This window comes from Cricetulus griseus, chromosome 2, assembly GCF_003668045.3.
Source record: "Cricetulus griseus strain 17A/GY chromosome 2, alternate assembly CriGri-PICRH-1.0, whole genome shotgun sequence".
Lineage (NCBI taxonomy): Eukaryota > Metazoa > Chordata > Mammalia > Rodentia > Cricetidae > Cricetulus > Cricetulus griseus.
Window position 1 is genome coordinate 53882955 of NC_048595.1, and position 72089 is coordinate 53955043.

Below are 72089 nucleotides of genomic sequence, written 5' to 3' on the forward strand. Positions count from 1 at the left end.
TCTGTCTAAATAAAAAGACAAGGTTTTAACTCTAACATAGTAAAGCTACATGCAATAAGAACAATTATCAGGTAAGAATTACATTTACCATGTCCAGTCCATTTGTATTTGGCAAAATTTAGTTTCTGTCATGACTAAGGGAAACTGTAACTATAACTATCTAGTCTTCAACTCCATCAGAGACCTGAGAAAGATATAATATTACCTGAGTAAACAGGAAGTGCAGTTCAAGCCACTTCCAAAACTAAGAAATGACAGAGACATCTGGCTGCTTGGACAGTCACTCCAAGTTTCCTCTGCAATGTTGGGGCATCCATCTTTGCCATACAGGCCTAGGACATCAGACAGACTTTTCTCTGAAGCAGGAATTTTGAAGAACCGTTCTGCCTTGTTTGGGCAAAGTTCAGTAGTCACTTTCCTGTGTGTCCTGCAGAATGTCTGGTTGACATTTCTATGAAGCAGGAATTTTGAAGGAATGTCCCACTTTATCTTGACAAAGTTCAACAGTCTTTTTCTTTTGTTTCTTGCTTGTCCAGTTAGTACAGTATACTGTCAGCAGTCAAGACAACAGCAGTTTCTTGTCCAAATGACTCATTTTGTCACATTGAAAGCAAACTCCATATGGAGGTTCTTCAATGCCCATCAACCTTTTATGAAGTGTATTGGTGCTGCCAGGAGCATACCTGTCTCATTGTCATGAAAATTCCTGTGTTACTACAACATTTTAAATGCCATATCCTGTAGGTCTTTGAAATGTTTGAAGATCACCTATCTATCTAAAATGTATTTCTGTCTGACCTTGAAAACACACCTAATATGATGTAAATTTGATGTTATAGATGACTATTAACCTGTATTTCTTTATTATCCTAAATAGTTTTCAAGGACTAGAACTTTATATACATTTATAAATGAGCTGCATAGGTATAATACATTAAATACGAACTAGAAACATAATACAGTATAACAAAAACCTTAAATCTGTATCAATATACAAAAAAATACCAATGTAAAATATTTAAGACTAGTAGTTGATTTTTTTAGTTTAAAAGTAGATTCAATAATCCACCCTTTTTTTTTTCTTTTGGTTTTTCGAGACAGGGTTTCTCTGTGTAGCTTTGGAGCCTATCCTGGCACTCTGGAGTCCAGGCTGGCCTCGAAATCACAGAGATCCACCTGCCTCTGCCTCCCGAGTGCTGGGATTAAAGGCGTGCACCACCAACGCCGGCAATCTACCCTTTTACCCTACCATTTTATACTATATCCCCCTCTTCCCTTCAGAAAGAGAGCTCTGAATATAATCTCCTTTGTTTAGCTTTTTTTCCTTGACCATGACCAATAACAAATTGTAGCCAACATCCCTAAATGATGACAAACATCCATAACCCACTAAACAACCAAAACCTATCTACCCCACTTCTTGGGAATGTGGGTATCATGTTCTCTAGAGTGCTTCCTGTTGTCTGGGGATGATGGCATCATTGGGGGCACCCTAACAAGATTGGGATAATGGTCAAGTTCTGGGAGCACTAGTAACATTTGTTGTCCAGTCTGTGCAATGGGAAAGCAAAGGCTTATCTGCAGTCCTGGCTGGAATAGTCAGTGAGACTAGACCATCTCAGCCAGCCTTGTAGCTGTTCTGGATGTAGAACGCTGAGGAAACTGCAACAGAGGCACCCTGAGAAGCTGAATCACCTGGGCCCCCATTTTCACTGGTGTCTAATCCCCTTGCACAGAAAACACATAAATTTTCAAAGGTAACATACATATCTGCATTAACACAAGTATGGACTGTGCATTGTACACTAGCCAATTAAAGATGAGGTTTTTTTTATGTTTGAGTAGGTAAAATACACCTTACCTATTTCATAGTTATTTTAGGTTTAATTCTTTTATGTCTGTAGTCAGGATTTCAAGGGGAGTTCCCCTAATCAAAACTGTTCCTTTTAACCTTGAACTAATCTACAGCCTGCTGTTTGCTATGGAAACAAAAGCATAACCTCTTCTCCAATGTAATATATCTTTTTACTTCCATTTTGAAGGTAAGACATTTTTAAAATATATAGTTGGCTTAATGTTGTAGTATTTATAATCCAATGCCTCTTAGCAGCTATTGCTTGCTCATCAGCAATCAAAAACTTTAAAGTAAATACAATACTGTACAGGATCCAGACTCCCTGTGTATTTCCCATGTCTACATAGCTTATTCTTTTTTATATAATTTGTAAACTATTTACTGTTTTCTATGCCTATCTATACACATTTTCTTTTCTTTCTTAAGCTTAATCACATTTTTAAATACACTGTAACCTGTAACCTGTTTGAAGTTTTTTCCCCATCTGAACCTGCTTTACTGTGTATCTGTACCCTTTTCTGCCTGTGAGCAAAATCTTAAACCTCAGGGCAGCACAGCTGAGGACATGGCATACTGGCAGCTCAAGCCCACAGTCAGCAGCCAGGAGACATGTCTTTGTACCGAAACCCACATCAGAGATTGCAGGACTAAGAAGCTGTGTTTGACTTCATTTTTGTGTGTTTTAAAACTTTCTTAGGTCCTATAAGGAAAAATATGCCCATGTCAGGTGGCATTTGTTGCAGGATTTTTCTATGGGCTGCCAGATCACAAAAAAAGATAGTAAAGTAAGGAATGGTTACATAAGAAACTTATACACTTTTTGTCCATAAAAATGAAATAATGAAAATGTACTTCTATTTTTGTGTTTTATTGCTAATAATAGATACTATTTGATGCTTTTTCTTTCCTTCTTGAAAAAATTTAAGCACAATAGCCTAGGTGCAAATTCCTTTTACTCATGTGAAAGTAATATGCACACTATGAACAATTTAATTGCCAAAATTTTGATCTTTTACCTAAATATTCAAATTTTCCCTGATTACACAACTTAAATTTCTTGTACAATTTTTGAACCATGGGTTCCAAGAGATAATGAATAAACAAACAACAAACAAAACTTTAGATAATTATTTTCCAATGTTCGCAACTCAGTATATCTAGCAGGTAGTTCTCAGTCAAGAAACCTTCTGATAATTTTCTCTTTCACAAGACCCCTATATCCCATAGGCCCTCACTGATTCATACCAACCCTTACACACATCTTGAACTGCTCATTCCATGTTATCACTCATGCCTTGCTCTTTGCCTAGAATGTCCTGTCACTATCTCCTTCTTAGAAATTCCATTTGCACCATTCAAAGTCCAGGTCTTACCAGGTTCTTAGCTTGGGCTTTTCTAGGAAACTAGAGCTAAGACTTGGCCTGTGACCCAAGTCTGCCATTGCCCAGAACGTGAAGGCAGCCATGTATTTAAGAAATGGTCTTAAACTTTAGAATGTCAGGCTGAGAAGAATGAAATATGGGAGAAAGTCAGTTTTAGACCAAGTTATTGCATCATTTACTTCTGAGGGTATCTCGGGCCCTATCTTCCAGGCACCATCTGGGCTTCAAAATGTTGATTATCAAAAGGCCAGACATTAACAATGCACTTCATAATGTAGAGAAGCTGGGATGTATTAGTTTCTCAGACACTGATGATCATCTACTAAGGACCAGGGATGGGGAATCTAAATATCATGCTTGTACAGAAAGAACTCCCAGTAGAGATTAAGTAGCTTTCCTGGTGTAACACAAACATGAGTATCTAGGTTGAAAGAGGACAAAGTGGGGAATTATAATACATAACAATGCAGTGGGCATTTGTTCTTTTGCCTGACCCGTATCCTTTCCCTCTTCTCTAAAAATAAAAGCCTCATTTTGGCTTAAGGGTCATCATTCCTCCTTATGGCATGTGGTCTGAATGGAACTGAATCCTCTTGGTTTCAAGATTGGCCTGTGACCCAAGTCTGCCATTGCCCATTCACCGGGAGCTATTCCCGCCACTGGGAATTTCCGAGAAGAAAAGGACTAAGTCAGAATGATGTTATTTTTACTCAAGACTCCAGATGTAATTAAAAGATAATTAGCTACCTTTCTTTGGGTAAGTTGCTTAAATGTCCCAAGCCTCACAGTTAACACATCTGTAAAGAGAAACAATTCCTGTCTCAGAGAACTGTTGCCTGGCTATAAAGAAATGAGCATAAAATGCTCGGCACACAGTAGGAACTCATTAATGCTGGCTCCTTTTATTTTCTTCCAACTAATGTCAGATGGATGTATCATTACTATAATTAAAATGTAAGAAGGACAATGACAAACATTCCTCACAACATATTGAAAACAGCATTTTCAGTAGCTACCTTATGTGACTTCAAGGAATTGGAGAGGGGAAAGAAAAGAAAATGCGGTTTCATTTCCTGGAAAAACTCAAGCCCCATCTAATTCTTGCCAAGAATTCTTGCCATAGAATCCATAACTCTATGTCTGCATTCATCGATTTTATCACCTCTATAGAGATAAAGTGGGCTTCCTCTCTGCTCTTTAGCTATTGTGTTTTTAAGATGGGAACTCTTTTAAGTCTCTGGCAATCATTTGGCAGAGAGTTCCATTCATAAGGAAATAATATTAGAGTAGTGTATGACACTTTCTGCTTTTAAAGCACTTTAAAATCCAAACTGATTAGCATAAATGCTAACATGCCAGAATCTATGGATTAAAATTGCAATGACACTCTGTTTTTTCAATACAAACACAGTGATCTTTTTTTTCATTCACTAGAAATAGGGAGAAGCAAGACACAAATAAGCTGTCTGTCCAATGGGGTCAAAAGTACTATAGCTTAAAAAGTGAGATGAGGACTTTTTGACTAAACATTTCTCTAGCAACATCCATGAAGGTTTATAGGTTGGTGTCCCCAATCACATTATTTTAGAATCCACAAAGGAAACAGGGCATTGGTGCTTACATAAAAAGATGTGCATACTTATTGTAAGATTCTATTCCTCAAGATATACTATTAATTTCCAGATTCAAATACCTCAAACTAGAAAATTCATCCACTTGTTATTTAAACCAAATGACATTGTATTGCGAAATATCCCCCTTTTCCACTGTAATATGAACTTACAACACAGCAAGCAGACTGGAAAAGGTTTGGGTTGGAGTGTCAGCTCTGGAACTTGTTAGCCATGGAACAGTAAGTCTCAGGATCTTTGTTTCCTCATCCCTAAATGGAGTGGGAGTATTATTAGTCAGGGTTCTCCGAATGAATAAAACTGAGTGTGTGTGTGTGTGTGTGTGTGTGTGTGTGTGTTTACTAGAATACCTTCAGGTCTGGGTAGTCTAACCATGGATGTCTCTTCATGGAAATGTCAAGTCTGGTAGTTGTTCAGGCTGTGAGACTGCATGTCTCAGCAGTCCCAGTCTGGTGCCACAGTTCTAAGGGATTCCCAGGAACCAGATGGTCTTCAGTCTACGTTGGAATCCTGAAGATCTAGGTTCTAATACTAGTGAAGGATAGATGAACTTGCCAGCGAGAGTAAGGGCAAAAAGCAAAAGCTTTGTTCTTCCATGTCCTTTTATGAGGACTGCCACCAGGAGGTGTGGCTCAGATATAGGAAAAGTCTTCCTACCTCAGAAAATCCAGTCAAGAAAATCCCTCACACCCAGGAGGCAGATGCTGGCGGATCTCACTTTATAAATTGATGTCATATACTTCAGGAATCTCATACTTCATTAGTTGTCATCATCATTATCATTGTCATCATCATCATCATCATCATTCATCATCACTACCACCATCATCATCATCACTTCTATTATTAGCCCAGGCTGGCTCTGATCATCCCACCTCCACTTCTATAAGACTGGAATTTGACAGGCATGTATTGTCATGGCTGGCCTCTTTTTTTTTTTTTAACAGTTAATAATCTTAGATTTAAATACTAAGGAAAGGTTTTGCATATAAAGCTAGAGAGATGACTCAGGCAGTAAAGGGCCTGTGGCTCAATAGGAGGAGGTGAGTTCAGATCCCCAGGTGAGAAGTGGAGCTTGGTGGAATGTGCCTGCCTGGAGAAGCAGAGACAGGAACTTGCTGATTGGCGAGTGCCAGATTCAGTGAGAGATCTTGTATCAAAAAACAGGTAGAAAATGATAGAGGAAGTGGCCTCTGGGCCACTGTCAAGTGCATAAACTTATGCTGACGTGTACATGCAAAGATATAAGCATGTATGTATGCCTCCACACACTTACAGAGTCTTACATAATGCATCCTGTGTTCTTCATTGGAGGATGTTGCTTACTAATTTTTGATCTTTCAAATTTTTATATCTTCCTACATTTTTTGTTGAGGACAGTGGTGCAAACCTGTAATTCCAGCCCTCTAGTGAGGGAAGCAAGAGCATCTTGAGTTCATGGCAAGCTCTGTCTCAAAACAAAACAAAAACAAAGTCTAGTTCTCATTTTTGGAAAGCTTGCTTACTAAAAAATAGATCTTTAAGTTGACTAGTTAATTTCCTCCTTATATTTAAGCATATTGCTTTACAGCTTTCTGGATTCCATTTTTCTCAACAAGAAATTGAGAAAGTCTTTGTCTACTGGTTTTACTTATAATTGGCCTTAGTACAGCATCATTTGTTTTGGGGGTTCCCTGAATCTATTAATTTATTATTTTCCTCAAAATAGGAAATATCTTCAGTCATTATTTTTTAAATGTTTTACTGACCTGTTTTTCTAATTACTTATATAACGGAATGTTCAAAGTTGCTCATTTAACAGCTCAGTGATTCCTTTTCCATATTTATTTATGTCACTCTGTGTATTTCATTTGAATGGTTTATGTTATATGGTCAGGTTCACTGATTCTTTCTTCACAAATATCTACTCTTCCATTAGTCCCATCAAATGTGTTCTCATCTCTGGAAATATATTTTCTATTTCCAAAGGTTTGGTGTCATCCTTTTTATATTTTCTATGTCTCTACTTAACTTTTTAAACACCCAGAGTGTACTTATAATCACTGTTTTAATGTTCTAGCTTAGGGACTCTCACATGTCAGTTCTAGCATAGGGACTCTCACATGGAAATGTCCTACACATAGCAACTCTAGCATCTGTGTCAGAATAAAATGGATTTCAATGGATCACCATTTCCTTTCTATGGCTCTTATTTTCTTACTTCTTTAAATATCTAGCTATTGGATGCCTGGTCCTGTAACTTTACCTTGCTATAGGCTAAATACTTTTTAATCCCTTTATTTCTGCATAGAGCTTGAAGGTGATGCAGGTAAGCTACCTGGAAACAGTTTATCCTTTCACATTTTGTATTTGTTTGCTGGGCAGTGCCAAAGCAATGGCCTATCAACGCACAGCTATTGGGCTTTACTACCACAGCCATATCCTTCTTATTGTCTACCCAATGAATGAAGAGCATTTCTAGTCTGTGTGGCTGTCACGTTGTCTTGCATAGGTGTGGTCCTTGAAACATGACTGGAGTGGTGAGGGAATGAAGGTAAGAAAGAAACTAAAGAAACAACAGATATATACACAAAAAGCTGGGCTGAACACACTCTGATGGAGTGACACCAACTATACCCACAACATGGAGACCACAGTACAAAACCTCAGCACAGTTATTGTGAATAGCACAGGGGCAGGAGTAAGCTAGTCTCTAGGAGGTCTCTGCAGGGAAGCAGTCTCAGGCTGTAAACACTCAGGAGGAAGAAGCTGCACTTGCTAGTGTTTGCACAATGTGGTCAATTGTTCCTAAACATTCACACTAGGACCATAGGAAGCTTTGCCATTCTGAGCCTGACCCCTCCTGGGATGACTGCCACATAGGCCTGAGGCACCGGCTACTTGACATGGCTGAACACATAACAATACACATTCACTTGGGATTTCAACCACTCCTTACACATCCAGTCAAGGCTTCCTCAGCTCCTCACCATGTACAGTGAAAATAGGCACCATTCCTGGCTCTACCTGCCTAGTAGGTACTGCCATATTCCCTCTGATACTTTTTTTTCTTATTTTTTTAACTTGAGTTAGAGACTAGTGTTTTAATTTTGCATTTCCCCAATTAAATTCAATAGACATCTTTAACTGCCTATTCTGTGTCAGAGGAGCCGTTAGCGTTGGTTACTGGAGAAGTCCTTTGATAATAGCCACACAAACAAAACTACAATACATATCCAGGCTATCCTGAGGTTAAATCTCACACTGAGAGCACTGGACACTCATTTTACACATTTTTTCCATCTCTTGCCATCACACTCTCAAACTGAGGTGTGAAATAAGTCTCAACATTTGAGCTCCTACTCTTTCTCCCAATAGGGGAGGAGACAGTGAGCCAAGGATTCTAACTAATGAAAGACAGATTCTAGGGCAGAGAAATGCATAGAGGTGGCATCTACTGTCTCGGGAAACCGTTAAGTTCTTTGCTTCAGATTCCCAGCAATGATTTGTACACGGTGAGCACACAGAGTTTAAAAGGCTAGTCAGTCTTCCTAGCACTAGGCGTGGGCAATCACATCAACTTTCTGAGCCTGTTTCCCCTGTCTGTGACATAAAATCCATGAACCCTACACCCACTGGATCATTCTAAGAATTCACTGCGGTGAGTGAGAGGAGGGGAAGAGGGCGGGACTCGAGAGTGTACGAAGTGACTGTGTGTGTGTGTGTGTGTGTGTGTAAACAGAACCAGGGAGTATGGGGTGGCTGTGTGTGTGTGTAAACAGAACCAGGGAGTATGGGGTGGCTCTGTGTTTATGAGTGTGTGTGTGTGTGTGTGTGTGTGTGTGTGTGTGTGTGTGTGTGTGCAGAACCAGAGGCAATCGTTGTCACACGCTCAGTTCACAAAGCAGGTCTCTGGTCCGAATGGAAAGATGCCTGCTGTTGAGTAATCCACGTTACACGTGAGACCATGAGACACCCCAGTATGTCCAGGGACCAGGAGAGGAAAAGAGGGCGGAGGTCTGTGCGGGCTTCCTTCACAACAAATCCCCTGGGTCTCCCCGAGCCAGCGCCTTTCCCCGGAAGCCCCGCCTCCCCAGCTGCGCGCGCAACACTGTAGGCCCCGCCCCCGGCCCGGCCCCGGCCCCGGCCCGCTGCATCTCGCGGGATCTCGTGGGTACGGCCGGGTCAGGTGCAGTCATGGAGGCGGAGGAGGCGGATGTGGATGTGGAGGGAGATGTGGTGGCGTCTGCACAGCCGGGGTGAGGCGCGGAGCGGGGTCCTGCGGGCCGGGCGGTGCTAGGCGAGGGCCGGAGGATGCGGTCGGCCCAGGGTCCGCGCGGACGGCGCCGGGACTCGGGCTGCTCGTGGCCGGAAGTCGGCTGGGTCTGCGGCTCGGGGCGTGGGCTGAGCGCCCGGACCACACTGTTTTTCGCTGCTTCCGGGATTGCAGTGGACGTGTTCCAATTCGGATTCCTCCCCGCATTCTCTGTGTCTCAGGCCCCTCACAGCCTCCTGAACACGGGTGTCTAGTCCACAGGACCTGACTTCGTAGACAGTTGGCTCTGCGTCCACAAGCGACCTCTCCTTCGCAGAGAAAGTTGTGGAAACTTGCGGAAAGACAGCTTAATTCAAGGGGTCCAGATTTTACAGCTGGACAGTTCAGGTGTTCCTTCTGCTCCTGCTCTTCCTGTTTACTGTCATTGTGACCATGGTCGAGGCGTTTGAGCCTCTGCTCGCTTGCTTGGAAACCAAGAATCACGCGTCTGTCTTACTGTTGTGAGCATCGGATGAAATAATTGTGAAAGATGCTTTAGCGTGTGTAAGGTGCCCGACGGTGTTCTTCACTGTGTTAGGGATAATATGGTGAAGATCCAGTGAGGGCTGTTGTTAAATACTAGTGCCTGCAGGACGGGCTGTGTGGTTTTAAACTGAACCTGCTGCTTTGACACCTTGCTTTAGGAGTAAGAATTATCCCTCCTTTTAAGTAATGGGAGCCAGAATAGGAACTCGGGTTGAAGCCAGAAGACCTGAGTCGTAAATGCAGCCAATTACATTACTTGTAACTTGTCAGCAACTTCGTTAAAACTTTGTTGAGCTATATACTATTCCTAATGGCCTATTTGGGGCCTATATAGCGGCCGTCTCGTATAATTCATCCGACAGGAGAGGTGCTCGATTGTATAGAATACCAGTTCTCCCTTATGCGGTGCCAAAATAAGGAACATTTAAAAATGTCCACCGAAGCCGAGCGTTGGTGGCACACACCTTTAATCCCAGCACTCGGGAGGCAGAGGCAGGCGGATCACTGTGAGTTCGAGGCCAGCCTGGTCTCCAGAGCAAGTGCCAGGATAGGCTCCAAAGCTACAAGGAGAAACCCTGTCTTGAAAAACCAAAAAAAAAAAAATGTCCACTGAACTCTTAGAATATGTTAATAGGGTGAGTGTTGTTACGTTCATACGACTATTTTTTCTCTGAAGTTCTTAAGCCCGAGATAACAACAGTTCTTTACATCAGTGTAATTACTCAGTCTTAAAACAAATTTGACGTTTTTAACTTGTATAAGTCAACGACCTAAGTGGGCAAGGACAGTTGTTTGGAATTCATAAAGGAATGAATTCACCTTGGGCCCAGTCAGCATTATATAAGAGCATTGACTTTACGTCTTTTTCAAAGGTTTATCTTAACTTTTTTGGTTGTGTTTAGTTTTTTCTCCTTTTTTCTTGTATCATTTTCTTGACAAGGGCCTTTTGGTGGCATTTGTAATGTTAACCTTAGGTGTTAGGTCTCAAACCCTGGACAGATGGCTGAGGTGCCCATTTACATATTAAAGTGGACCTGGCTTCGAGGTTCTCCCAGCATCCCTCAGTCCTTATCTGTTATTGGGTGTGACTGACATACCCTGGGCCCTACCCTAAACTTCTCCAGCCCTGAGGCTTGGCTTCCCTTCCTTCAACTGCCCTTCCCTATATAATCCAGCCATATTAGTTAACCTGCTCCTTTTGGTCTACCCTTTACTTTCTAGGTCAGTCTCTTGGTCTGTGGCTCCTCTCCTGTCTCTTTGTCTCCTCACGTAGCTTCACTCCGGGTAATGTCCACTGTGGACTCTCCCAGATGTCCCTGCCTCTGCCCATGCTCTCCCTTTTATCTACAATAAACTTTCTCCTTCATTATACATAGCAACAGTCATGTCCTTCCTTTTTTATTTTAATTTTTTTTCATTCATCATGCAAAAAGGACTATGAAGATTCCTGACATCAGCCACTGCTTAAGAAGCATCTTTGACCTTATTACCTGGGGAATGGTGCCCTGTAATGCTGGAGTTAGAATCATCTCGAATTGAGTGTGACTACCGCCCCCCAAGGTGGGGTGTTACAGAGGACAGTTGTGTCTAAGGGACTCTTGAGGATTAATTTGAAACATATTGCTTTTAAGTACTTACTTAAAGCTAGGTATGAAAGTGAAACATTGCATTTGGTTTTCTTTCAGCTGTTATTTCTTCTCACCTTATTTGTATGCTTTTACAAACAAACATTTCTGTAAGACTTGTGCTCACTGCCATACCTAGTGATATCTCTGAGCCTGGCATCTCTCCTGACTTAATTTCTGCCAAGTTGATTTGCGACCCTGCCATTCTGATGTATAAAGGTATATAGTTCCTTAAATTCCACCTAATACTTGTTTTCCCTAATCTTTCACTCACCCACAAACCTCTGAGCTTCGGACTAGGATTCTAATTGGAATCCACCAGCACTCATGTGTCTCACAAGTACCTCAACATCACTTTTTCAACTTCCTTCTTTAAGACCTGTCTTTGAGCTATCCCTGTTCGGTACATGGCAGCAGCATCCAGCCAGTCGCAAGGCACAAACCTGAACTCCCTCTCTTTTCCTTCTGCCCTGTTTCTGCCCCATCCCCCACCCCACCCCTCCAATCTGGTCATTAAAGGCCCATTGATAGTAAGTATCCTGTCAGAGGACACTTTCCTTGGTCATACTGCTTTGTCTGTAGATACAAGTTATTGCTGTGTTTTTGTGGTATCTTTATAATTATTTCCTCAGCCACGGTTCTTCTTGGTCCCTTTTTCCCCTTAAAATTAAGTATTTGTTACACCCAAATCTGATTGTTATTACCTTTAGTTTCCAATTGGTTTTAAGGTAAAGGTTTTTTTGTTTTTTGTTTTTTTAATTGTGTCATTTTGTTTGAGACAGGTTCTCATATAACTCAGGCTGGCCTTGCTATTGTATTAGACTCCTGATCCTCCTTCCTCTACCTCCTAAATTCTGGGATTACAATTAAGTATCACCATGCCTAGATAGTTTGGTGGTAAAGTATTCATTTCTTAACGACTACAGACCTCTGGTCCTTTACCCACCTGCCTTGTTTACTCATTCATGCAACTGTTGATTACATTCTGTATGTCATCCCCTAGGTGTATATATGTATATAGCCATGTGAAAACGAAGTCCCTGCTGTCTTAAAACTATCAATTCTTGTTGGGTGGAAGAGGCAATAAACCTATATGTATGTGTTTGATAGCGGTAAATGGACAAGGGTATAGGAGGATGATCAGCTGCCTTGCCAACTTTTTCTCATGCTCTGACCCACTAAGGATCTTAAGGTGTGAAACTATGGGCCCTTAGAGCAGAGTGGAAACAGTAAAGAGAGGGGGCAGGCTGAATTGAGTTGTGAAGGAAAAGGGGCAAACTCCTATTTCTGGGTTGACCCACTAGGGAGACAAGTTTCAGGAGCTAAGAGAGGAAGCTGGAAGTCTGGTAGATTTGAGAGGAAAGGTTATTTTAAGCTTAACCGTGTAAAGGAGATTCAAGTAGGTGTTCAGTTGCATATATCAGTGTTAATGTTGTTACTCCTCACTGTGGTGTACTGTGTAAGATTTCTGTAATGAACTGGAAGTGGTAGTCCCACCTCCTGTGCTCTTAGCAGACCTAGTTGTGCAAAGGTTTCCTTCTGCTGACATAGTCATAGAAGCCTTTTAGTCTCTTTGGAATCAGTTGACATGAGTTTAAAGCTGTTTGGTATCAACAGTTGAGAGAAATTGCTTTTGGTTCATAGAGTAAATGGTAGGAAATAGGTTAACAAAAAGTCATTAATTTCACTAGGAAACATAAATTTAATGTTTGTCTTTTGTATGTTTGAAATTGGTTATAGCATGCCTTGAGACCCTCTTGCAACTGAAACACATATTGTATGTATTATTTCATTGAAAAGAAATGACAGAATAAGTAAACTTCGATCTCTCATGGATATAGAAATCCTCCAAATCAAATTATTTTTAAAATTAAGTTGTTATTAAATTCCTTCAGTATTTTTATTTTAGTTCTTACATCTAGTGTTTTTTTTTGTTTTTGTTTTTGTTTTTTTCATTTTAAGGGTAGTAGGGTTTGTAGCTTTGATATTTCTGGAAGATTTAACTATAGAGTTTGTGTGTACTTATAAACCAAAATTCAAGTGGTAGCTGTTAGCCTCAGAGTGTTGTGGCTGCTGTATCACATTATAGTATTCCCCTTATGGGCTTACAAGGCAGATCGGGTACTGTTCTAGTGCCTAGTCTTTGTTAAGGAAAGGAAGGTACTTGCTTAGCATCAACAACAGGCCAGCCCCTGTCCTGTGTGAGTTATAGCCGTAAATGGATGTAACATCAGTCTTCTCTTACCTTTTGTATTTACTACAGAAATGATGAAAATACAGCATCAGTTTTTCAAGATCACTACCTTGATTCAACATGGAGAAGGGAGAATGGCTATCTTGTAAGTATGCTGAGTCAGATGACTTAACACTTCTGCTAGTTGTCCAGAGTGCCTCTTTTCCTTTTTTAACTGAGGATCAATTCTCCACAGTCGCAGAAGTGTATGGAAACACTTCACTTAAAAATAGAACCTTTTTTTTTCTACTATGAAAAAAATGATCTCTTAAGAAATAAATTTAGATGTAGTTTGATTTAGGTGTAGATCTTTACCACATTTCTTCCTCACATTTGTCAGCTTTGATTTCTTCAAGTGAAAGAAGGGCAAAATCACAGAGTCTACATCTTCATTTAGCAGTAACTGCGTACTCATCATGCCAGATAGTAGGGCCGGTTAAAACACTCCAAGTGTCAGCAAGATAGATGTGACTTTGCTTTCATGGACTCTAGAGACAAAACAGAGTTCTGGCAATAAATGGGCAGACAAACCATTTATAGATTGTAAAAGAAATAGCAGTGTTGACCAAAGTTAGTAGGGTAGGGGAATACTCAAGGAAAAGTCAATAAAGGATGCTGAGGAGGTGACATTTAAGTTGAAATATAACAGGGAAAATGAATGGATAAATGAATTATAAAATAACTAACATGCTAGGCAGAAAGAATAGTGAGTTCGGAAGTGCTGGCTTATGCTTACAGGTTTAAATTTTGAAACATTTCTTTAACTTTCAATACAGAGTAGTAGATTCATTTTTGCCAAATGTACTTTGGGTGTTGTGGTAAAGAAAAGACCTGGGGGGAAGCAAGAGTAGAATCAAGGACTGATTAGGAACCATTTGCAATAATCCAAGCAATGTTTTAGATAGTGGCTTGGTCTTGTGTGTTCCAGTAGAGCTGTAATTGGACCAATTTGAATTAGATTTTAAAGGTAGAGCTGTTGAGTGGATTGCATGTGGGTATGGAAGAGAAAGGAAAGAATCCATGATGATTCCTGGCTGTTTAAGTGGAAAGTTAAACATTAAGTTAAAAGTTAAGTTCTTTTCGAAGTTGGAAAGGCAGATGGAGACAGGTGAATATGAATTCTGTTTTGAGTATGTTTCATTTGAGAAGCCAGTTAGATATTCAAAGGGAGGTCTTGTGTGGCTAGTGACCACATAGTCTGGAGCTTAAAGAAGAGAAAGGAATTGAAATTTTGTAACTTTGAGAATTGAAATGAGTATGATCATTTACTCAGGGTGTGGCTGAGGTAAAACAGAATTGAGTTTTGAAAACAGGTTTAGTGCTGAGCAAAATGCCTGAAGCCTAAGAGTTCTTTTGTGCATGGCAGCCATTATTGCTGATTACAGGTAATTCAGTAGGTTTTAGTGTGAGGTTTCTTCTCTTCCACTTAAAATGCCACTAGTGCTGCAGATGTATCTGTGAACTGTTTATGCTTGTCTCAGGGTGATTGTGAAAATCAGAATATGGCTGTATGGTGTTACCATTTATATCATGTATTTCACTTAGTAAAATAAGATAGCTTTTAAAGTCATGAAATACATAGAGTTATACATTCCATTCTTTCTTTTAAATAGCCTTGGACTCTGGATAGCACCATCAGTGATGAGAACAGAGCTGTCATTGAGAAAATGCTGTTGGAAGAAGAGTATCCTTCATCGATTGTGAGAAGAGTAAAGGTTTCAGGGTTAAAAATAGACCAATGCAGCCAGGTGTTGGTGGTGCACGCCTTTAATCCCAGCACTTGGGAGGCAGAGGCAGGTAGATCACTGTGAGTTCGAGACTAGCCTAGTCTACAGAGTGAGTGCCAGGATAGGCTCCAAAGCTACACAGAGAAACCTTGTCTTGAAAAACCAAAAAAAAAAAAGAAAAAAAGAAAAGAAAAAAGATCAATGCAAACATTATGGAAGAGGCCACTGTAATTACTAGATGACGTTTGGTTACAGGTATTGATTGTATAATTTTATGTCAACTATCTATGCACAAAGTAGCATCTTTTACTGTTGTTACGTCAAATGAGAGGATATCAGTAATTTCAGAAAATTCAATAAATCAAAAATTTCTAATTTTCTGGCTTTTAATGATTACTAACAAATAGTGGCTTATTTTTAACTTTTCCATATGCATTTTATGGATCTCTGTTCACTGTTATTATTTATGTATGTGTTTTTGTTTGCATGTATGTCTGTGAACCTCTTATGTTCCTGGTGCCTGTGAAGACCGTAAGGTGGTTAGATCTTCGGGACCTAGAGTTACAGACCATTGAGAGCTGCCATGTGGTTACTGGAATCAAACTCGGGTCTTCTGGAATAGCCATTAGTGCTCTTTAATCACTGAACCAGCTCTCTCTGCCCATTATTTAATTCAGAATTTCTGCTATTTTATTCCCAACTGATTCTGTTAATTTAAGAATATTTTCTGTGTCTTGAGTTGACATTGGTTAACCCCTTACTCTGTAACTCCAAATATTGCCTAGATTGTTTTTTTTTAATGAAAGGCACATGTAATCTCCAATTTCCTTGTAGCCTCATTTAAAATAAAATAAATGAGTTTTTATGGTTTTTTTACACATTATTTAAAATATCAGCTTATATGAAATTTTTTTTTCTTTGTGTGTGTGTACCCACACACATGCTGGACATGTTTGTATGTGCATGTATGTCCAGAGCCCAGAGGTTGACTTCAGGTGTTTTCTTTATTCGCTCTCCAAGTTATTTTTTGAGCGAGGATTCTTATGAACCCTGAAGCTCACGGACTTGACTGGCGAGCTAATCCAAAGCTCTTGGGATCCACCTGTGTCTGCCTCCCAATGCTGGGATTATGTGTTCACAAAACTATGTGGATCCTAGTGTAGTGATAACATTATTTATGATTTATTAAAGCTTGACTGGGGATTCAGACAAGCAAAGTCAGCCACAAGCTATAGAAGCCAGGCATACACCTTTAATCCCAGCAGCCAGAAGCTAGGAGGTAGTGGTACACACCTTTGATCCTTAGACTCAGGATGAACAGATACACAGATCTATACAAGAGTGAATCAATCTAAAAGAGAATTATAGCTCACACCTTTAACCCCAATATTGGGGAAGTATATAAGACAGAAGGTATGTCTCAGAGATTCATTCATTCTCCAGCCACACTGAGGAGAGGCATCAGTTTGAGACCTGGTGAAGAGCTAGTCCGTGGATCAGCCCTTTCAGCCTGAGCCGGAGGTGAGAGCAGCAGCCGGCTGCTTTGCTTCTCTGGTCTTCAGGTTGAAGTTTGAACCCCAGTATCAGTCTCTGGGTCATTTTATTGATTTGTTTTTACGTCCTGGGATCCTCATTTAGATTCTTAGGATTATTGAACCATGTTCCCAGCCTCAAATGAAAACATCATTAATGTCTCATACTAAGTCTTTGGAATCTACAGTACATTTTATTTTAGCACTGCATCTCAGTTAATTCTAGTTGTGTTCTAAATGCTTGATCCACACATGTGATTAGTGGCCACCATACTGAACTGTGCAATTCTAGGTTATTGAAAACTCAGGTAGCCATTTATTCATTTCCAGATGTAGAAACAGGTAGCATTTAGACTCTAAATATATTTTAGAGGGTAAGCAGAACCTTTATTATGTTTATATATTGTCTGTAGTACATAGCCTAACATATGACATGTAGTTTATTTGTTAAATAAAAGACTAGTTCACACTTAAGGAATAGTTTCGTAGCTGGCTAGTTGCAGCAATGCCGAGAGGGTGTTTCTTGACAAATTTGATGTTATTTGTAATAGCGTGTAGAAGAATCCTGAACTCTTAAAAAATACGGAAACACTGGTTCCCAAATTACTATTTTAGAAAAGAAAAAGATTGAAGTTCTTTCTCTTAGCCATTTGTGGTAGAGAAGAGAAGGTAAACCAGCATTGCTGCGCTTCAGGAATTGTGTTGTGTGTTTCAGTGTGTGATCATTCCTACAGGCAACATGTAAAGACAGCATGGACTTACAGCCCTGGGCAAGCTTCAAGGGTAATAGGCTTTGATTACATTTGAATGTCTTTGACCAGTCTGCCTACTTGATACTACATAAGAATTATATGACTTTAATATTGTTTACGTTTCCTTAAAAATTACCTAGGTATTATTTGTCTAATAAATCACTTCCAGGAAAATTCTGGGTCAATCAAAAGGAAGATGATAAAAAATACACCAACAGGTAAAATCATTAAAAGTTGCATTAAAAGTTTTGAATTGCAGATTTAGTAACTTCTTCACAAGCTTCTTGTTTTCTTTTTTTTTCATGTGCAGCCTGCAGAAAACAGCAAAAATCATGTATGTACCTATTTTATATTTTTAAACCCTTTTTTTTTTTTAAAAAATAAAAATCCTTTTTACTTTTCATTGTGTGTGTTCACTTGTGTCTCTGTGTGGGTATGAGTGTGTGAGTGTGGGTGCCCAGGGAGACCAGAGGTGTCCGGTCCATTGGAGCTGGAGTTACAGGCAGTTGTTGCAGCCTGATAGAAGTGCTAGCAGTTGAGTACTGTGACTACTAAGCCATCTCTCCAGCCCCTTAAAACTTTTTTAGGTCAATTGAGAATTAGAAGAACATTCTTAACAGTTAGATTTAGTCAGTGAACAGCTCTCTTGATTCAAAAGACAAGAGATTTTTTTAAAGATGGTTTTGGCGCAGATATTAGAGTACATTTATGCCATCATGTATTTGCCAGAATTTTTTAAAAATGTCTTTCTTTTGGCAGTTTATCACATCATAAAGATATATTATGAATTGACTTGATTTTTGTTCCGTCTGATAATTTAAAATTTGTTACGTACAATTTCATTTGGATCTGTGACTTCTAAAAATTACCTAGGAAAATTGGACTGGGGATAGTGGTACATGCCTGTAATTCCAGTAGTTGGAAGGCCAAATCAGAATTTCCACAAGTTGAAGACCAACTTGCTCTACATAGTAAGTTCTAGGCCAATTAGGACTACATAGCAACACCCTGTCTCAAAAAATTCTAGAAAAATTAAATGTTTTACAAATAACCTCTTTTTAATTGGAAAACATGGTCATTATTCAGCATTTATAAACTTGTTTGAGCATTAAGCAGACTTTGGCTTTTATATTTTGCTACATAAGCAAAGTGAAGTTAGTGAGAAGATTGAATGCTTGATGAAATTGGAGAGTTTTCTTACTATGCTCTAATTTCTTGTGATACAGAATTTAAAAGCAATAAATGCGATGCCATAGTTTTATGATTTAAATTCTTAGGCTTTGAGAACATATTAATGGCTGCTTTTTGTTTTCAGTCTGTGGAGACCTATTTGTTACCAGAGAAATGTCTTTTAATGTTGTCTTTACTCAGACCCAAAGATTATATTTGTGTGCGTGCGTGCGTGTGTGTGTGTGTGTGTGTGTGTGTGTGTGCGCGTGCGTGCGTGCGTGCGTGCGTGTGTGTGTGTGTGTGTGTGTGTGTGTGTGTGTGTGTGTGTACATATATATACCTATGTATATGCATATACTATTGTTATATACATTTTTTACACTCATTCTGGTAAAGATAAGAAACGGGTAAACCTTACTGCCCAGGTACCAGTTGCAGTAGCTGTCCCCTTCCCCTCCTTTTTTAGTAGACTAGAAGTCATGGTTTTATTCAAGTGACTGTCTATAACAGTGGTTCTCAGCCTGTGCATCACAGCCCATTGCAGGTTCCAACAACTCTTTCACAGGGGTCACCTAAGACCATCAGAAAACACATACTTTTATGAATCACAACACTAGCAGAACTAGAGTTATGAAATAGCAATGAAGATGATTTTAGGATGGGGTATCACCACAACTTGAGGAACTCTATAAAGCATCACAGCATTAGGAAGGTTGAGAACCACTGGTGTCTAACCTCTGGCTGCTTAAATGGAACGTTCCATTTCATTTTTTTTTTTTTTTTGTAATTCCTCTTTTTTTCTTTCAGGGTACATTCTCCTACAAAACCAGCCAGTTATTCAGTAAAGTGGACGATAGAAGAAAAAGAACTGTTTGAACAAGGACTGGTAAGTAGGGAAAACTTTAACTAATGATAAAATTATTATAGAAGCAAAGTTTTTAAAAAGTTTGTATATTTGCAATAGGAGATAAACTTAATTCTTTCTTTTTCATTCAACTATTTAGCATTGTGCATGATCCACATTTTTCAGTATATATATATTTGAAGACCAGAGACATTTTTTGCGTAAATGTTTCACTGAAATCTCTTGAAAAATATAGACGTCATGAAGTATAAAAAATATGTGTGTGGGGAGGAGTGATGAGCAAAGGGGTCAAGACCATGCTGGGGAAAACCACAGAAACAGCTGACCTGAGCAAGGGGGAGCTCATAGACCCTAGTCTGACAGCTGGGGAACCAGCATAGGACCAAACCAGGCCCCCTGAATGTGGGTGTCAGTTGGGGGACCTGAGCAGTCTATGGGGCCTCTGGCATTGGAACCGATATTTATCCCTAGTGCACGAGTGGGCTTTGGGAGCTCATTCCCTTTGGAGGGATACTCTCTCAGCCTAGATACATAGGGAAGGGCCTAGGTCCTGCCCCAAATGATGTGACAGACTTTGATGATTCCCCATAGGAGGCCTCACTCCCTGAGGCGTGGATAGGGAGTGGGATGGAGGGTTGGTGGGAGGAATGGAGGACGGGAGGGAGAGGGAACTGGGATTGGTATGTAAAATAAGATTGTTTCTAATATAAATAAAAATTAGTAAAGTGTATATGTGAATCAGATACTGAAAATACTTCACAACATGGAGAAATGTTTCATAAAATAACCATTAATTTAAACTTTTGAGAGTAGGTTGGTTATTTTCCTTTAGGTTATATGTAACTCAGACTTATATCAAATTTGATTTTGAGATTTTATAGGCATTATATAGGTAATATATAATTATGGGATGTTTGAATAAAATTCAATTAATAACATTCAAATTATGAGAAGTAAAATATGTTTGTATTCTTGTCAGTACAGCTATGTATTATGGTGTTTCAATACAAATACATAAATATCTGGAGCGTTTTTTTCTATTTTTTCTGTACTGATGATAGTTATATTGGCTATTTATCTGTTGTATGACAATCTAATAATGATAATTTATTTACGAGGGATAACTTCTATGTTTGCCCCTTATCGGAGACTAAATGTGCATATGCTGATATTAGCGAGTGGTTTGTGAACGTAAGATTCTGCTTTTGTTTTTATTGTTGACAATAGTGATGGCTATGGAGACCCATTTGTGTATTCAGAACTCACACCTAAAATTATCGGGTAATAAGCCTCACTTTCATTTCTGAGGTAGCTCTTTTTTGAATATCCTAGGGATGTTTGGTCCATATATCAGCAGATGAGAATTTATTTATATAGACACATAGAAATTTGTACACAGATCATTTTAAACAGAATGTTTTCCTACAGAAGGAATGCTTTGATTTATTGGGCAATTGCTGTGTTGCCCTCTATTATCTATTGATACAGTTTCTCTCAGGCTTGGGAAGGAATGCAGTGGAATGCTGATGATGAGGCAATATTTTATTCCTTCTGTTTCTTTAGTGTGGGGCTATATCTTTCCTGCTCTTTGAAACTGGTGGATATTTTCTGTGCTCCTCTTGCTAGTGTCACCTTTTATTTTCTTAGGGTTCAAACCCTGTTATCCTAAAAGATCTCAATTTACCTTGGTCCCTGCTGTCTCTGAATGCGTTTCATAATACCAAGTCATTGGCCTTCACAGTAAAAAGAACCGATGCTTCAGTTGGTTAATACTAGCTGGGTGTTACTCTTAAGTAATTTATAAGTTTTCCCAGAAGTGCTTTGAGTTTTAACATATTGCCCATCTGGGTAACAGAAATAAGCATATAAGTTGGGCTTTATCATTTGGGTTAGATCTTTAAAGATATTTTACTATCACAGGACATGTCTACTTGGTCTGTAGATCTGAATCTGGGGAGGTTTTTTTGGGCTGTATTTAGTTGGTTTTAGCTTTGTTTTTGTTTCATTTTAAATTCTTAAAAAGGGGGTGATATGTTGTTGATCTACTGTGCAAAATACCATCTTGTGTTAGTGAAGATTTATATACTAAAGTTTAGACTTAGTGTCTCAATGTCCTTTGTATAGCTAGAATTGTGTATATTCTCTTTTGCACATGAAATGTCCATGGGAACACCCAGGGTAGGGCACAGCCTTTGACCCCAGAAGGGAGTTTTTGGTTGTAGGTCTTCTTCATTTGTCATTGAATCTTGAAAGTCATTGCACTGTATACCCTCATTTCACTGTGCACCCAGTGTAGAGTGTTTGCTATAGGATACTTAAAAGGCACTGTAGGAAGTATAAAGTTTGAGTTTAAAAGTTGCAACTAGTAGCTAATGTGTCCAGTTGATTCTTTAAGAAAAATTTAAAAATGTCACCTAACTTTCTTTTTTGGGCTGTTGTAAGTCATTTTGTTTAGTTTTCAGAACTGAACAAAGAAATATGGGCTTTGGTTTTTAAGAGCATAGTCTAACAGATCAGGTTTCATTTTGTGGCAACTGTTTGAAGTATTACAAAGTAATGTACTTCAAAGCAAATTTGTTTCCATTTTAATAACAGGCTAAATTTGGCCGAAGATGGACCAAAATCGCAACACTAGTTGAAAGTCGCACAGTTTTGCAAGTGAAGAGTTATGCCAGACAATACTTTAAAAATAAGGTAAGCAGAGTACAGATATCCTAAATAATAATAAAGTTTTGGATAAAGTTACTGAGCACAAATACTCAGGACAGACAGTAAGTATATTCTGGATTGCTTTGGGTGTTTTGGGGGGGTTGTTTGTTTGTTTTTGACACAGGATTTTACTGTATAGCCCCAGCTGGCCTAGAATGATATGACAGTCTTCCTGAATGCTGAGATTGTAGGCATGCATCATCATCTTCAGCTAAGTGGTCTTATTGTTAAGACTTACTATAGCTAAAGTAGTGTATACTTACAACATGTGTTTTGGATCTTTAAAAAGTTGATAACGTTTATTCTATGTGTGTATGGGACCATGCATGTGTGCTATGGCAGGACCGTGGAGGTCAAAGGACAACTTGTGGGAATAAGTTCTCTTCTTCCATGATGTGGACACTAGAGATTGAACTGATGTTGTCAAGCTTGCCTTACTAAGTCCTCTGTCTGGCCAGTGGATTTTGTTTGTTTGTTTGCTTTTTGTTTTTTAATATTTTAAAATACCTCGGAGCAGCCATGTCCTGTCTGCAACTTCTGATGGGTGACTCAGAATGCAGCTCCACACTCTCGTGGCTTCTGGTGCATGTTCAGTGCTCCACACCTCCCCATTGTTCTGAGGGTTGCTGTCAAGTAGAGCAGAACTTAGACAGTCTACAGCAAATGGTATTCCTAGAAAGAAGTGCTCAGCAGCCTAACATTACCTCTGGAAGATACCTATTCTTTTATAAATATTTGCACTGTAGAAGAAACTTGTGGAAATACTTGGAGTTTAGGGGATATAAATGTTAACTAACATGGCTAGAAATCTGTCTAAAGACAGACTTTTTTTTATTATTATAAAGAACTGCCTGAAAATATTGACAACCTTCTTCAGAAAGAAGTAGTCATGATCTAGTTCTTAATTTTTCAACAATTTTTCAATTGTTCTGTATTTAGCTGTGTACATTTTCTTTAAAAACTAGGTTTTTAAATTTTATATGTATGGGTGTTTTGCGTACATATGTGTGCGTACACCATAGTGTATACAGTGCCCCCAGAGGCCAGAAGGAGAGCCTTGGATCCTCTAACTGGAGTTACAGATGGCTGTGAGCCTCCATGTGGGTTCTGAAACCGGTCCCAGATCCTCTAGAAAAGCAGCCAGTGCTCTTTAACTGCTGAGCCAGCTCTCCAGCCCCAGTTGTAGAGTTTTGATACTTAGAATTTCTAACTGTGTTTCTTTGAGATCTAGGAGGATAATGATGTGAAATTTGGAAGTGCCTTAACTGAGATTTTTTTTTTCTAATGTAAATAATGTCTTCTGCTAGATTGCTTTATTCAATATAGTAAGAAAATTGGAATCAGTCTATGACTGGATAATGAAACTTTGGGGTGTGTGTGTATGTGTGTAATGAATATTATCTAGCTTTAAAGAAAAATGAAATTACAAAATTCATAGGAAGATGGATAGAGTAGTATGGTTTTGCTTAAAAAAATATGTATTTTCTATCCCAGAAAACTGGGTGTTCTCTCTCATATGTGGGATCTAGTCAGTAATATATGTATATATGTATATATGTAAGCAAGCGTATGCATGAGTGCAGTATAACATGTTAAAAAGAGCACAAGAAAGGCTAAATATTAGGGGATGATTAGGGGATAAGGACAGACTGAGTGCAGACGATGGACACGAGGTATGAAAGAAGATACAAAATTAATTGTTGCCAGGCAGTGGTGGCACACACCTTTAAACCTAATACTCAGGAGGCAGAGGCAGGTGGATCTCTGAGTTCTCTGAGTTTGAGGCCAGCCTGGTCTACAGATTGAGTTCTGGACAGCCAGGGCTACCCAAAGAAACCCTGTCTTGAAAAACAAAAAACAAACAAACAAACAAAAAGCTAATTGCTTTTTTAGTTCTAACTTTGTCAGTGTCAAGGAGGTTTCATTTTTGGTAGTGGATAAGTGCATCAAAGTATATTCAATAGTGAAAATGTAAAATCCATTGTGAAACTTCATGGCTTCAGAATGGCTTTTCTAACTATGTAGAAATTCTGTGAGATTTTTAAAAAGCAAGTGAAGATATGATGGCTGTTAATATGTACTTAGTTTAAAAATATTTTATCTAAGTGATTAAATTTCAAATCTTAATATTATGTGAATGCTTTTTTGATTCTTAAAAAGGTAAAGTGGGGTGTGCAGAAAGAAACACCAACTCAGAAGAGCAGCAGTGATCTTCAGGTTAAAAATAAAGATGAAAGGACAAAGGTTTGGGCAGCATCATGTTTAAGGGGGCGTGCTGATCCTAACTTGAATGCTGTAAAAATTGAAAAGTTATCTGATGATGAAGACGTAGACATCACAGACGAACTGGATGAGTTGACTTCTCAATCGCCACAAAAGAATTCTGGCAGCCATCTTACTTTAGACATTCCCAATAGTAAAACTTGTAAAGCCAACCAAGGAGAATTCATATGCTCAAAAGGCATGTTAGCTAAATCTTCTGGGGAGTATCTTCAGAATGTGGAGCAGAGTGAAGCAGAAGCATGCTCAAGCTCAGAAATTACATTGGGGGCTATACAACAGAGCAATAATGGCAAAAACTCAGTTGAATTTAGTGAGAAGTCCAGCAAACTAGTTGAAGAGTCTGATGTGCAAGTTGGAAAAGAAATAACAGATGAAGCGAAGCACTCACCTTCTCCAGAGTCCTATGAGAGTCAGCAGGATTCAAGTGGAAGCGAAATGCTTTTGCCTCCTTTTCAGATGGAGGAGGAAAACCATGAGGCAGAAGAGCTTAAGCCACCAGAGCAAGAAGTGGAAATAGATAGAAATATCATTCAAGAAGAAGAAAAGCAAGCAATTCCTGAATTTTTTGAGGGGCGTCAAACTAAAACACCAGAACGCTATTTGAAAATTAGAAATTACATTTTGGATCAGTGGTAAGAATTACATTGCACATGTTCTAAAAACTTGATACTCTGAAGTATATTGGTTAGGCCCATGCAGAATCAAGGATTTTCTAGAGATCCAAAGAGCTTTCACATGTCCTCCTTCAGTAGTCAAGATTTAAAGTTTCTCATAGTGAACCTCTTTAAAACTTTGGTAAGCATCCCTTGCTGTCATAACACATCTGTCCTGTCCTGTGTGACCATGAGAAAAAGGGGATGACCATTTGGGGGGAAGCAGTTTCTTGTGGCAGTGTTGGGAGGCTATAACTATAAAACACTACTGTCCTGGGAAAGGAGAGAATTTCCAGTTTTCATATGTACTTGAGTATAAAGGAGGACAGACCTAGAGACAGGGGAGTCATTAGACTGTTCTCAGAATTAACTCTTCAGTGCTTGCAACTTTCAATGTGGAATGAGCTCAATTATTAAACCAAAAGACCTTAGTCTGTATTAACCTAAATACACTGAAAGTAACTAAACTTGTTCATGGTAGCTTATTAAGCCTCTGATAGCAATCCATAGTTGCTACTAATGTTTTAGAGAGCTTCCCTATTCTTTGCGTGGGGATTCTATGTTATCCTTTATTTTTCTTCTGTCAGAGTTTTCCTGTCCTGTCACAATGACTTTCTGCTAGAACCTAGAAATGCTACTGAAGATTGCTGTGTGCCCTGTTAAATAGCTCTCATTTCACTCAGATAACATTGACTTACTTGGCTTTTAAAAACAGCCATATCCTAAAGTGTATTTGCACTGATAAAACAGTGATCTTTCCCTGATGAAATCGATAGAGAATCGTCCTCTGGCTATAGATGTCATTAGAGTAAGGAATACTTAAGAGAAACAATTGACATTTATGTAGTGCTTTGTGGTTTACAGAAAGCTGCACTGTATCTCCTCATCTGAGTCTTCACAACAGTCCTGTGAATAGGCAAATGGGATCTTTGCCATTTGAAACAGATTAGCACAATTCTCAAATAGAGGTTAGGGTACCTGCCTTTGATCTTTCAACCAGCCACTGACCCCATTCTGTTATTCCACGTTGCCTTATAGACAGTTTTTAAATGCTAATTAAATTAGATCTCTGTTCATACTTTGGTTTGGTTTTGAAAATAAAAGGATGGATAGCCATAATTGAAGGCCTTCAAAACAGTTTCTACCTCAGAAATGCCACAGCTTGTGCATAATTAATGTTATTTTTTAAAAATTTTATTTGTTACATTGAATTTTGAATTTTAAATTAGCAGGATAAATTACATAGGTGGTATAAATTATATGGCAGTAGTTTCCTAATCCTTTACCTTAGTACACAAAGCCTATTTGGTATTTGTTTACATACAGTTTTTAAATGTATGTATGTTTACAGTTTCTGATCTAATAGAAAAGTGTAAAAGCAGAAGAAATGTTTTTAAAGAGAAAGGCATAAAGTACAAAACAGAATACAGGTAATACTTTAAAAAAGGAAAGGAAAAGTTTTGAAAATAAAGAGACCTACTTGACCTTTCTTGTCCAGGAGAGCAGGTGCAATTGGTTTTATTTAGGAGAAGTTTTTATTGAAGTGTTAACCAGCTATTAACACAGATATTATGCCACATGCCATGCATTATATTTAAATCATCTTCAGTTTTCTTGGTAGTCTTTACAAATGAAGAAATGAGGTTCACAGAGGATGAGAACCTGATTCCAGGTCACACAAGGGGTGAAGCGATTTCAGTTTCTGTGTTGATTTAGTGTTTAAAAAGCTGAACTCCAGCCTTAGCTTCTCTTCCTTCAGAGTGTACTGTGACGGTTCTTTGACTCCATAGGGGGAGATCTGTGGTCATGCTCCTGTCTGTTCTGGCATCCTGTATTTGTTTTTGTCACACTGCTTACTGCCACTAAAAAGGCTACAGTTTTGTCAATTGTCTTCTACCCTAATCCCTCAAGGATGCAGCCAGTGTGAAGATGGTTCTTTTTTATTCATTGAGTGCGCTCTGCTTAAGGCAGTGCTTACCATGGGCATTCCAGGTGTTAGGGGAAGAGGATTGGATGTCTTTGCTGAACAGAAATGTTTGCTGTTTAAGCTATGAGCAAGACTGTTGACTTTCTGGCAACGCCTTTTGGCTGAAGAAGGCAGTTTTCAGGCTCCTGTCTTTGTTTGTTAGTTTGTTTGCTTTTTTCGTGGCACACTGGGATGCCAGCTTTTTTGTAGAAGTTACAACATTGTCCTCTATCACAATTATTTTCCTGTTGTATGAACTTCACAGATTTAAGGACTTAAATTTTGTCTGTTTAGGGAGGCTTTCTATAAGCATCCTGTCTAAAGTAGTCTGTGCCTGTTTGTAGTCCTATATCCATTTATCAATCCACTTAGGCTTCTTTTTCTTTTTATCACTGTTATTTGTTTATTATTGATAGTCTCCATTGGTATTTAAGACCTTTGAAAGTAGGAATTTTCTATTATTCACCTCTCAAACCCTTGTTCCTAGAACAGTGTCTGGGACACGGGACACAAGTACTTATAGAATAAAATGTGACTAAGTAGTATCTGTGCTGTCATTTAACCTTGGGTCAGTGTCTGCATCTTGATCTTACCACTTCCTTAAGTAACGAGGTGCTGGCCAGGTTGTTTGCTCCTTTCTAAGATGGGATTGGTAAAACCTTGCTCTTAGAATTAGGAAGGCTGAGCATGGGTAGCTAACAGTACAGCATTTGGCATAATCAGTAATTGATTTATTTCTATTATTATGAAGTTCCTGTTAAATATTATATTGTGCTTTCTAGCAGAGAACATTAAGCAAATAAATAATTATTATATGAATCTGTAATTTCATTGGGAGTTTTTTAATTCCTTTGGAAATCCTTAGAATACTTATATCTGTTTTCTTTTGAGACTAAGTGCTTATTATAATTAAAAATGAATATACAATATGTAAAGCTTTTTGAGAATTAATTAACAGCATTGGCAGAGCTGAGAAAGCCTTGGGACAGAGAGTGTAACTCAGGGTTACAACAGTTGCCTAGAGCATGAGGACTGTATTATAAAAAAAGGAAAAGTAGGAAGACGATCTCAATACTAAATCTTCTTAATTCCCAAAGTGCTTTTTTTATTCACAGATGTTGGTAGGAATTTGGTTCTGTACAAAGTAAGCTGCTAATTTCAAGGTTGGGGGATCCTGGGATCTATGGGGCTTAGTATGGGGGAAGAATATTTGTAACACAATCACACTTCCATTACAGGTACTTGTAAGTTGTCACATTGTTTAAAGATACTTGTGGGGAAAAAAGGACACTTGGGTGTTTATTTGTTACACAATTAGGCATTGAGTGAGGGTAAAATTTTAAGATACTTCATATATTAAAAGTTTTCCCCAGAAATCCTTTTTAAAATGTTTCTATTCATCCAAAATAATTGTACTTCCATCTCTTAATTAGGGAAATATGCAAACCGAAATACTTAAATAAGACCTCAGTACGTCCTGGCCTGAAGAACTGTGGGGATGTTAATTGTATTGGACGGATTCATACATACCTCGAGTTGATAGGAGCAATCAATTTTGGATGTGGTAAAAATAAAAACCCAACAACATCTTTTACTTGGCATTTTTTATCCTTATAGCACCGATTAATTTTTATGATGGTTCAAATTCAAGTAGATTTAAGTATATGGAATTCAGAGAAAGAGTGTAACATTATGAAATAAGTGTGTCATTAAGATTTGATGTTAAACAGATTTCTGCTAATTAAACTGTATCCCTTTGAAGATATAATTTTAAAGAAAAATATTTTATCTACATAATAGAAATATTTTAACAATTCTTTGTCAAGTAAAAGTAAATTTATGAGAAGTCTAAGAATAGCCTATACTTAAAAAGATAGAAGCTGAGATGAGCATGGCTGTTAAAAAGGTTTAGATGTTGCGAGCATTTTTCTGCACATATTCCAAGATCCAACAAAATCTGAAATTTGAAGTGTTACCTTATACTATATTCCTGCTAGAGATGCTTTCTAGCAATGATTAAATAAAGGCAGTAACTTACAAACTTACATGTTTAAATCTAATAAAAGTACAAAAGTATTTTAACAAGGCTGGTGAGGTACTCAGTGGCATTTGTCCCTAAGCCTGAGACTTGAGTTTGATCACTGGGATGTACTTAGTAGGAGAGAACCAACTCCAACAAGTTGCCTTATGACTTCAACATGCATGCACCTGCACATGTGTACACATGCACACACAAAAATTTTTTAATTAGTGAAAGTCTTTCAGTCTTGATATATATATTTTTTTGATTCAAAGTTAATGAGAAGGGATATGTCAGAACGAATCCTTCCTGATCACTGAATTCACATGACAAGCTCTGAAAAAGTTAATGGTGATGGGTACAGGTAGTGATAAGGAACCAGAACTTTACCACCCCTGGTTTGGGAGGTGAGCGAGAGAGCTAACCAGAAAGCCTCTGATAGGTGATTTCGCTTTTGTGTATTGAGAATGGGCAGTCTGCCTTAGGGTTCCTCTTCCATGTATGTGGCATTTGTGCCCCAAGCTCTGTGTAGAAATGAGCTATTTGTGAAACTGAGTTATTTTAGCTGCAGCCACAGACAAGACATAGTTTTATGTACTAAACTGCCAAAGTCAACAAAGTGGGCTCAGCACTCATTTAACCAGAAGTTATACAGATTACTCGCTTCTTCATAATTGCTATTATTGAGCTGCCATTTTTTTAACAGCTTTTTTATTTGAAAGCTAAGTGGCACATCAAATGTATAATTGCGGGATAAGAATCACGGGAGCTCAGCTGTAGTCAGTATAGTATATCTTCCCGTTGAACAGATTCCGCAGAATAATAGATTTTTTATCTTTCCTGAATTCCAACAGAGCAGGCAATATATAACAGGCCACAGCCAGTTGATAAAGTACGAGTGAGTGACAGAAAAGATGCAGAAGCAGCAGCATACCAGCTTGCCTGCCGCCTACAGTCTATGGTAAGCAACTGTTTTACTAAACAAATGGCTATTGAGTGGAAGAATATGTTTTCTCTTGTATTTCACCTTAGCTATTTAATTTTATGCTTTCCTATTGTGTATGATACAAAAAACAAACAAACTGTAAAACCCTTCAAGTTCACTGTCAGAGTCTGTAGAAATATCTGCTACTAAATTGGCCTTGGGTACTTGGTTTTGATTTGTAAACTTAACATGTTGTGTGCTAGAGAGATGGCTCAGCGGTTAAGAGCATCTGTTGCTCTTGCAGAAGACCCAAGTTCAGTTCCCATTATGTACATCATGCAGACCACAAGAGTTTGTAACTCTAGTTCCAGAAGATTTGACACCCTCTACTGGCCTCCTGGTCATCTGGCATGCATGTAGTGCTTAGACATACATGTACACAAAACACCCATAAACATTAAGAAAAAAAAAAAAAAAAACACAGCAACACACATACACCATCTGAGTGTGGTGGCACATGCATTTAACCTCAGCATTCAGAAGGTACAGACAGGCAGATCTCAGTGAGTTCAAGGCCAGCATGGTCTCCACAGTGAGACTGTCTCAAAAACAAAACACCAGTTATCCAGTAAGTGTCCTATATGGCAAAATATAATAAGATCTCATTAGTTTCACATTAAATTGGTGACAAGTAAAATAATTCTCAAACTATTTTGGGCATGAACAATTTCTACCTGAATTTTCTGTCTTAAGAAAGGCTGTTTTCAAGTGGATCTTTGATCATACAAGTTATACCTCTATTTGGCAGCTGGCCCATTTTAAAAACCTCAGATACAATGTTTGCAAAACTAGTTGAGGCATAGCTTTCACACCTTTTGTAGGTTTTTACTGTTTGCATTAACTTGGCAGTGGCCTTTCTAAACCTGGGTTAATCATTGCTTCTATTTTCACTATACCTTTGCTGTGCGTTCTTTTCTAACACAGATAATTTGAAGCAAATCTGTTTTTTTGGTGTGTCTTTCTAGTCTTAACAGTTTTTTATCTTGATATTTTAGCTCCTAAATGGTAATGAAAAGGAAAATGAAGAATTCAAGTAAAATGCAGAAAGTCATCAGTGCCATGTTTTTTAAAAGTAGTTCCTTGATACCACCACCTAGTTCCTACCTGGCTACTATTTTTAGCGCCCACAAGAAGTCAGTTGAGGGCCGGGTAGTGGTGGCACACACCTTTAATCCCTGCACTTGGGAGTCAGAAGCAGGTGGATTTCTGGGAGTTTGAGGCCAGCCTAGTCTACAGAGAGTGTTCCAGGATAGGCTCCCAAGCTACACAGAGAAACCCTGTCTCCAAAAATCAAAAAAAAAAAGAAAAGAAAAGTCACTTGAGTGTCTCTAAGCAGAGAACTGACTATTACCTATTACACATGATCAATAGAATACAGTTTAGGGAGTTGATGATCAGACATTAAAATATGTAAATAATAGAGTTTTAGATTGTGTTTAAGTTTTGTGTGTTCATTCGTTAAAGATTTTGCCAGGTTAATTTTGTTAAATTTTGCCTTTATTTTTTTCTTAATATAGCGTACAAGGAGACGTAGAGTCCGAGATCCATGGGGAAACTGGTGTGATGCAAAAGACTTAGAAGGGCAAACATTTGAGGTAATTTTGACCTTATTTGTGGCTTATCCTTGAAAACTGTCTCATCATTTAAATTCCTATATATTACACTGATTTCATTGTTGAAGCGTCTGTTCTTGTTCCCATGTTAGTTTATTGAAGAGTTACCATTAACCAAACCAGAGGTCTCAGTGGTACAGTTACCTAGGAGTCTGATTTTCACTCAGAACTTTGATTCTCTATCTCCACAATATTATCTCTAAATCAAGAATAAGAGCCAGACTGAGCAGTTGGTATGCCCTATTTATTTCATTAAATAATGTTCCTTTAAGTGATGTTTGTTAAACCAGTTAAAATACCATTCTAAACATAAAATACTGTTCAAAACATTAGGCATATTGAATTGTAAATATTGAAATGTTATTTCCTCTAATAAAAATTGGGACCCTGAAAGGAAACATAGGCAGCAAATATTGTGCATATACACACACACACATACATGTATTCACATAAATAGTGTGTAGACAATTAGTGGAAAGAAGGTATAAATGTATATTTATTAGCTTTGTTATCTCAAGTAGGTACTTAACTGTACTAAATCTCAAATTTTAATTTATGAAGTATGGATAATAGGTTTCTGAAAGGATTTTAAAAGAATGAGATGAAATATATTAAGGTCCTAGTATTAGTCATTCAGTAAGCCCGCTTGGACAAGGTACTCAATAAATGTTATCTTTCTCATGCCCCTTTCCTGTCCCTAACCTTACTCCTAGTACTCTTGTTGGCATATTAATAAGTAATACATGGTTCCTCCCCATAAGGTTTGTCTAAGGATATGAGGTACTCCCAAAGAGTGTGATGAGGAAAGAGTTTGAAGCAAAGGATCAGAAGAATCATCTCAAAATGTAGATGGAAGCATTCTAGGCTGAGGGAATTGCACAAGCAAAGGACAGATACAGGAAAACACTAATACTCTGGAAAAGGTGCATAGTCTGTTTAATTAGAGTGTAGGGGTGGTAGTGGAAACCACTAGGTTATGAACATTAATGTTTAACTTCACAGCATGCTATGACACTTATTGCTGCTGTTATTTGTTGACTCTGAAGTATGGAAGCTGCAGAGCTCAGCAATGGCCTCTCACCTGATAATGAATAGAGCTATACATTTCTGCTCCAGAATTGTATGATGTTGAGGCATCCCACTCTCTTGGTGCCAGAGATGAAACCAGATCCTCATGCATGCTAGACAAATTACTACTTTACCACCAAACTACCACCTCAGCCATTAGAATCAGCATTTTTGATCATTACACTGTGGTGTCATGAGTTGTAAAAGAAAATTCAGCCGCCTGAGCACTGGAAACTAGAAATGAGAAATAAAGACTTGGAGGTGTTTGAAACTTAATGACTGATACCTTTGAAGTAGGCAAGTCAGGAGAAGAAATATATTTACATTTTGATAAGTGTATATATTTTGACATAGTTTTAAAGGTTATTGCCCAGTATTTACTAGTAGCAAGGAAACAATGTATACTGACTTGGTCATTCTTGTTCTCACATATCCTTAACTGTTTTATTTATTCTGCTTGAGTAGCTGATGAACCCTTTGATTGGCTGTTTTGTTTTAGCATCTGTCTGCAGAGGAATTGGCAAAAAGAAGAGAAGAGGAAAAGTGCAAACCTACTAAATCTTCAAAAGTTTCAAAATTAACAAAAAGGTACAGTATTTTCTTAACTTATCACACATGGTTAGAAAATATATATGAAAAAATACCCAGTAGCTCCATTAGATACGTTGTATAATATAAACGAGGTAAAAGAGTTTTCTTTTCCCTCGTGTGTGCACACGTACACACAGACACACACATGCAGTTTTAATCTGAGGATGACTTTAAACCACTAATCCTCCTCCTTCTACCTCTCAAGTGCTAGGATTACAAGCATGTCCCATCTCACTCACCTTCCTTTTTATTCAGTTAATTTAAAGACCTTCTTTATTCAGTTTTTTAAATTTCTGTATGTCTTTGGGCCCTGGGGCACAAACCTAATAAAACAAAATACCTCACAGACTCTTTTGTCAGATGGGAGTTCAGCATGCTACTCTTTCCAAGTTGTCTTAATAGAAACGTTTGTGATTGCTATTCTTTCTATAAACATTTGTCCCAGTACCTAGAGATACAGCACAGTGATTAGGAGCACTTGCTACTCTTGCAAAGGACCTAGGTTCAGTTCCCAGCATGTATATGGTGGCTCATAGTCATCCATAACTCTGCTTCCAAGGGATCTGACATCCTCTTTGAACAATCATGGGTACCAGGCACACATATGGTATATATAATATTCAGGCAAAACACTGATGCACATAAAGTAAAATTTTATAAACCTAAAAATAGTAATAAATTTTAAAAATTGTTCTGCTATTTTCAAAACTCAATTTCTTAATATTTTTTTCTGTTTTCACATGCTTTTGTATCTGGCCTTGCTTAGATTTCCCCTCTCTATCTGCTTTTAAAAATAATATCACAGGGCTTTTTTTTTGCTTTAATTGTTTTATAGACTTGTTAGTTACTCCTTAATTTAAAGAGTATTCAATAATAGATCCCCATTGTAGTGGATCTGTACTGACACGTGTTGGTGTGAGTGTGTTTCTTTTGAGACAGACTCTCAGAATGTATCTCTGGTTGGCCTAGAGCTCACTATGTAGACCGGGCTGGCCCCTGCCTCCTGAGTAGTAGGGTTAAAGGCATACATTGCAGCACTTCACCTGACAAGCTGTTTTTTTGAGAAACTCCTTACTTGAACTTCTGTCAAGTCCCATGTCAGGGAAATAGTTGTTTCTCTAAACTGTTGATCTCCTTTTAGTTGAAGAGTTGTGTCTGCTTACCAGCTCCTTCAGGTGCTAGAACGAAATAAAACAGCAGAGCTACTTTGTCCAGATCCCGTTTTTCTGTCAGATCTAAAAGAATGTGTAGAGCTCCTTGTAAGGGATTCTCCTTCTCTAATGTTTTTTCATACAGGCAAAAGTTTGGGTTTATATTATTGCTAATTTTCAAATTAGTAATTTTTTTTTCTTTTTCAGCTCACTTGATCCCTTCCAACTGATACCTTGTAATTTTTTCAATGAAGAAAAGCAGGTACTTGTTATCAGTGAGTAGTCACCAGTAATGCCCCATCAGACAGGAAATACTTACTCTTTACCTGTGGATGTGAGGCATGTGTATTGGACATGGCAGGGTATAGTTAGGATCGGGTGAACAGTTCAGGCAGGAGATGAGAGGGAAGAGCAGTTTTTCTGCTGGGCCTTTGAAGTTTAGTTGTTTTTAAGTTTCATTTGTACTGAATTTTGACTAATGTTGAGAACTTGGTGGGGTGGATATTCCAACTGGGGAGAACAAAAATCTCTGTTTTTATTCTCTCCTTTTCTTTTTATATTTCAGGAGCCGTTTCAGGTGAAAGTGGCTTCAGAAGCACTTTTAATAATGGATTTGGTAAGGGTAACCTATTAAACCTTACTTAGTTATTCTGGTTTCTGCTCTTATATTTCCTTAATTCATTTTTTGTAGACGTAAGAGAAAGTAGAAGATTTCTATTTCAGATTTTAACTACTTTCTTTATAAGGAAGTAATTTCTTTTGAAGGAAAGCCAGACATCTGTATGTTTTCATATTTTAGAAAAGAAAAATTTATGTGAATTTTGAAGATTGTCTACCATCATTAACCTCTTACCATTTTCTAATATCCCATTTCTGCTGCCTGGTAGATGACTAACACTCCACTGCATCTAAACTGCAGAGGCTCCCTGTGTGTACTTTACTGCATCCAGACCCTCTAACAGTTTGTGTGTGAGGTCGTTTCCTACAAAAGGTTCTAGAGTGACTTACTGTGTGCCCTTTAAATGCAAATGATATGTTCTTTTAAGTGAACAAGTTTCATCTACTGTGTGCTTCAGAGGTTCATAGGCAGCAGGAAGGGACTGAGTCCAATGGCCAGCTCCCTGCTGTCAGCCAGTGCAACTTAACAAGTGCCTCTACTCAGAGCACTGGCAGCACTCTTGACTGCCGTGTGGGTGTGGATTTGGTCTGAGTCTGTCCTCTTCCCTTGTAGCATGCTCACGTGTCTATGGCGGAGGTGATTGGGCTATTAGGAGGAAGATTCTCAGAGTCTGAGAAGACAGTTGAAGTAAGTCTTCTTTTTCAAACATTTTAGTTACCAAGTCTTGCTGCCATTCCAAATATATTTTGGAAATCAGAAAGTATAATTAGAATACTGATTTTATCTGTATGTGTGAGAGTATACAAGTATAGAAAGTTATGTATTCAGAAGTGACTTCGCATTCCATTTACTGAGTATCTGTTTCCTGTCAAGAAGGAGAGGATTCTGCCAGCATTGGCTGCCCTCTACCTTCACCAGTGAAAAGCTATAACTAAGAGCAGTAATATATTCTAGTGCTTGTGGGTAAATGCTGCCATACATCATTCTACTAAAATTCCTTCCATATGTATAGGAATTGTTGAAAATGTCTTTGTGTAGGTGGAAAAATACCAATTATTGTGCCTTTTAGATTAGAAAAATGCTACCTAAGTTCATAGCCTATAGTCACACTTTTGGAGTTTATTTGGCAAGTGATAGACTAGATAGGATTTCACTATAATCAGGTATGTACAAATCCTTTACAGGTCTGTGCAGCAGAACCGTGTAACAGTCTGAGTACAGGACTGCAATGTGAGATGGATCCTGTATCACAAACACAGGCCTCAGAAACCTTGGCTCTTAGAGGCTACAGTGTTATTGGGTGGTACCATTCTCATCCTGCATTTGATCCTAATCCGTCTTTACGAGACATTGACACACAAGCCAAATACCAGGTGTGTTGATAGTGTTATTTGCCTACATTTTGTAAACTATTACATATCCTCCTGTTGGTTTCTGTGAAATTAAACATCTATTAATTTTAGCTTTACACTAACAGTCTTTACATCTGCAGTTCTGAAATAACTTGCTTTCCCTCCAATCACATCAGTAAACATTTGGAAGGTCAACAGGTTATAGACAGGTTTGAGGATTTTTTATTTTTGTTTTCTTCTGGTGGTTGTTTGTTTGTTTTTTTCTATGGACAAGCTCCTCAAGCCCTTACAAACTGACAGGAAGTAGAGCAAGACTTGTTATAATTATAGTAGTTGAAAGTATTGGTATATCTCTTTGTAAAAACAAGTTGTATTTTTACTTAGTGTTAGGTTTGATGTGTATTTTCTATGTAGATAGCTAATTTTTTCTATGTAGATAGTAAGTTATTGCCTTGTTAATAAGAATTACAGTCAAGTGATTTGACATTACAATATGTACCACACATTTGTTTGTAGTATGTATTTTGTTTTGTTTGACAAAGACTCTTACTCTGTGGGCCCAGACTGGCATGGAACTTGTGATAATTCTCCACTCTCCTGTCTCAGCCTCTTGAGTACTGAGATAGATCTGTATCACCCACATATATGGCATTTCTGTTGTCTTCTTGTTTTTAATTCTGTGTGTGTGTGTGTTTGTGAGGGGAGGTGTGCACTCCTGTGTGTTTGCACATGAACCGGAGAAGAACACTGAGAGTCCTGTTATGTCCCTGTCCATTTTATTCCATTGCGATGGGATTTCTCACTGAACCTGTAGCGAGGCCGAGGTACCCAGCTAGTACCCTCCTGTCCTGTCTTCCCATCCCTTTCCTCAGTACTTAGGCTGCAAGTTACAATATAACTGATTACCGCAGGCTTATTATGTGGGTTCTGGATAGGTGAAAAGTGGTCCTCCTGCTTGCATACTTAGTATGCTGTCCTCAGCCATGATGTATGCATTTGTAAGGATCATTTCCTGATGAAGGTGAACAGTTTGGACCTGAAATGAGTGCATAGGCATTTCATTCAGTTGCCGTTGTTTGGATAGGGCCCCTTTTTTGTTTTCTTTCCTCCAATTAACTATCAGTTAGAGCCTTGAGAGCTGAAATAATTATATTTTTCTTTTTATTGCAGACTTACTTCTCTAGAGGAGGAGCAAAGTTCATTGGAATGATTGTTAGTCCATATAATCGAAGTAATCCTTTACCATATTCCCAGATTACCTGCTTGGTTATAAGTGAAGAAGTTAGCCCAGATGGTACCTACCGTAAGTTTCAGCAATGATAGCTTCTTACTATCCCTATCCTCAAGTTAAAGAACTTATAATTGTGTAAAACTGTTTGATGAGAAAGTGTATCAACCAAGGACTCATTGCATGCCACCTAGCTAAACCACCCTCTTCCCTTTCATTCTAGTGTTACCATGGCCTTAGATAAAAGGATGAAAATGTGGAGAAATGTTAGAGCAGGAAGTGGATCTAATGAGCACTGGAAACATTGTGTTGCACAGGCAGTGTACATGCTGAGCACTGGAAACATTGCATGCAGAGAAGTGTGTATACACTGGCCACCGGAGACATAGTAGAAAACAAAACACCGTTCACAGAAAGATACTTTCATAAATGCAATCTTGCTTTCTCTGCCGTGACATGCAAATAAAGAAAAAACAAAACCATATCTTGTAGTTCTTGCCATTTGCTCTTGTTGCTTCACTGGCAATAGGTCTTAAGGGTGTATGTTTTTACTTTTCCTGCTCCTCCTGCATACTTGATATTTGCTATCTTTGCATATAGTTGTGTATCAAGTCTAAATCTTTTTCTTTAGACTAAAAGGGAATTGTAGTGAAAGATACCAGACTCACCTTCGGCACTGACCATGTCCATTTGGGCATGGTCACAGGTGTGTACCTGAGCGCATGCGATTTGGTCTGGGGTGAGGGACACTCGAGCTGGTTCTGGTCTGGTCACAGAGAGCAATAGGGCATTGATCCTGGGTTATCGCTTTCTCGTGTAGGTGATTTCTCCCCGAGTCAAATTAACCTATATCATCCTAGTCCCGTATATTTTAATTTGAACATTCACAATAACCCAGCTTTCCATTACCCCCAGAGTATTAGGGTTCCCAAAGCAGACTGACTTCAGATCTCCCACGTCCCGTCTGTCTCAAGAAAGAATTAGTTTGACATAGCCAACTACCCAACTTGGTTTCTCTGGGATGTGTGTCTTCTGTATGTCTCCTTGTGACTGTTCTGGTCATCTGTCTACATGAGAATTAATATAGCAGACTATGAAAGGCAGGGAGGGGACTTTGTAAGGAAGTGGTTGGAGACTCAGATTTTTTTCTGGGTGTAATTCTGTGTAAACTACATTTGCAACGGTCCCTTCCCTGTTGAATCATGACATCTTTGACACTACATACTGTATCTTACTCGTTTTTCTATCCAGCTTCCAGCACGGAACCTGGAATAAAGTGGATTCTAAATGAATGTTTGCTTATTAATTAATTTCATCTTTCTTTGATTCCCTGTCTGTCCTTGGTAAAATCTTCTCAGCACAGTTGACTGTTAATTTATTTTTGTTTTAATAAATCTGCAGTACTTTTTCTGCCTTAATGGCCACTTTGGCTTTTGATGCAATTTACTGTTTTTGTATCCTTAGTACCAGCTAATGAGCACTGTGAGTTTTTTTGAATGAATAATATCAGTAGTAATCCATAATGCCCTGCTGAGTACAGCATATAATACACATAATTCTTCAACTTAACTGTAATTTCTAAAAGTTATAACAGAAAGCATCACGATAAACTTGTCTGCACTTGAAGTCAGATCTCAGATGTATGTGTTTTGGTCATGAGCCTCTATTCCAATCATATCTAATACAATTAGTTAATACTGGGAACATGTGACTATTCACATTTTAATTCATTGGAATTTAATAATTTAAAATATATGTAATTCTGCTTCTAGGCAAAATGAAGTAATAAGAACTTTTTTTTGAAGCAACCAAAATACTAGGCAAAATATACAATAGAGTAGTATTTTATTTAGGATATAACTTAGGCTCTGAAGGAAGATGGTTGTTCAGAGATGGGAAACCAATCAGTTAAGCCCAGTTTGCTATACCAGGAAGAGAGAGACACAACCAGGTCTTGGCAAACTTGAGTGAAGGTGTTGGACCTGAGGCAACTAAGTTACCAGAGAACAGTCTGCCATATTATTTCAAAGTGAACTCCAGAGAGCTTTAGAAGATAACCCCCTCAAGTAGTTAGCAAAGTATAGACTGCACATGTTTGTGAAGAAACTAGCAGAGCCAGGAGACAGCCACTGGGAAGAACTGCATTCTGAACTCCTGGTAGTTTTCTCAAGAATGCTGCCTGCCTATGCAGCTATATTACCATGGGCTTGATGACTTGTATCCTAGGAGGTACCATGCCTTGTTTTGCTGAAAACAGACCAGTTTGTTTCTGTTACTGCCCTTTTCAGCTTAAAAGATCTCTTGGTTTGGAAGATAAGTGAGATGCCATCCTGCCTTTCACAGTGCTTTTCATAGAACTGTCAGAAAAGGAGATTGGAGAAATAGTTGATGAAAATGTCCTTCTTTACACTTCTCTAGGTTTACCTTACAAATTTGAAGTACAACAGATGTTAGAAGAACCTCAGTGGGAATTGGTGTTTGAAAAGACAAGATGGATAATTGAAAAATACAGGTTTTCTCATAGGTATGTGTTGTGGTTTTGTGATGGCCCCAGATTTGCAGTCTTTCTCATTAAATTGAATCAGAAAGCAAAGCCTAAATTAAATATAGAATCCTGATGTCTAGTATTGATGACATTTTATTATGCAACCAGTTGTGTATCTGTCTCATTGGTTTCTAAATTTCTTCCTACAGCAGTGTCCCCATGGATAGAATCTTTCGCCGGGATTCTGACCTAACTTGTTTGCAGAAAGTAAGCTGCCTTCATTTTAAATTGGTTTTATTAGATTATCATATTCCAAAGCTGGTGTTCCTGATATGTTTTCTGCTGTTCTATGGATACATTTTCTGTTTCCTTTATTGATTTACTTTGTAAAATTAACATGTTCTATTGGCTAAACTTATATGTAGAAATAATATTTTAGAATGCATTTACTGATATATTTCTTTGTAGGTTACCATTGTGTACAATAAAGAGCCTTTGCTCTTTCTTTAAAATTCATGAGCACCATGTTTCCCTTTTAATCATAACATTTGGCCATTTAAAAAATATATAGTATAAATCTAATTTAAGTTTAAGTAGTCATTTTGCTCTAGCATTGTATTTAGAAAGTAATGGTTTAGACCCCACCACCACCACACACACACACACACACACACACACTCACACTCACTCACTCACTCACTCTTCTGGTTAAGATGAATAGAGTGTCAACATTTTTGTTTTAGTCATTTGATAATATTCTGAAAACTAAACATATTAGTTCTTTTTGCTACATTTTCCTATATACTGTTGAAGGACTAATGTGTTCATCGCCAAGAAAACTGGCCAAGGACTATATACTTAGTTCTTTTTTTTCCCCCTCTGTGTTTCTCTTTCTTACATGTTTGGTTTTGGTGCTGGCACTCAGTTTGAGCCTTGGATATGGTCACCAGGCCCTGTGCTTTATCCTAGACCCACAGTTTTACGTGCTTCATTGTTCTTGTTGTTTGTTTTTAAGTCTTTAGAGATGGCTCTGTCAATGTAACTGCTAAAGGGGACAACAATCATGTGGATTTGTCCAAAGTAAAAAGCATTGCTTGCACATGTTTGCTTCCTGTGGAATTATAAAGGAGCTAAACTTAACCTTCAATGTGATTCCAGTGTTCAAGGCTGAGGTTGTTGAGAAGGAACAGTGTTTCTCATTTGAGTATTACTGAGGTTTGAAAAGAAATTGTGACAGTTATGCAAGTCCTCTTAATACTTAAATATAAATTCTTCTTTTCTACTAGCTTTTGGAGTGTCTAAGGAAAACACTAAGCAAAGTAGCCAATTGCTTCATCGCTGAGGAATTCTTGACTCAGATAGAAAATTTGTTCCTTTCCAATTACAAAAGCAAGGAAGAAAATGGGCTGGCTGAAGAAAACAGTACAAAGGAGTTGTTCATGTAACTATTTAAAAGTAAGATTCTGTTCTAATCTTGGCATGCTACTGTAAATAATTGAGATTTTAAAGAATATAACGAAGTATTTTTTCTTTTAAAGCATAAAATCCTAACCTTTCCCACATAATAATTCGAAAAGGAAGAGAGAGAGGCTGGTTCTCATGTAGTGGTAATCAAGACTCCTGTCTGTAGTGAGCAGTGTAAGCCTATGAAAGCTGGAGCAGTGGTCGACCTTACTGTGTGTCCAGCTTGATCAGTAGACTGTTGAACTCTTACTTCTGAAGTAGTCTTTTCTTTTTCATTTTGGCATCTTATCTCATTAGCAATACTTATTTTCTTCCCATATGTTCAGGTGGTGAGGTATGTGTAGAATGAGTTGATGTGGTTGAGGACTACTGACTAAGATATCTAACACCGTACTATAGAGTGCCAACATGGGCAGGAGAGTATCCTTAAACATTCAGACAAGAAAACAAAGGGGAAAATAACCAGTTTTCAGTCCCATGTATTTGCTTCAGTTTTAGTGTGTAGCCCTGTACAACATTCTCAGTGATTTCAATATTTTAGATGGATTTCACAAGTGAAATAGCTCCAGCTCTGCCTAATTATAGTAGTGCGGAAAAAATGTCATTTAACTGGACTTGGTAATGTAACCCTCTACCTAGCTTTTTCCCCTGCTGTCAGGGGAAAGAGACAAATAACAATAAAGCTAAAATCAGTTGTTGATGTTTTAGAAACAAAGAGATGCTGTCTAGCATCTTACATATTTAACCCAGTTCATACTTCCTAAATAAGAAACAAAAGCAAATAGACTTTTTCATGGAAAGGAGCAGTTAGTGACTATTTCTGTTAGCTGGAGAACTGGTGTTTGCCCATCATCCAGGCCTTCTTAATGCTAACAGTTTTGTTATCTTGAAACTGATCAGGTTCAAGTTTAGAATTTGCCTTTGTTGTTGTTTCAGTTGTAGCCAAAAAAGAGGGCAGCACTGGCTGGAGTGGCCTAAATCTGATTTGAAGAAACAGTTTGCTGTCTTTAGGCTGAGGTCCCTGTGTATAACTCAGGCTAATCTAACCTCCCAATGTTATTCCAGCTCTGGTTTTATCTGTTGATTTTTTTTTTTTTTTTTATGGTTGCTTCTTTGGAGCTTCATTTTAAGATTGTACAGTTCCCAAATTAATGTGTATTTTTAAAAGAAAACTAGTAGTTTTTCCATTTCCCTGTGTACATTTCACATGAACAATGAAATGTACTTTGTAAAATTCCCTTGAAGTTTGGAAGTATAAGAACTCCAAAGCAAAAATTCAGGAATCCTGAGCTGTCAAGCGAATTTGTATCAGCTTTGGTATATGACCTTGATCTAGTCACATGTCTAAAATTTAGGTTCTTTAATTGAAATTCAGAGAGCGGAATATTAGAACTTGATGTCTCTTCAAGCACAGAAGACTATGAAAGTCAATAGTATTCATTCTTTTGTGCTTTCTTCCTCCTCACCTGCTCTTCATAGGCTGTTGGAACAGAGGAGTGGATGTTGATTAACTTTCTTGATTGGTGTTTCCCTAGAATGTTGCTAAGTTGCTAAAAGTTCTTTGTCAAATCTGGGTTTTTCACATGCTCATGTTTAACCATGTTCACTGCCCTGGGGCTACATTGTAAGGACTTAAAAGATGGCAGTAGTTAGAGTGTAGGGTCTTGAGAACACAAGTTTTTAAGCAACTATTAGGTGTCCATTTTTCTGACTATGTAATACATTTATAATGTATCTTATGAAATATTTTTTAAATACAAAGAAGTATATACAAAGTGTGGGTATCTCAAACCTGCTGTTCAGAAAATGCTTCACACAGGAATTCTTTACCAGTTGTGTTTTTGGGGTTTTGTTTGTTTGTTTTTGTCTTTTGTTCTTTTGTTTTTGGTGGTTTTTCAAGTCAGGGTTTCTCTGTGTAGCCCTGACTGTCCAGGAACTCACAATGTAGACCAGGCTGGCCTTGAACTCAACTCAAAGATCTGCCTGTCTCTGCCTTCCTAGTACTGGGATTAAAGGCATGTACTACCACCACCTGGCTTTCTATACCAGTTTTTAACAGCATAAATTTAGAACATTCAGATTTAGCATTTGTCTCCTGTTGTTTCTTATCCGTTCTCCATGCTGCTTTTCTCTTGTCATAGTGTCTACATGCTTCGGCAGCTGCAGATGGCCCCAGTGCTGACCTTGCCAACCTTGGCCTCTTGACCATAGTTAGGGTGGAGCCAAGGCCTTTAAAGAAGCACAGATGAGTGTGGAACGAAGGGGGCAGGCTCCTAAAGAACAGTTTACAGAAGTGGAGGACCGAAGACTCCTGAGACCCTTCAGCCCAACTTCTGTCTTTTTGGAGGACATAACTGTAAAATAATGATCTTAAATTTGTTTCCTGTTCTGACCTGGGTAAATTAAATTAATAATAGTACTCCTTTATTAGATTTAGTCTTCTTCAAAAATAATACTCAAGAAAACAAAATCAGTGAAACAAGACCAGCAAGGTAAAACTCCTTGGCCATCATTTACCCTCGAACCATTCTTCTCCAGTCCTTGTTAGTGGCCTGAAGCTCCATTTCTAGAGTTGGTTTGACCCTGTGCTCACAGTTCATGAGGTTTTTAGGCCCCAAGCACTTTGGCCAACTTGGACCCCTTCCAAACAAAATTTAAATGTTCATTTAATAATTGTGTTTGTATAAAATGACAGCATTCATATTTTGGATTAAAATATTCCTTTAATCTAAAACTTGGATTATTTTTACTAATAAAATTAAGTCAAATGCTTGTTAAATGCCCTGGAAGTCTGAGACACTGTGCCCAGTGGATGGTTTGCCCTGTCTCTATTCAGAAAGTGTTGGAAAAATGCAGTTGGTATTCTCTGTCCCCTTCCCACCATCTCTAGGATATTTACTGTCACTCTGTCCTGTATCACTGCAGTTCCCATGGTCACAGGCCTGTACATCTGAACTTCATTCTTTCCCACCCTAGCCAGAAGTCAGGGTATTGCTTAGCACCATTCATTTTTGGGAGAGAGACAGAGACTGGGGTTGGGGAGGGAGGAGGTTGGGTGACAGCAGTTAGAAGTCAATAGACAGATTTTTTTTTCAGGTTCCTACTTTTACAGCTTGTGCCATACCTCCCTTTTATCTCAAGCCCTTTTATTCTTCCGTCCTCACAGCTCATAGGTTTATACCTAAAGTGAAAGTGATAAACAGACCCATTTAGATTTCCCCGCCGTGGTTTGGTACTGGCCCAGGCTTCTCCACAGAATATTCCTCCTCCTGGGCTGAGGGGTAGGTGAGGTCTGTGACATGCAGGACTGCCAGCACATTTGGCCTCTTCAGTTCTCAGGACAAAGAAAATGGCAGCCTCAGCATGCCAGCCCAAGCTATCCTGCTTTTTAGATTGTCTTTTCTGGGTTTGAGTGCAATGGGGAAGCTGATAGAACCAGAATGTCCAAGAGAGTTGTTTTGTTCTGTGCCAGCAGAAGCCACCTAGTTGACCTCCTGCTTTTACCACAGACTTGTAAGTCATCAGTAGACATCCATGTGGGTTTCTTACCAGTAGTAGAGCTAGTCACCCAAAATACTTCATCTGGTGTCACACAGTGTGACATGAAGGAAGAGTACCTTTACAGAAGCACAAAGAACAGCACACATTTTGATAAACATGTACTCAATCAGTATTAACAAATTTAACAAAGACATTTGATCTGCCTCTCCACTTTCCTATTCTTTAATAATGCTTTTATGACTTCATATAGTTAGAATAATGTGCTGTACTTAGATTATTTCCTGACCTTTTCTGAGAAGGTTTTATATGTGCTTTTGTTTCTTGTAATTTTGCTTTCTGGTATTTCTTCTAAGCTACCTCATTTCCTTATTGCCCCCACTAAATCACAAGAAAATAAAAGCATCCTAGAGGAACTTTAAGGGTTTTAAATGAAACTAAACTTTAAAGGTGAAATTAACTCACAGCACCTGGGAGGCTTTTATTTTCCCCCTTTGGTGTTCCTATTGTATACTTACGAGTCCCAGGGAAAATGCCTGGTTTGTTTTCTCTGAGGATTCCTAGTAGCTTTCTAGAAATTCATTGAATGTTCTCACAGTTCAAATTCCTATTTCATATATTATCATAAAATTGAGCCCTGTGTGGTGGCGCACACCTTTAATCCCAGAACTCCGAAGCTGAGTCTCAGAGTTTGAGGCCAGCATGGTCTATAGAGTGAGTTCTAGGAACAGGACTACATAGTAAGCCCCTATCTTTAAAACAAAACGAAGAGAAAAATGTCTGCTTATGAATTTTAAAATTGTAGTTAGATTTTAGCATGATTTGTGTGGATAAGTCATTTGCCTTTAAAAGTCTAGATTAGAGTTGACTTGCACAGTTATGTGATATATAAGATATTGTATGGCAGTTTATGAACTTGTTGCTGATTTCCTACAATACTAGCCATTTTTTTGTGAATTTTTTCACTAGTTTGTATTTTCAGTGTTCTATACCAATATAATGATATAAAACTATTTTGTACATTTAGATGTTATGCTACATTGTATATATTTACATTAAGGCTATTGTAAATATCAATGTTTGTAGAATTATGAAAGGTTTTCCTCAAAATATAAATTCATCTTTCCATACTTGTAACATATTAAAAATACCCAATTTTAAGCTTTGAAAGCATATGAAAGCAAAGGAGAAACATGCTGTCTAGTCAATGTAAGTAAAAAATTAAAAATAAAACAGGTGGTTTTTGGTGTCTTAGTAAATTGTTAACAATATATGTATTGAATTACACAAAGAAAGTATTGTCTTAATTACCTTTCCATTGCTGTGACTTAGAAAAGAGAGCATTTAATTTGGGGTTCACACTACTAGAGTGTTCTAGAGGGTCCATGACTGTCATGTTAGGGAGTATGGCAGCAGGCATGGCATTAGATCCTGAGAGCTGACATATCTTGCATATCCCCAAAGAGAAGACAGAGAGAGCTAACTGGGAATGGTATGGGCTTTGGAAACCTCAGAGCCTGTTCCTCAGTGTCACTTCCTCCAACAAAGTCACATCTAACCCTTCCCAGACAGTTCCACTAATGGAGATGAGGTATTCAAATATATGAGCCTGTGGGGGTAATTCAAGAACATTCAAACACCACAGCCACATAGTTCAGCCAGGGTTTGTTGAGTATCTCTTACACTGTATATAGTCAGAGACAAAGTTCAGTAAATCTTACCTTCTTTCTACAAGAACCCAGTCACCTGATTAGCAGGAAAATACCAGGCAAACTGCAATTGGTTATAAAACACCTATAGTCAAGTTCCAGGTAGAGGATGGTGGTGAGAAGTCTCAGGACCGGGAGTGTGAGATCAGTGCCTTTGGAACAACTATCTGGCAGGATTTGATTATGTGATGTGTAGGAAAAGATGGTGCAGATAGAAGTGGCCTTAGCATAGCTATGGAGGTAACAAAACCTGAAAATATTTTGATCAAAGAGTAGGGTATATGAAGATGGCAATTATGAACGCAACATACAGTTTAATTTTAAGTTACAGAAAATTAGAAGCCAGTGAGAAAGTAGGTCAAGGCATCTGATAAAAACGTGAGCTCTGTTCCCAAGAGCCATATAGTGGAAGGAACATCTGCAGGTTGCCCTCTGACCTCCACACAGTATACCATGTCAAATTCTGATGTGCACACACACACAAAATATGTTTCAAAAGTTTTTGAGTAAGTAGAAAGTGAAAAATCTCATCTTAAAAATCAGAAAGATTGAGTCAGGGGAAGAATAGAAGATAACAAGAATGGAGATACCATAATAAAGGAAGACATTTTAGGTTTACAGAGAAATCAGGCACTAGGGAAATGTCTGGAGATCTACAAAGATGACACCAGCTAACAATCTAAGCAACAGAGGAGAGTCTACCTTAAATGCTCTCCCCTGATTATGAGATTGATGACTGACTTACATGCCACCCTATAGCCCTTATCCAGCAGCTGGTGGAAGTAGAAGCAGACACCCACAATTAATCACTGAACTGAACTGGAATCCAGATGCAGACGAGTGAAGAGCAAAGGGGTCCAGACCAGGCTGGTGAAACCTACATAAACAGCTGACCTGAACATCAGGGAACTCTTGCTCCCCAGACTGATAGCTGGGATACCAGCATGGGACTGATCCAGACCCCAGGAACATGGGTTTCAGTGAGGAAACCTCAGAAATCTACGGGTCCTCCTATAGTAGTTCAGTACTTATCCCTAGCATAGGTGTGGACTTTGGGAGCCCATTCCACATAGAGGAATACCCCCTGAGCCAAGACAAACGGGGGGTGGGCCTAGGTCCTATCCCAAAGGATAAGATAGACTCTGATGGCACCTTATGGAAGGCCTCACCATCCAGGGGGAGCAGAAAGGATATGTGATAGGTAGGGTTTTAGTTGGGGGTGGTGGTAGGGGAGAGAGAAGGGAACTGGGATTGTCATGTAAAACAATCTTGTTCCTAATTCAAATAACAAAAATCTGGGGGGAAAAAAAAAAGAAAAAAAATCAAGATAAATAGCCGGGAGTTAGTTGGTGGCTCACGCCTTTAATCCCAGCACTCAGGAGGCAGAGGCAGGCAGATCTTTGTGAGTTCAAGGCCAGCCTGGTCTACAGAGCTAGTTCCAGGTAGGCTCCAAAACAATACAGAGAAACCCTGTTTCGAAAAACAAAACAACAACAACAACAACAAAAATCAAGATAAATATTGGTTTAACTGATTTTGAACTTTGCAGTTTTTTCCCCCTAGCATGTAAGAAATTATTCACTTTATATAAGGCAAGATAATAACTTTAATTTCTATATTATCCTCATTAAAAACACCAGCTTGGGATGTAGCTCAGTGGGTAGCTTGCTAGGCATGTGAGATCTTGTACGATCTGTCCATTCTTTAGGTAGGAGCCTGGCATTCCATGCTGTCATCTGGATCTGGTAGTGTACAGCAGAGAATCACATTGTCCACATGTCTGCTCCATGTGTGTAGTAGGTTAAACAGTTTAACCTACTAAGATTATTTGCCAGAGAGATTCCTAGTAGTTCTAGGCTGAAACCTTCATCCCTTTTCAATTTTTAAGTGTCTTGGAGGAATTTTTATCTTTTATAGTAATTTAAAGTCAAGTAAGTACCCAAGAGAAGTAATGATTTATTTACAAGATATAAGGAAATCCTGAGTTTTGATTCTATAAAGCATTTATTTCATTGGAAGTTCATTCCTCCATATAGTTGTTAGCGATTCCTACCAATTAAGCATTTGCTTTAACTTTCTGATTGTAGCCATGGCTTTGGAGGCCAGCGTTGTGTCAGTCCTGTTTGTGTTTTGCATCACTGAACCTGAAGTTTTTCTTCCCACAGAATGCCAGTTTAAACACCGGCTTACACCATGTAATCTTGAGTTTTCAGAAAGATTTACTAAAATATATATATTCTTATTACCCTGCAGGGGATATTAGGGCATAAAGGATTTAGTGTGTATGGGATTGGGGAGGGTATGGGTTATAGGGGAGGGCTGGTGGGTTAACCAAAACCAAGGATATTTGTAAACAACCTTGTGGAAACCCACTAGTTAGCTATTCTCAAAATACAAGTTTAGAAAAGGGAATTTGAACAGGATTACCCTGCATTAATAAGACAGTGTCACTCCCAAAAGACATGGGTTATTAAACTAAAATTGTAGTGCGAGACGTGTGGTGGATCCTTGTGAATTAATTGATCAGGAAGACCCCAGAAGTCTCCAAAACAGTACAGTCCATTTCCATTGCCATTGAGTGCTGTGCTGGCTATGTCAACTTTACACACACTAGTTATCTGAAAGAGGGACTCTCAGGTGAGAAGATGCCTCTGTAAGGCATTTCCTTCCTTCTTTCCCTCCTTCCTAACTTCCTTCCTTCCTTCTTTCCCTCCCTCCTGCCTTTCTTCCTTTTTGTGTTTTTCAAGACAGGGCATTTTCTTAATTAGGGGAAGGGCCCAGTCCGTTGTGGGTGGTGCTATCCCTGGGTTGGTGGTCCTGGGTTCTATAAGAAAGCAGGCTAAGGAAGCCATGAGGAACAAACCAGTAAGCAGCAGCCTTTAAGGCCTCTACATCAGCTTCTCCCTCCAGGTTCCTGCCCTGATTGAGCTCCTGTCTTGACTTCCATTGGTGAACAGCAATAAGCCAAATAAAGTCTTTTCCCCCAAAGTTGCTTTGGTCATGGTGTTTCATTACAGCAACAGAAATCCTAACCAAGACAGTTACCCACCATATTAATATGGTAAGTCCCTGTTGCTGACGTTAATACACACTTTAGATAGGATTTCAAGAAATCAGTTTCAAATGTGTGGAAAACTTCATCCCTGCTGGCTGGTTTTCATAGTTCTATGTAGCCCTGAGGGTTGAGAAAAGACATCAGTGTTCTTACCCTGTGCTGAACCCTGCATGAATCAGTAGTAACTTGCCAGCTGTAATAGTGTGAATGAGAATGCCCAACCTAGGCTCCCCAGTGGGTGGAAGTGTTCAGGGTGTGGTCTTGAGGGAGGTGTTGGTGGGGAGGTGCTTTGAGGTTTCAGAAGCCATTCCTAGTGAGTCAGCGCTCTCTTGTCTCCTGCTTGGGGATAAGATATATAAGTTCTATGCTCCATGCTTGCCAGCCTGCTGCTTTGCTCCCATTATGATGGTCATGGACTCACCCCCTCAAACTGTGAGCCCGCAATAACCTCTTTTTTTCTCTTCAAAACAATAGACGAGTCAGACACCAGGCAAGATCTGCCCATTTGTGCAATAGTGGCATGACTTATGGGGGGAACTAACTGCTTTTCAGTTGGATATGAGGCCTACCTCACAGGAAGGAATCCTATGAATGGTACTGTAATTTTGGTCAAAAACCCCATGGCTGGGAAGGTCATGGGCCCCAGGTTAGAACCTGCTCTTGTTATTTTGGTAAATGGTCATGTAACATCATTGTGCTTTAGTGATGTTTCTGTATTTTCTAAATTCCCTCTGTTTTTATTTATTATGAGGGAAAATGATGACAAAAAGATTCTGGAAGTCAATTCAGAATGCTAATTGTGTGAGGGCCAGACAGGAGTCTGGCTTAGCACAGAGAGATGGGTGACAGGGTACCACTGGTCGAGAAGTAGAGTCACATACCAGGGGTGGGTAAGGTGATCTAAATGGTTCCACTCCCAAGGGAAAAGATTCATGTTCAAATGGTGACCACAGGACACACAGGAAAGACTGTCTTTTCTGGAGTGACCAAATGGGTAAGCAGTGTGACCACAAAAGATGTCACCCAGTGCCTCAGGGGCCTGACATTGAAAGCAGAGGCCACTTGATAACACCCACCTCCTCCTCTTTGCCAGACAACCTTTTGCTAATTCTCAAATCAGTTCGAAGTTCAGTGGATAAAGGCTGAGACATGGGACATCTTGAGCTCTGGATGGGTTTAGCAGCAGCCAAACCACAGGTTCCTCTAAGGAGTAATGACCTAGAAGCTTCAGGTGGGCTGAGAAACCCAAAGGGGGAAATTGACTTGACTGGTAATACCTGTGAGCTGCCAGGATTGGGGAACTTCTGATAAGATCCACGTACCAACCTTTCTTCAGAATGGAAACACCAGTCTTTCCAGCTGCCAGAACTATTGCATTTTGCACAGGAAATCAACCCCAGCAAAAAGAAGCCACCTTGTCCCTGTGGTGATAAATTATTTATGATTTATTAAAGTTTGCCTGAGGATTCAGAAAGCAAAGTCAGCCTCAAGTTATAGGGATCAGGCAGTGGTATGGTACACACCTTTAATGCCAGGACTCAGGATTAAGAGGTAGATCTCTGTTAGTTCAAGGCCAAACTAACTATAGGAAATGGATCCAATCCTCAAAGAAAAAGCTCACACAAAGGAGATCTCAGTACCTGGGATCCCACATATAAAAGATAGGAGCAGGGTCTTAAGTAGTTAGTCTCAGGTTTGTCTCTAGCCATGTTGAGGAGAGCATAGCAGTCTCAATGAAGCTGAGGAGCAGTGAGGATCACCCCCTTTTGGCTTGAGCTGAGATAGAGGTAAGATCTACTGGCTTGGCTACTTTGCTTCTATGATGCTCAGCTTGAAGCCCAATATCAGTCTCTGGGTCTTTTATTTATCATGCTACATGCCCCAGGTCATGACTCTTCCCCTGGGGCAAGCCATCCAGTTACTGGGGAACATGAAAACACAGATGCTTAGAGCCCTTGCTCTAGGACAGCTTAGTAAAGACAGCTGAGATGTTCCTGAGATTGGATGTGGCACATGCTCTTCTTTTTCTGTGTCCAATCAGTCCTGCCTCCCAGGCCCTCACAGATGTTCCCAAGAGTACTTCCCAGTGAACTTGTCACATTGGGGTCTTTGAGTTTCAAAGTTTACTTTCCTGGAGCCTGAGCTACAGTGCTTCCCATCAATGACGTAGATGTTTCCCTGGTGATAATTTGATTAATCCATCCTAAAATCACTTCATATACAAACACACCACAGTTTAGTTGTTTGTCCCTTTTAATGGAGATCTACTGTGGAACAATGTTTGTACACTGTAAATATGTATTACTCATTGTTAATAAAGAGTTGTCTGGCCTATAGATGGACAGGAAGAGTTTGGGCAAGAGAGCCAGACTAGGAGGATGCTGGGAAGAAGAAGGATGGAGTCTCAGGAGTCACCAGGCAGACACAGAGGAAGCAGGATGTGTACCAATGAGGTAACAAGCCGTGAGCCACATGGTAGAACTTAGGTAAGAAATACTGATTAATTTAAATTGTAAGAGCTGCCTAGTAATGAGCCTGAGCTATTATCGGAGCATTTATAATTAATATTGAGTCTCCATGTTGGCTATTTGGCCAACTGGTGGGTGGGAAAGAAATCATTTCCATTGCTTCTGATGTCACAGGGATTGCTGCTGATAGCATCAGTTTCCATCTTTTCTTGAACACCTGAGAGTTTCTCAAAAGGGGGAACTTCAGGCTCAAAAAGCCTGTAGACCTCTAGTTTTACAGTTTACTAAGTGTTCTTTCTCTGTCCCACCAGCTCCCAAACAATACAGCCAACTGTCAACAAATAGAACCTAATGGAATTCCAAAGTTTCTGTACAGCAAAGGAAATAGTTTCGTAAAGAGACAGAGTATGTAGCTGGATGGTGGTGTATGACTTTAATCCAAGCGCTTTGAAGGCAGAGTCAAGTGGATCTCTGTGAGTTTGAGGCCAGCCTGGTCTACAAAGTGAGTTCCAGAACAACCAGAACTGTTATACTGACAAATCCTGTTTTAAATACTACACACAGAGAGAGCATGGTATACATGAGATTGGCCAGTTTGCCTCACCTGATGACTGCCACAGAACTGAAAAGGGAAACTAGGGACTCAGGGTAACTGAGTACTTGAGTGCAGAGAAGCCTGCTTCACAGGCCAACATATTAAAGGGTATATGAAGCACAACAATGTTATTTTCCTTTAGAAAAATGTCTTCGTTATGGGAAGATCACTTACTCTAACTATTCTCTAGAAATCGGAGAAGTCTTGGACTTTCCCATGATCTGTCTTACATTTGTTGGTTTTCCAAACTCCCGTCTTAAAAAAAAAATATCAGCATTGGATGTTCCCATGCCTGTGCACAAATTCATTCTGTCCTCACATACCCTTAATTCACACCCCAATACTACAGAATGAGAGAAAATCCTTGCTAGCCATACAGAAGAATGATGTTTGGAATATACAAAGAACTCAAGAGACTAAACAGGAAAACAAACAACCCAATTGAAAAGTGGGCTAAGAAGCCGAACAGGGTATTTTCAAAAGAAGTGATACAAATTGCCTATAAATATTTTTCAAAGTTTCAGCATGGCGTGTTCACGTGGTAGCATGCATACCTTGGCAGTAACCAATAGCTCTGAATTGAACATAAGATATGCTCAACTGAGGTGAATTGTGCCTGGGACTGTAAGCCTAGGAAACTACCTAGGGCTAGTGAAATCATGGGTCTTGGAAGAGAATCGACACTTTACTAAACCAACTTAATCCCTAACTACACACTAGATATTTAAACTCCAAATAAAAGAATAAATATAAGGAATACCCACAGATAGATGTAGTCCTCTCCTCTCAAAAGGAAAGTTCTGTTTGCAACAGATGGAGACCATTTCAGAAAACCACAACCAGTCAAAGTGTATAATTCTAAAGCCCAGTCCCAAGGGATACATATATGAAATACTCCTGCACCTAAGGCTCATGGAACATTGCAGAGGAAGGGGCAAAATTATCATAAAAGCCAGAGGATGAGGGAGTTTGCTGTAAGACTGTATCTCCTAGTAATGTCAGAAGCTACACCTAGAACATCTCACCAACATAACTGTCTAAACATGAGCTGAACAGAGACAACAATAGACATGCCCAAGAGGATAGGTGACATGCAACGAGGCCTTGTACAAAGAACTACACAAATCCTACACAAAGAACTACAGGCAACTAAGGAAAACTGAGAGTGTGAGAAATAGTCTTCACAAGGAAAAAGCATACCAGGTAGTTTTCCAATACTAAATGGTCAGACCTGAAAACATACAAGTAATATTGTACAAACTGAACACATATTTAGGAATATATGTGTGTAATACATTCAATTAATGGAAAATGAGGCCATGGATTTGAAAGAGAACAAGGAGGGGTAATGGGAGGGTTTAGAGGCCAGGAAAGGAAAGGGAGAAATGGTGTTAGGAAGGGAGAAATGATATTATCTCAAAAGCATATATATCTGACCCCTTTACATATAACATAAAAAGTTTACCACTAATCATGAGGGAGATGAAACTTAAAACTACTTGTGAGAGCAAGGAGAGAAGGTTACCTGGTCTGTCCCTTGTTGATCTGCATTGGTTAGTTCAATGTTGACCTTTGCCACACGTACATACTCCAGAAGCCTGAGGCTTTCTGTTTGGATTATTTCTAGAATAAGCCTTGTTTCTATGAACACCTTGCCTATGCCCCATTTTCAGATGACCTTGTATACCACAATTAAAATATTGAGCATTTTTATTTTTCTTAATATTTTTAGGTATCCAAGTATTATTAGAAGGGTTAGGTCCAATGTCAGTTGTATTTCTGATCCATTCTTCTGTGGGTACTGTTCTTGCCTTTAAAGGCCTAATCACTCTTTTGCATTCTAAATTAGCATTTTCAAAAGCCAAAGATTCAGTCTAACTTGTGGGTCTGATATTTTATTTACTATTTACAGCTGAAGTAAATCTCTGTAAAAAAAAAAAAAAAATCAGTGAAGGCTTGGTTTGACCTTAGGAAATCACATGATCTAGCCCTATCTCATTGTTCCAAGACCCTAGCCACTAGGTTCTCCATTGTAACTGAGGGCCAGCTTCCAATACTGCTATAACTAAATCCTTCCAGTCTTATGGAATGATTCTCTTCCTAGTTGCTGATAAATTTATCATATGTTTTAACAAAGGGTGAATACATGCCATATGAAAAAAACTGCTTCCTTAAATCTCTTTAAGTCTAACGTATCTACAGGATTCCAATTAGCTTCTGCATAGCCTAGGGGATACATATCATCTGGTGGTCATTGTTGAACAGTAACTGGATATATTAATATTGGTGTTCTAATAACCTTAGGCCGTTCCTCTCCAGTTTCACAGTGCAATGATGTGCTGAATTCTACTGTCTGTGTCTGAGCATTTTTCTTTTTTTCATTACTATATCTTTCCAAGGCCTGCATCCTATTAATCAATTTGTCATATTTAGCACAAAAAACCACTATGACTATGATTATAAGATGTTAGTTGCCATACTGATAGTGCTTATCAGTATTATATCAGTGTCAGTTAAATTACTTATCTTCCCCATAGTCTGCTTCTGACTTCCAGCCATCTAAGGTAGCAGTATATAGGGTCCTAGCACCCTGCATTATGTTGCTCCTTCTTAACATGGAGAAAAGAAGTGCTGATGGGGAATGTCCTTCTGTGTATGTTTATCTTCTTATTGGTTGTTGAATAAAGTACTCTTTGACCAATGAGGCAACAAGATAGGTGGGACTAGGAGTCAAGGAGGATTCTGGGAAATGTAGTAAAAGAAAGTCTCGTGATATAGGCAGGAAATGACATAGCAGGCAGACTCATATAAGCAATGGTAAGAAGGAAGTCATCCCTTTTCTCTCTTCCTCCTGGTCTCTGCTCTGGAGTCACCATGTGATCCACCGGCAAGAGAGGCCATCATCAGAAGGTGTCTGATAAGTCTTATAAAATATATAGATTTATGATAATTAAGACTGCGCTAGCAGATGAGAAATCCTAGTAATTGGCCAAGCAGCATTTCTACCTAATATAAGTCTCTGTGTATTCCTTGGGACCTTAACGTGGCAGCGGGCAGAACTTGGGCAGGCTGGCGGAAAGCGCCCAAGTGGAAGCAGGGCTCGGGCGGCATGGAGGAAAGACTTATAGTAACAAAGTTCTTTTCAATATTTTTTAATTTTCTCCTACTCTCCTAAAGGATTTCCCAGCTCTCTCACCAATTCTGTTGAACTCCCCAGGCAAGTGGCAGAGGCCAAGATGGCAAATGCAGCAGAGCTGGCTGGCATGACCCCTCCTCCCATGTGGTTTTACCATGTGTTGGATCACCAAATATTGTTTTGCATTTAATGCAGTGGATGTACCCTAAGCAACTCCACAGCTACCAGCAATGGTATGGCCACACAGGCTGGGGCTGCAACCCGGCACCAGCTCTATCATGGCCACTAAAGGAAACTATCTAAATCTATACCCGTCTATAGAACTCAGGACTCAAAGGTTGAGGTGAAATTCTGCTAGCTCAGAGAGCCTGAATAGCCAGTACCTAACCGTCTCTCCTTATTCTCGTCTCCTGGGAACAAAGGGCTGTCCTTCTGCTGAGCCCTCACTAAAGAACCCTCGCTACACTTAATTCCCCCCTACCACTCCCTGTCAGCTAGTTTTTGACTCAGCCTCTTGACCCTAGTTTAATTTTATTTAATCAAACAAATGCAACACGTCTTTGCATTATTAACAAAGGCAGCAGAAGCAAATGTAATACACCTTTACACAGGTTAAAATAATGTTCCAGAACAATTACTTGCACACATATACAATATATTCATATCTTATAAAGTCAAAGAAAGATGAAATGAATTATCTCAGACCTGAAATATACTATGTTAATATAGAAAAAATACTGGAAACACATGTTGAAGTATCAACATGTGCTAGGGCTGAACCACACCACAACTAGAAACAGATTTTTCCAGTAAATAACAGAATCTTGGGGTTCACAGTGTGATCAAATATTCTGCAACATCTTTCTTATTAAGATGGGTTGGTGACCAAAGGTGATGATTAATTTCTTGTATCCATTTTTACCCTCAGCTTCCTAGTATGATTTAATAAAAATTTGTTGATGACTGGGTGTGCACTCTGAGGATTTAAGGTAGAAATGACTCTCTCTCTCTCTCTCTCTCTCTCTCTCTCTCTCTCTCTCTGTGTGTGTGTGTGTGTGTGTGTGTGTGTGTGTGTGGTGTGTGTGTGTGTGTGTGTGATTCTTTTAAGATCCTTTGTAAGACTACTTTTTGAGATAAATAATAAAACAATTGATCCTTTGTAAATGCAAACAGCTGCTTGTCAATACAAAGAGAATTGGCAGAAGTATACTTGGCTTGCTTAAAACTCTGTGAATTGTAAAAGAATCATTACTTTTGGGTGAAGATGTTATTGTGGGAAAATTAATACAAAGAAAAATGTTTAACTACTTGTGGGCTTCTAAGAAATACATGTAACCGTGATTATAATGTGATTTTTCCTGTGTAAAGGTTTTAATTTCTTTTTGGAAAATATGTAACTTGTAGTTGTGAGATAATCCTTCCTTGTGTAAATTTTTTGTCTTGGGAGGTGTAAAGGGGTAAGAGAAAAATAAGGGAGGTCAAAGGCAAACATCAGTGAAGAAGTAGCAGGAAAACATCAAGGAAGATATAGAAGAAGAACAACTGGGAATAAGAAGGAAAATGACAGGGTAGAAGAACAGAACAGAATAGGAGCAGGGAGAGAAAAAATAAAATGAAGAATTAAGTCCCCAGGTGTGTCTGTGCATCTGTCTAGCAGTTCGACAACTCCATCCCTCCTCTTCAGTTTTTCTGATCTGCTGGGTGTAAATGGAGTTCTTAATAGGTCTAAACAATAAAAACCTGGAGTCAGATATAGAGGAAAATGCTGAGCTATCAGAGAGAAGGAGGAGCAAGCCAAAGCCACCTCATTAGCTTCCAAGTGGAAAAGTGAGCAAGGTCCTGTTTCTCCCCACTTATATCCTGTCTCCTCTCAGCCATCTCACTTCCTGTCTGTCTGTGCAGATCTCCAGTCCTCTATGGTTAGATTTATTTGTACAAGTAAGAATCTCCACAGCCGGGGCCAGGTACCTTGGCAAGCTTTATTTGTACAAGTAAGAATCTCCACAGCTGGGGCCAGGTACCTTGGCATCTTTATTTTGAAAAACAGATGGTCTGTATTTGACAGGAAATTTGTTTTTATTCCCGTTTATAATGTAACTTTTAATCATAAAAGTTGAAGAAATACATTCCTAATTTTGCCTTTTTTCAAACGTCACCAAATTGCCTAGTATTTTAATGTAGCATTGTTTAAGACGGATATCTTACCTCATTTTTATTTTAAATACGGAATCAGAAAGGCACCAAGGAAAAGAAGATCTGAACAAAAGCAGCTTCTGGAGTGACTCCCAACAGCTATGCAGCAGAGAAGCACCTGAAGTCCACCAGAAGGACCGCCTAGGATGAGTAGGTGCAGAGGGGCCTTTACCAACACTCCAGGGGAAAGCTCTGGCCTGTTCTCCTAAGACAAGGCTTGTTTATGATCTATTTGGTCTCTGTGACATCTGAATTGATTGAAAGGCAAAACATTGGGTCAGGGAATAAATGGTAGAGAGAGCAAGAGGAAAAGAAGAGACAGAAGTGAAAGAATGGAGAAAGAAGAAAGAGGTAAGGGAAGAGGAGAAAGAGAATTGTAGAGAACCTAGAAGGGTGGGGGGGAGGTGGAGAGAGAGAGGGGTGCACATGGAAGTATCAGGACAGCGGCAAGAACGGTTGTGCTACTAATGCACTGCAAAGAGGGTTCCTGTAACAGAAGTTATTGTAGATTTCATAGAAAGCAGTGTACATAAGCTTACTATTATCACAGTTTGCCTGGAGTGTAGAAGTGGACCAAAGCACACTGATGTCCCAGTATCAGTTATGTGCATGTTCTTACTGGCACATCAGAACATGGATGCTGTGAACTATCCGTGTGGGAGTATTAGTACAGTAGCATACCTAGAAATATAAATAAGGGATGCATATGGTTCCAATGATCACACATGTTCTTGTAAGGCATCACATGTATGTAGGAGTAAAGCAGTGCATAGATGCGCTATTAGAGAAACATATAGGAATACAGCAGTGCTTATCAGTGTACAAGACAAGCACTCATGGAAATACTAGCAGGAACACACAAGGATGTACTTGGACATCTCTGCACCTGGCTTTACTAGTAGAGCAGTGCACGTTCATGGAATATAGCACTACACAATGGCGTCTTTGCAATAACCGATTACTGCTGCTGCAACATAAAGTGATGTGCCTTTACCATGAAGCAGACAGACGTACCAGTGCAACTCTGACTTAGAATCACAGTGCACATGTCTAGGGATAGATCACTGAAGCATGATGGAAAAACGCACAGTGCAAATGATGCAGCAAAAAAAAAAAAAATGGTTGTACTACTAATGCAATGCACAGAAATGTGCTGTAGCTGACGTGATCGTAGATTTACTAATAAATAGCACACGTGGATATATTATTACAGCAGTGCACCCGACATTGAGATAACAGTACAGGAGTAGTGCGATGCTCACAGCTGCCCTCGTATCAGTGTGTCCTTGCATTTACCAGGAGATCAGAACACACGGATGCCCCTGGATAGCAGTCCATGCGTGTGTAATAGTACAGCAGCACATACATGGATTCACTACTATAGGAATGATCACACATGTAATTGAAACGAAGCATACATGGATGCCTGAACACACATATGAATATAATACTACAGCAGGATTCATGGATTAATACATCGGGACTCAGGGAAGTATTAGGCAGGAGCACACAGGAATATATTAATATATCACTGACATGAATGTATTAGTAGAGTAATGCATGCACGCGCACGTGCACACACACACACACACACACACACACACACACACACACACACACACACCCCTAATACTAAAGCACCACACAATGGAGTCTTTGCCCAAATTGATACACTGCTGCTGCAATGTAAACTGCTGTGCATTTACCACGAAGCAGATGGGTGCACTTGTAAGGCCCAGAACATGCCTTAACTAGGACAACAGCACATCTGTTTTCAGGGCTAGAGCACTGACTGTAGCAGAATGACCACAGTGCAAATGGAAGTAATGATAGAGCAGCAAAATGCTTGATGGACCACACACAGATGTGTCGCAACAAACATTGATCATAGACTTACAAGAAGGCAGGGTATATGATAATACTATAGAGGTTCACATGAATATTGAAGTACTAGAGCAGAAGCGCAATGGACACAGATGACCCAGCATTGGTGTGTCCGTGTATTCACTAGCACATCAGGACACAATAACCTACTTGTTCCCATGAGTACTGATGCAGTACATCAATAAATCTTGTTGTAGTGTTATATTCATGTGCATTTCTGCTGTAGCGCATTTGTGTGTAGCCGTACTAAGACATCTGTGTGTTTGGGTTTGCAAGAAAAAGCATTATCGATTTTGTACTATTTAGTCCACGTGTGTTGCTTTGTGTGTATCTCCATGTGTGCGGCTGTACTGGTAGACATAGTAGACAAGAGCACACAAGGACATCCTCACACATACATCACTGCACGCTAGTGGGTCACTGCACACATATCCAATACTAATGCACTACATAATGGCATCTTTCCAAACACTGACATACAGCTACTTTAGCTATATACTGATGCGTGTTTACAACAAAGCAGTTGAATATACTTGCAGAGCTCAGAACATGCCTGAACAGCAGCTTGCACATCTTTTAAGAGTAGAGAAATTCCTGGGGATGGACAAGTACATAGCACAATGAAAGCAACAGTACAGCAACAAGAGTGGCTGTATACAAATGCATCACACACAGAGGTACTACCAGAGAAAAGCACACACATGTAAGAATACAGAAGAAATTCATGGATGTAGAACATCAGGACTCGTGGAAGTACTAGGCAGGAGCACACAAGGATATCGTAGAATATCACTTTACTTTCGTGTCTTGGTTCAGTACCCTACATGGGTCTGTGACAAAAAGCACTTCCGAATGGAATCTCGGAAAAAATTCTATGTACACTTACTACTGCAGAACAAAGTGATGTGCACTACCAATGAAGTAGATGGATGCACTTGTACAGCTCTGAACATTCATGCGACACTGCAGCAGAGCTCTTACTTCTCTCATTGGAGCAGATTCTCTACCCACACGGGATTCTGTACCCAGATTCTGTGCTCCTACAGTTTAGCATGCTGGAAGTGCCTCTCTCCCCATCTTCTGTCTACCCTCTCTCCTCTATGTCTTTGCTCTCTCCTTCCTTTCATTCTCTCCCTTCTCTCCACTCTCACCTCTATCACCCCTTTCTTTCCTTCATCTCTCTCAGAAGACTTCTCTTCATCATCATCATGTCTCTCTCTCTCTCTCTCTCTCTCTCTCTCTCATAGCTCTATCCCCTCTCTCCCCCCTCTCATCTGTCTCTGTCTCCATGGTGTCTCTCTTCTCTCCACTCTCTTCCCCTCTGTCTCACCACCCTTTCCATGCTCCTTCAGCATTCTCCCTCACTTCTTGTTAGTCTCTCCTCTCTCCTTCCCCCTCTCTCCTCTCTCACTCCCCTCCACCTGTCTTGTCTCTCATTGTCTCTTTACCCCCTTTCTCTTCTTAATTCGTCTCTTCTTTCTTCACTTCCTCTCACCCCTCTCCTATTTTTTTCCCTGTCTCTTCTCTCTCACTTGTCCCTCTCTCCTTCTCTCTTTCCCATTTCTTCCATCTCATTTCTCTCACTCCTCTGTTGTGGAATATTCCTTTACAATATGTCACTGTGGTTGGTTTAATAAAGAGCTGGTTGGCCATTAGCTAGGCAGGAATAGATTAAGTGGAACTTCTGGGCACAGGAACCCTGGGAAGAAGAAAGGAGGAGTCACTAGCAGACACGAGACATTTAGGAGAAGAGGGAAAAGCCACAAGTCATATGGCAACATGTAGATTAATAGAAATGGTTTAGTTTGAGTTATAAGAACTAATGGGACAAGCGTAAGCTATATGCTGAGCTTTCATAATTAATAATGTCTGTATCATTTCTTATGAGCAGACAGTCCAAAGAAAAAATCCATTTAAACCCCCTTCTTTCTGCCCCTCTTCTATCTCTGTCCCTGATTCCCACATCACTCTCTCCTCTCTCACCATCCCCTGTGTTCTCTCTCCATTTCCTCTCTCCCCTGTGATTTTCCTCACTCTCCTCTCTTCCTCCTGTCTTTCTTTCTCATTATTGCTGCTGCACCATAGCCTCTATTTGCAGTGTGTACTTGTATATCCCAGTAAAAAGCTTCACTGTTACAAAATGTGACCTGCTGTTCTACTTCAGGTATTTGAAAATCTTTACAAGTGCATCCTTCTGCTATGTTGTTAATGCACATTAGGGGAGGGAGGGAGAGAGAGAGAGAGAGAGAGAGAGAGAGAGAGAGAGAGAGAGAGAGAGAGAGAGAGAGAGAGAGAGGAGATAGCAGTGAGAGGGGAAACAAGAGGAGAGAGAAAGAGAGCATGGAGAAAGAGGTAGAGACAGTAAAGAAAGGAGAGTAGACAGAAACAGGACAAGGGAAAGTGAGATATAAGTGTGAGAGTTGAAAAAGAAAGGAGAGAAGGGAAAGAGAGAAGGGGTGAGGGTAAGGGTAGAGAAAGATAATAAAGAATACAGTGAGAAGTAGAAGAGGGGTGAGAGGACGGGGAACGGAGTGGGAGGGAAGGAGGAGAAATTGAGGGATTGAAGAGAGTCAAGAGTGTATTGAGAGATAGGGGGAAAGAAGAGAGTACAGAGAGGGCAGGAAGTGAGAGAGTGGGGAGAAAATATGAGAGAGGGAAAGATAGGAGAGAGTGAAGAGTTGGAGAGGAAAGAGGATGTAGGGGAAGGAGATAAAGGGGAGATGTGGAAGGGGAGGAGAGAAGAGAGAGAAACAGTGTGATGAGGGAGGAGGAGAAGGAGAGATAGGATAGATTATAGAGAGGGGAGAAAAGACAGAGGAGAGAGGAACGTTGGAGAGAGGAGATGGGGAGAGGTAGGAGATAGAGAAAGGGAAGAGTGAAATGTAAGAGAGATGAGAGTGGGGAGTAAGAGAAGGGGTGTGGGAAGGTAGAGAGTGGAGAATGAGATGGGAGAGAGAGGAATAAGAACAAGAGAAAGAGAAGAGATGGGAGAGAGGATTGGCAAAGGACAGAGAGATGGAGAGGGGGAAGAGAAGAGAGAGAGATGAGAGGGAGAAGAGAAAGGCAGGTAAGAGAGGAGGAGAGAAAAGACAGAGAGCAAGAGAATGAGGAGAACAAGACAAGAAAGAGCAGAGAGAAGAGAGAGAGTGAGAAAGAGAGAGAGAGAAGAGATAGAGGGGAGAGAAACAAGTGAGTAAAGGGAAGTGAGAGATAAAAGGGAGAGAAGAGAGAGCAGGAAAGGAAGAGACAGGAGAAAGCATAGGTTAGGAGCATAGAGGTGGGAAGGACATAGGAAAGAGAAGAGAGAATAGAGACGGCGAGAGGAGAGAGTGGAGAGAGAAGACAGGAAGAGAGAGAATGAGAGATTGAGGAGTAAGAGGAACACAGGAGATGGGAGAGAGAGGATATGCACAGTGTTTCTGAGGATGACATCCAAGACTCTCCTCTGGCTGCTTCCACATGCATGTGCACAGAGATGCATGCACACGACCTGTGCTTGTGCACACACAAGTTTGTAAAAACCCACTGCAAAGTCAACCTGACATAGTTAACATTTTCATCGCTATTCCTGCTGAGCGTTCTTAGTCTACATGCAAATACTCTTATCAAATTAGTTCGTCGTAAGAAAAAAAAAAGCTTGTTAACATTTGAAATGGAAACATTTTAAAAGGGGTTCTTGCTGGAGTTTGTTCTGAGCCTTTAGACTAAAGGTCGTCTAAAGGAAGGCATTACAAGTGTTTTCCAAACCAGTTGATGGTGCCAGCTTTCTGTAGGCCATTTCACTGTACTGGAGTTTAATGGGACAGGCTTAGGAAATACAGCCTTCTTGGGTCAGGCAGGTCACAAATGCTGGATTAGACCCCTTGTTTGTCCCTCCCAGGTCATGTGTGAATGCTGTCCATGCCACTGGGTGTTCCTTCCCAATGCCAGGTATGCACACTGTGAACTTGTGTCAGTTGCCTCGTAGATGCTGGTTCTTACCAGTTTTCAACTCACTAGATACTCCAGGGTTCTGATTCAGTTTTCTCACAGTCATGAGGTTCTCTGTTGCTCAGGTCCCAGCATATAGTACCACTGCACTTCCTCTGGGTTCCCAGAGAGTGTGGTTCAGGGAGTTGCTAGGGTACCTACTCAGCACGAGTGTGGAAGTACACAATATATTCTAGAAATGGTACTGTTCTGAGACAGGAAATTAGGGCCAGCATTTAAGCATCTTAGTTTCATGAAGTCTTATCTATGTAACCTGTTGTATTTGCATTCTAGCAACTCAGTTTCCTATGGAAAGTATTTGTCCCATCAGAAAGTAAAAAGGGCAGTACTCAGGAGGCAGAGGCAGGTGAACCTCTTTGAGTTTGAGACCAGCCTCATCTACATAAGTTCTAGCACAGCAAAGGCTATGCAGAGAAACCCTGTTTCAAAGAAAAAGCATGGTTATTCTGGGAGGACTCAGTGGAGAGAGAAAGAGAGATGATGAAACAATAAAGAAAATTCCATTTGTATCCTCAAAATGCCAAATTGATTTTTGGTGTTTAGGGATTCCTGAACTAAATACAATGCCACATTATTTCATAGATCATTTGCTACCTGCCAAGATTTGTGTAGACTTGGGTAAACATTTTTATCCAGCTCTGCCTCCTCTGTACCACCAGGCATAATATGGTTTTATTATGTTCCATATCCCCAGGATGTCTGTCAAATTTCATCATAGGTTAGTTCTTCATCCAAAGGTGTTCAATGGCTTGAAGCAACATGAGGCATGTCTGCTTCCTGATTCTCTGATTTCGTGTGTTGAACCATGTTAGATAGGCTCTAGAGGAATGGATCTTAGTCTTCCTAATACTGTGACCCTTTAACAGAGTTCTTCATGTTATGGTGAACCCCCAACCATAAAATTATTTCATTGCTACTTCATAACTGTAATTTTTGACTCTTGTGAGTCATAACATAAATATCTGATATGCAGGATATCTGATGGTTCATTTGATACCCAAAGGGGACGAGACCCACGGGCTGAGAACCGCTACACTAGAGGAAAGAAAGCCCTCTAGAGATTTGCCAGCTGAGTCTTTTCCACCTTCAGGTTCTTACTTGAGATGATGGGAAGAGTCCAGTGCTAAATTTGGAGTCATTTCCCTTTGGTTGACTAAAAATTTGGTCAAGAGCCTTGCTTGCTTTGCCATCTTTCCTTTGGACACATCATCTTTGCTTCTTTTATCCTCATGAGCAATTATTCTCTACTGACTCTGTCTTCCATGTCACCAGGCACCATTAGTGAAGGACCACAGGTTGTACTTCACTTACAGCTTTCCCCTTCACTGAAGACAAACATAAAGTCCCATGACACTATTCTGTCTTTCCTGGTACTTATGTTTTAAGTGTGACTATCATCCAATGTGGAGGGGTTATCATTAATAATAAATAAAAAGTTAACACACTTCAAATTTAGGCGATCCTGTAATAATGTCAGTCTATTCTCTGTCTTTATTGCTCATTAATTGTTATTATGTAAGTAATCATGCACAAGGCTATTCATACTGGAGGCACCTTTTAACTAGCTAAGTATTATTAGATAATTTTGGAGCTGGAGAGATGGCTCAGAGGTTAAGAGCACTGACTATTCTTTCAGAGGTCCTGTGTTCAATTCCCGGCAACCACATGGCGGCTCACAACCACCTTGAATGAGATCTGGTGCCCTCTGCTGGCATGCAGGCAGAAGACTGTATACATAATAAATAAAATCTTGAAAAAAAATGTGAAGTACAAGTTTTGGACCTCACTGAAAAAGTATTAAACAAAACAAATGTTATATCTTATAATGAAAATAATTCTTAAAATAAAAAAGATGTTTTATAAAACATTTCTTAAAGAATTATAGTCAAACAGTTTGTGAATGAGAACTTGAAGTATATTTGGATTTTTTTGAGTTTTGCTTTCTCTGACTAGATTTTTATTTTATTTTGTTTGTTGTTGGTTTGTTTTTAGCAGATTGCAGCTATTCAAAACATATGTCATTAAAAGCAAAACCCCTAAGTTCCAAAGTTTTTATGTCATTATCAACAAGACTGATTATTTATAAGTCACAGGCCAAGAACTAACATTATTATTTTTGAAAACACATTTGTTACCTTGCAAAGGTAAAAACTTAAAACTATTGTAACACCAAAAATGAAACGGTCATAAGATGGAGTCACAAAGCTCTGGGCATTCTGTTTCCCATGAACAGTGATGTCATAATGTCATACTGAGTCTTAGAGCCGGCTGGGCCACAAGAAGGAAGCCCTGAGGAGACAAGTAGATTGCTGGATAAATCACATCAATTTCCCAATGGATTTTATATTGTTTATCTTTTTGTCTGGGATTTTCCTCCCAGACATCAGCAATCTACAGTTGGATATAGAACGTAAGTAAACATTTAAAATTAGTCCATTGGAAGGATGACCCTCAGTCACAGAAATTCAGTATATTTTCTGCAGGATAGTTGACAGTTGGAGATGTGATATAATTTAACGTCTAAATCGCAGTTTCTAAATGTGAAAAAATCTCAGTGAGAGAAGGCAGTAGAAAAAAATGAACATACTTTGTTCTACGGTGTGTCATGCTTTCGTTTTTTAGAGGAATCTGATGTGATGCCTTCAGATGAAGAACAGTATTATTCAGATGATGAAAATCTGGGCAATGATGCCCCTGTTCATGAAGATGAAAAAAATATAGATGCTAATACTGTTAAATCAGAAGAAAATGAAAACGGTGCTCCTGCTAATGAGAAAACTGGCAATTACTACAAAGACATAAAACAATGTAAGTTTTTAAAGTTCATAACATATGTATGATTACACTGATTTGATTTTCCTTAATCCTGCCTTGTAATCTCTCAGCATTTTATTTCCCAGTTTTGAAATTCTACTTTACTTTGTAGACATTTCAGTATGTAAAATTAAAGTCTTATTTCTTACAACATTTTTCATGAGGAGTTATGAAATTTTATAAGGCTATCTTTGCTACTTTTTGTGTCTACTGTGGTTTATCGTGGCATTATGAAACTTTAGTAAAAACTGACCTAATTTGATGGTAAGTTAGCCAAAACTTACTTTGAGGTGTGGATCCATTTATTAAGGCTGCCGAAGCAAAGTACCATGAATTAGGCAGATAAGGACAATAGAAAACTATTTTCCTATTGTTCTAGAGGCTGGATATCTAAAATCAAAGTAGAACCAGTCAAGTAAGGGCTCCATCCAAACCCAAAGGTTGGGAACCCTTCCTAACTTCCTTCAGCTTCTGGTGGCTCAGGTGTGCCTTGGCTTGTGGCAGCATCAGTTTGTCTGTAATATTCTCCCTGTTCCTATATGCAGACTTCCCTCTTGTATAACATCAGTCGAACCCAATTAGGAGCATACTCTTCGCCAATCTGGGTTTGGTGGAATTATACTCTCAGCAACCCTATGTCTAATCCTGCCTCATTTTCTGAGGTACCGGGTTAAGATTTAGTGACATTTTGCCTACAAATTGATTTTGGCATCTTATATAATTGTTTTCAATGAATTTCCTCAATATGTGTTTCTCAAAATTATTTATCATAATTGATTGTTTTACTTACGAGTTTTCAGCTTGTCCTTTGCTCCATCTACTTCCTTTGAAAAAGAAAAAGTCACATTTTTTTGTTTATAATTATATTCATTATTCAGGGGATACTTTTTACAGTTTAAAAGAGTATCATGAAGAAAAAATATAGTGGACAAGCAGAGATTTACTGGCTGCTACAGACTTGTGATTTTATGTTTGTAGATGTGTTTACCACACCAATTATAAATGGCACGGAATCTGAAATATCTGTAAGAGCCACAACTGACCTGAAGTTTGCTCTGAAGAACTGTAAGTACTGAATGCATACTTGTGCAATACATGCATGGCCTTAGGGAAAGATTCCAGAACAGCACCAGGGAAAGGGGTGAGGCCTAAGGGTTCCCCTCTAGCATCCATCTCGTGCTTCTGGAAGCCAAAAGAATTATGTCATCTTCTGTTTGTGTTTTTTCTAAGTTTTCTTCCACAACCCATGACCCTTCTTCCACTGACCAATATGAAAGAGGCAGATGGAGTCTCTCATTGCTAAAGCTCATGTTTTCCAGTTTGCGTGAAAAGAAACATTAACTAAATTTAGGACTCTAGGCTTTACTTATCTTTATCTTAAACCCATATTTGTGGGGCTTCTTTTCTCTTTTATACTTTGAATGGTGTGAAATAGCAAAAAGTAGCTCTTTCTGTCTATGGTCATTTCAATACTGGGACTGACTCATTAATGTCTAATTATTAATAAATTTACTTGACAATAATGGAGCATTTGAGCAATTCCAAGCATTGTGGCAGTCACACTTTTAGGATAAACTTAGTTAAACTACTAGAGGCATCTTGCTGTGTAGAATAAACATCTTGAGTTGTGTGGGATAAGTTAGGTGACTCTTAAGAATCCCAGACACCTCAAATCTCCTACAATATGAGTTACTGAAACCACAGAACCCAAGGAGGAGATCCGAAGCCCTAGATTCCAACCCCACAACTAGATGATCATCAACAAAGTTGGCATAGAATAAAACTTTGTGCCTTCTACATGTGGGCCTTTTAAGAACATTCCAGAAGAGCTAGCCTATCATACAGTGAGTTCTAGGACAGCTTTCACTAATGTTAAATGCTTGAGCATAGTCTCCAATACTCCATGAAGAGTGGGGTAAACTGAGGCACCTGGATGTTCTTCTCCTTAGTAGGAATTCACGTTTGCATTTGTAGCTTGGATTATTCAACTGTTTCGAGTCCTGTCTGTATGTTTATTTCAGTAATAGGTTCCCTTTCCTACCCTTTCTCATTAACAGGATACCTATGATGGATTTGTAGGCTCTGTGGATTCATTCTGTCCCTCCATAGAAATCTCCCGTTAGTGGGGTGGAATCCCATATGGACCTTATGCTACTATTTTGTTCAGTTAACTTATACAGCTCAAACACTCAGTGATGTGACCACATGGACACGTTATATTAAGGCCTTTGTAGGGAGGCAGCCGAAGCGAGCCACCTTAGCCAATAGTTCACCATTACCTCTAAAGGCCTGAGTTCCTTGCTTTTCCTCTCTTTCATGGAGCACAAACATATTAGTCCTTCTTTGGGTATTCCATAATTACGAAAACACAATTCTCCAGTGTCTTCCTTCTCACTCCTCATTTCTGATTAAAAAAAAAAACATTCTTTTTTCTTAGTTCTCTCCTTGCCTTTGTTCCTTTTGTAGTCTAAAAATATGGAAACCCTGGACATTTGGGTTTTAATATGCTTTAATGTTTTAATATGCTGAAAATGCTTTATCTCTTTTCCTAGATAAATTCTTCAATGCAACTACAGCTGAAAAATCTATTGGTGAAGATGAAGACAAATCTAATGAACCCACTCATAAAAATATTCCAAGTATTAAAATTACTACACTGTATTGATATCTGGAGCATATTATTATGTGACTTATGCAATTAGCTTTCACTGCTCTGAACATGACATAAATGAATAGCATGCCTAAAGAATCCATACTGCTATCATGTAGAGTCACCCTGGAGTCTTTTAAGTGGCAAATATGTAAGAGTCCATTTTCAGAGGAACCTGACCAGCCATGGGAACTGAACTTTCAAATATTTGAATAGACATATATATATATAATACACTTTAAATATTCAGATCTATCTATGATAAGTATATTGGGTATTTTTTAATATTTTATGACAATGTAAAATTTTCTTCTTGATTAAGGAATAAATGTATCTCTGGTCAAAATGATTAATGTTTCCTAAGATTATTTGAGGGAGGGTCTTGGGAGTGGGAGACTACAAACTCAAAATCACCATTCTATTTTCTTGCCAAGATCATTGTTTCTTATAAAGTATTTGTGAAACCATAACAATCCAGCATAACTCTCTTAAGGTTTTTGAGTGAGTGTGTAATTGTAGACAAATAGAGTCTCACCTGTTACCCATTATCTCTTTTGAACAGCATCAACCCCCAATGTGCCTGCATTTTGGACAATGTTAGCTAAAGGTAAATATTTCATTCAGCTGGGTAACTGGGGAAATATTTCTAACATTTATATTTATATTAATTTTCTAACATTTTATATAAGAAAGAAAAGAATGGTCTAAGTATTTCTGATAATGATAAGTTCATGTTACTACCCCTTGTAATAGCAAATGTAATATGCAGAGAAATGATAAAGCTGCAGTGTCTGATTCTTCTTCACCCAGAAATATATCCTGCAACAAATATCATAGTCTAGAGTGTATCTTAAAATCAGAGAGGACACTTTCTGGTATAGGGGAGTTACTTTCTTTTCCTTGTGTTGTAAGTAACTATCATGATCTTCCTGTTTTATAACTTTGACTCCAGAAACAGATGAGCCCAGATCAAAACCATTCAACTAAGTGCATGATTCATCATTTTAAGCAAGGTTTTGACCCAGTGTGATCGCTACATGTTTGGGGGAGCATGTGCATGAACACACAAAGATGCCCATATAAGTTTAAAGTATCAGTGTATGTTTGTGCATGAAAGTAATGTATATAGCATGAATACACAGATACACATGCACGGTACAATGCACAGATCAACCTATGCATGCATATATTCTGTGCAGATACAGAAGTACATATTAACATAGGTAATGTATGTGTCATATACATGCATTATAAAAATAAAATACACATCATATTCACTTGACCATTATTATTTGTATATTGTTTATTTGCATTCAGTATTACCTACTTGAGACTAAGATCTCTGTTATTCAATATTTGTAGAACCTTCAAGATCATTTGTCAATATTGACACAGTTTCAAATGTTTTATTTGCCTGACAGTCATACCTTGAACTGGCTCCTAAGCATAGTATTAAATGGTTTGTTAATATCCCTAAATTCTATAATGGTCCTTATGGAAAATACACATGTACTAGACAAACTCTTTTGAACATAAGTTACAGAGATGTTCCCTTTACAAAACAATACTACAATGAATAATAAGAACAGACTTCAATACTGTCCATATACCTTTATACATATGCAAAAATTTTAGTAAGTGAATATTACTTATAACATCAACATATTGTTTTAACAGCTATAAATGGAACAGTAGTGACATTGGGTGATAAAGATCAATTCTTTCAAGCAATTCCAGGTAAGATCAAAGAACTTCAATTAACAGATACATGAATATCACCTGAATTTTAGTGGCTGCATTGGGAAACAATGTCTCATAGCAAAGGGTAGTGAGTGTGTGGGTGAGAGGGCAGGTGGTTAATGCCACATCAAGGAGGACATTGACTACATCAGACAAATGATACGTATCAAGTATTCTTGTTGCCCTATTACCAATAACTATTATCATCTCCCTGTCTTCTGACTTACAATGTTGAAACAGATTAAGATAGGTAAGTCACACACACATACACACACACACACACACACACACACACACACACACACACACACACACACGTGCGTGCATGCGCGCACGTGCGCATGACATGTGTGCAGGTGCTTGTGGAGGCCAGAAGGGGATGTCAGATCTCCTAGAACTGGAGTTGGTTGTGAACCTCCTGACTTGGGTACCAGGAACCAAACTCCTAACTGAAAGGCCATGTTTTAATTTTTCTCAAACCCTTTATCCTACAAGTGAATAATTGGAAAATAGATCAATTTTGGTGGCATATCTGAGGTTTGTCTTTTCAGTTCTGTAGGGAATTAGTTGACAAACCTAGCCCTTGCCTTGGAGCTGCTTTAAGAAAATGGAATGAGT

At 39.0% G+C, this 72089-nt stretch overlaps 2 protein-coding genes across 9 annotated transcripts in view; both read left to right on the forward strand.

The window, feature by feature from the left end:
* Nucleotides 1–8972: 8972 nt before the first annotated feature.
* Mysm1 (Myb like, SWIRM and MPN domains 1) lies at nt 8973–46496 on the forward strand. Of its 8 annotated transcripts, XM_027400430.2 has the most exons (22): nt 9345–9510; nt 13537–13612; nt 15120–15488; nt 17481–17548; nt 17658–17735; nt 17828–17851; nt 19495–19573; nt 22148–22246; nt 24422–25176; nt 28597–28727; nt 30038–30144; nt 31686–31763; nt 33349–33437; nt 34799–34853; nt 35157–35207; nt 35823–35897; nt 36395–36583; nt 37733–37865; nt 40209–40314; nt 40485–40542; nt 41562–41730; nt 43881–46496. In XM_027400430.2, coding segments are annotated over exons 6-21 (2166 nt in total). In that variant the 5' UTR covers nt 9345–9510; nt 13537–13612; nt 15120–15488; nt 17481–17548; nt 17658–17735; nt 17828–17849; the 3' UTR covers nt 41721–41730; nt 43881–46496. The 8 variants fall into 8 exon arrangements, with proteins under 8 accessions (XP_027256228.1, XP_027256231.1, XP_035295691.1 ...); XM_027400427.2 differs by lacking the exons at nt 9345–9510; nt 17481–17548 and adding an exon at nt 8973–9106 and having other exon boundaries at nt 15120–15190; XM_035439800.1 differs by having other exon boundaries at nt 15120–17548.
* A 19767-nt stretch (nt 46497–66263) lies between these two features.
* Nucleotides 66264–72089, forward strand: part of Eqtn (equatorin) — an 11299-nt gene continuing 5473 nt past the window's right edge. Inside the window, exons 1-6 of the mRNA XM_027400424.2 lie at nt 66264–66677; nt 66890–67075; nt 68060–68146; nt 69634–69720; nt 70294–70338; nt 71409–71468. Coding sequence (XP_027256225.1) covers nt 66602–66677; nt 66890–67075; nt 68060–68146; nt 69634–69720; nt 70294–70338; nt 71409–71468 — 541 coding nt within the window. The 5' untranslated portion in view covers nt 66264–66601. The remainder of the gene's footprint in view (nt 66678–66889; nt 67076–68059; nt 68147–69633; nt 69721–70293; nt 70339–71408; nt 71469–72089) is intronic.

What these genes read in the sequence shown, in the direction of transcription:
- Mysm1 (XM_027400425.2), top strand. Translation starts at nt 9,556, where the DNA reads ATGGTCGAGGCGTTTGAGCCTCTGCTCGCTTGCTTGGAAACCAAGAAT. An exon ending in AACTGTTTGAACAAGGACTG is followed by an intron (nt 19,574 to 22,147) that starts GTAAGTAGGGAA and finishes TTTTAATAACAG; the next exon opens with GCTAAATTTGGCCGAAGATG. An exon ending in AGTCTGAGAAGACAGTTGAA is followed by an intron (nt 35,898 to 36,394) that starts GTAAGTCTTCTT and finishes AATCCTTTACAG; the next exon opens with GTCTGTGCAGCAGAACCGTG.